Raw genomic sequence first — 70,818 nt, forward strand, 5'->3', positions numbered from 1 at the left:
AATGGCGTCTCTAGAGACAAGCAGGTGGCAGACTCCACCAGAAAAGTTAGACTACATAGGCTAGTGCACCTTTTAAACTGCACCTAATTATTTGGATGATTAACGAAGATCAACGAGCGTTAAAGTGTCGACAGAGAACATGGAAAAACGCCTGCAGATAAGCAGGACACTTCACGAGAAGAGAATTACGAGGTCTGGCTCAAATCCCACACATAGAGCTATTAATGCCCTCTTTAATCGACATCTTTGTTGGACTTGCATGATCTCACATACAAGATATTTGTTCAGATCTAAAGCAGATCTCTGCTTTAACTAAACGGGAGACGGAGGCGGCTGAGCATGTTTCTGATCACAACAGAACCTGATCACCTGAGCGTTCCACACAGACCGGTGCTGTTCTCCCATCAGCCATGGGGCCAATGGGAGTTTTGTGTCCAACAACTCCGATGTCACGAGTGGAAAGCCTGTGAGATCCAAATGGGATCAACACCGGCGGCTGCACCTTTCTGTACAGCACTTTGGGCTTTTAAAGTTTTTTGCTTTGTAAATAAACTTTGACATTGACATGTAACAATTTGCACCCGCACATTCACAATCCTGAAGAGGGAGCGTCCTTCTGCCACTCACGTGCTTGCACTGTAGACTTACTGCTTCAGCAATGATTACAAATGTCTCAAAATACTAAAACACGTGCAGTAGGAGCTCATTTATGTTACCAAAGTATTAAAATCTTTTATGTGGTTGACTCAAGAATATCTGTAAATAAAACACTTTATGAATGCCTAAAACCTCTTGGCGTGGAGGCAGGATTCTTGAGGTTTAATATATTTATTTTTCCTGTGTACACCTTTACACAACTCCTGGTGAAATCAGTACCTCTTTATTGAGGATGTTCTTGTAGATGTTTCGGGCGATTTGGGAGGCATCCGACAAAAGAACGGAGTCCACGGAGGACATGACTGCAGCAGCAAGAGCGCCCATACCAACCAGAGAGACAAAGAAAGGACACAGATGCTGTAGAGCTATGGGTAAGATGAGGCCAGCCAGGCCCTTTTCATAAGGACTGGGCCCACCAAACGAGGTCTGGTTCCAGTCTGAGAAACAAGATTTAGTTATGTTTATTCAAATTATTATTATTTAACAACTAATAAATGTATCCATGCATCGATCTCACCTGTGGATGCAGCCACAGCTCCAACCAGAACAGATGGGATTCCCAGAATTGGGCACAAAGCTGCTCCAGCAAAACAGGTGAGTTTTGCTTGAGCATCAGAGGCAGAGGAGAGTACTCTCTGGTAGAAAGCCTGGTAACAAATCCCTCCAATGGCCTTTTAAGAAACAAAACTAATAAAATCTACCCATTAATTGAAGTGCTTGACATTTTCAACAACCATTCAAACATAATAGACAAAGACTTTTACCAATAACAGCACATTATCCAGCCAGGCACCTGCATCTTCCAGCTTTATCTGACCAATCCATGGTTCCTGGTATATTTTACTCACAGCAGACTCTGTGATGTTGTTGAAGTAGGGACTGGTCAGGACAAAAGGCACACAGAGCCACTGAGGATTGAAAAAACAAATGTTGTCAGACGCAGGGGTAAGCAATATTGGCAAAAAGTAATATCTTGATATCGATATTCAGACACTATTTTAATAATACATCAGGATTGTGCCAGTAAACGTCTTGGTTGAGGTTAAAGTCTAGACCATAAAAATAACCACAAAAGTGCAGAAATATCACTTTATACCCTTGGTTTGGGAGATAACACTACAAAGTTTTGCCCTTTTTTTGAAGTCATTTTTAATCATTTCAATAGACAGTACATTTGATATTCTAATTTTGCGTATGTCAAAAACAATTGCAATATTATACATGTTTAGATATATCTCCACCACTAGTCACTCATTCATATATCCATTTTAATTACATCAAAAATGCATCAACATTTAAGGGTCTTACCAAACCAAAAAACATGAAGAGGAGTTGAATGACGTCGGTATACGCCACAGAGTAGAGTCCACCTAAAACGGTGTAAATGATGGCCACAACAGAGGAGAGGGTGACAGACAAGTACATGGAGATGTCCATAACCACACTTATAGTTGCTCCTGTTCACAAAAAAAGCACAGAAATTAGTCAGTTGTCAGTGAAGGCAATTTTTGACCACCACATCACTACCGTTTTTTGCCCGAGACTTACCAAGTGCACCTAGAATACAGGCCACCCAGAAAACATCTGCTATGAGAGAGGGAATGAACAGCACAGCAGCTATCGTATTTCCATACTTTTCCTGAAATGGGTCCATCAGTGTTACATAGTTCTTTGACCTCATTGGAGTGACAAAAAACAATCCACCTGCAAATCCAAAAAGTACACTTTAATCACTGTACAGAAGAACAGAACAAGGGTGCATTTCCTGAAGTGAATAATGTCACAATCCTTTCCCATTCACTTTCAATCCAGTATTCTATATCACTCTCGACTCTACTGTGACCCTGTCTTTCAGAGTGATGGGAAATTAGGACTGTTGCAACAGCAGTTCAAGATTGAAAACAAAATACTATCTTTTGAATGTGGCCTTTACTCACTCATGAATAGAAGAGATTTAAATATTCAGTGGGTTAAGACTTGATAATTATCTTGATATTGTCTCTTGTTAATCAATCTGGTACTGGTTTACGTGAATGTAATTTTGAGGCAAGAATAACAGTCAGGGAGTAAACATCAGAGGAAAGTGATGTGTTGCCTGTTCATTTTCTCACACTGGGCCATGTAATGTGAAATCCCCTCCCTGGTTGACCCATTAGAAGCCTCGGAAATAAATTGGACCTCTGAAGCAGAAACAAACTGAACCTTTCTATTGAGCCTCTTTTCACGTGATCGGCGCTTTCGTTGTGATCGCACTTCCGATGAGCAGGAGAATCAGAGAAAAGTCTTGCAGCTAAACTATGCTATAAAGTAGATTGATTTGGGTAAAATATCCAATGTTCACGTGACCAACAAGTCAACTATGCACCAGTTCCACGGGTGGCCCAAAAATGGCTTTTTAGTCTGTGTAGATTAGAAGTTATTTTCTCTTGAGGTCGGAAATCCTATGTTAACTACTACAACCGTATGAGAGAATGTAGAAACTGAGAGCCGGCTAATTTAAGTCAAGCTACTATTTGAAGAGAGATTTGTTACGACACATTTACAACAGAAGAGGACCAGTGCATCAGAACAGAGGTGAAGCATCGGGTTCTGTTCATTGAGAGTGACACCAATATGTATGTTGCCTGGGAACAAAAAAGTAAAACAGTCAGTTCCAAAGTCAGGAACCTCACAGCCCCATAACACAGTGGGTGGCACAGTGGCATTGCAGTTAGTGTTTCAGTCTTGTGATCAAATGTGAATATATGATTATATTTCTGTGATGTATTTTATCTGCATAATAGTGATATGACCATATTTGTATATTATCTGCATCATTAGTCTAAGAGAAAATGGATGTGTGACAAACTGCATTTGTTTGTGAAGGTGTCGTAAAGATGGGCCAAAGGATGTTTACCCTGGGGAGGGGTGTAACACCACAGGGGGGTTTAGGTAAACATTTCCGATGCGTTTTCTCCCATGCATGCCACACAAAAGTCTGATATTTCTGTGTCGTGTCCTATTCTAAGTTGAATTGTGTTCTCTGTGTGTTAAGGAATAGCATTGGTGTATGTCTCATTCCATCACAAGTCTCACAACAGGGTCTCGGATTCAATAACCGGACAAGGTGAGGAACTTTATATGTGGAGTTTGCATAACTCCAGTCCAGAGTTATGCAAACTCGGTCCAGCTCGACTCAGACGGTCCCTCATCTGCCTGAAGAGTGGGTCCAGCTCCAGTCTCCCTCGTGTCCGTCAGTGAGAGTCGGATCTCTCCTTCACTGGAACTCCTCCAGGTTTCTACGCTTTTTTCCCAAAGAGGTTTTTTTTTGTAGTTTTTCCTGGCCGAGAAGGAGAGTCTAAGGACAGAGGACCCTGGGACATCGTCCCTCGCCACCACAGACATTGTCTGACTCCCTCGCCACCACAGACATTGTTGATTCCTTTCTCCCTGTGGCCCTCAGAGGCAACTGTTGTTGTGATTTTGGGCCTTACAAAAATAAATTGATTTGATTTGATAACTCGTGGGTTTCCGCTGAGTGCTCTGGTTTCCTTTACCACACAAAATATGTACTATATAGTCCCCTCTGGGGCCAGAACTTCTCTGAAAATAAGATTTCAGATATCAGTAACACTACCCAGGTTAAATAAGTGTTCAATAAAATACATAAAATGTTTCTAGATATATTTCCTCTTCTTGAACATTTTCTACAAAAATAATAAAAACAATTATTGCAAACACGTGAGAAAACCAATGTTAATATTTGGTACTTTAGGTAGGTCAAAGGTCCCCTGTAGTCCTTGACCACGTTGCACACACTGCAGGAGGGATTTTGGGCCACTCCTTCACACAGATCTTCTCTAGATCTGTCAGGTTTCAGAAACACAGAGTTTCAGCTCCCTCCAAAGCATTTTTAATGGATTTAGGTCTGGAGTCTGGCTAGGCCACTACAGAAAAAGCCGTTTTCAGGCCGCTCAGGGAATCAGTGAATTGTTGACTTGTTGGTCACATGAACAATGGACATTTTACACAAATGAATCTAATTCATAACATATGGCGAGACTTTTCCCTCATTCTCCATTTAAACCAACAGAGTTCCCGCTGGACCGGAAAAGCGACTACAACGGAAGTTCTGATCCGAGAAAAAAAGAGGAAAAAGTGGACGGGCCGGAATAAGGTCAATGGGGCTGAAAGGATTAATCGAGTACAGCGTAATTCAATTATTTTTTTACTTCCTCAATGATTCATTTACTTTACAACCACATGGATCTGGGGCGTACAGAGACTTGTTGTGTTATCATTTCACACACAACTTGTTTCCACATGGACAACAGCGCAACAGTGGAAAGAGTGGCGTAATTTAAATGTACGAGTGTGACTGGGAATCACACGGGAAGCGGAGCTTTGTTGTGTGAAATGTGAGCATGTGCCAGATATTTCTGCAAGTCTTTAGCTCTAGGATTCTTCTTCACCTCAATGAGCGTTCTGCACTGTGCTCTCGTAGTCATCTTCATCCTCGCGTAGGGAGAGTAGCAACAGTCCTCAACTCTCTCCATTTATGGACAATGTGTCTAACCATGGACACATGAACATCAGGCAATGCTTCTTGAGAGCAGCAAACGCAAACCTGGTGAGTGTTTTTATAAAGGCAACTTTAACCAACACCTCCAATCTCAGCACGTTGAGTGGACTCAAGATCAGCTGAGTCCAGGCTCCAATTACGGTAGCTCTTAGAGAAGTCATTTGCCTGGGGTAGGGCTATTCAACATACCGCCATTTTCCCGAGGGCCAGGTTTTGCCAAGTAGAGTTGCGTTGCCAGGTGCACAACACGCCTCTGCTGTAACAATATCTTGGGTCGCACAAAATAATCCCCAACACTGTTTCATTACATTGAGTTAGGACAATACAATAACTATAAATTAGATTTTTCTGAGAAATAACATCCAAAATGCTTTAGCAACACTGCTTTGCAAATTTTCCCATCCAGTGCAGAACCAGAATTAAACTAGAACCAACCAAGTCTGAACCAGGACTAACCCAGAATCAAAACAGGTCTAAAGTAGAATTAAACAAGGACTCAACCAAGACCAAACCAGGTCTGAACTAGTGCTAACCCAGAATTAGGCATGGCAAGTTTATTTGTAGCGCACAATTTGTACACAAGGCAATTCAAAGTTCTTCACACGACAGGGGAAAATGCATTACAAAACCTTTCTGACATGAATCATACATTTTGTCTGTGCTTAAGTGATCTGCCAGATAGAAAACCAAATCTATTGGACCAACTCTATTGGACCGCAGACAGGTGGCTCATGGATGGGCACATCGCTTTTAGTTTGACGCACGCTATTTGCCTTTGCACACGTCTGTGCTGAGGGTATGCATCTTTCACGTCTCTCTCGTCGACGCCTCCACCATATGTATCTTTAACGACAAGCCCAGTCTTGTCTGCACCTTGTCTGATTTAGCTTTTGCTAAACTAATTCATACATCCATTTTCTACCACTTGTTCCCTTTCGGGGTCGCGGGTGACTGGAGCCTATCCCAGTGACTTTGGGCCTTAGGCGGGGTACACCCTGGACAGTGGCCAACTCGTCGCAGGGCCAACACAGAGACATAGACATTACAGACAGTTCACTCTCACATTCATTCACTAGGGCCAATTTAGAGTCACCAATTTTACCTAACACATGCATGTCTTTGGACGGTGGGAGGAGCCGGAGAACCCGGAGAGAACCCACGGTAACACGGGGAGAACATGCAGACTCCACCCAGAGAGATCATGTGATGTTGGTCTGGTCCGGGAATCGAACCCACGATCTCCTTCTTGGGAGGCAAGAACCGCCTTTGCCACCGTGCACCCCAATTAAGAAATACAGAAAACATAAATTTGAGAACAAAAAATGGTCCACTATCAACTCCATTCAGTTCAAAAAAACAAAACTAAAAAACATAGCAGACGATTAAGGCAAATGGATTTTAGGCAAGGCAAGTTTATTTGTAGAGCACAATTCATACTCAAGGCAATTCAAAGTGCTTCACAGCAGGAAAAATGCATTAAAATCACAAAAGAGATAAAGACATAAAAGAGAGGAGTGCAAATGAAATCATTTGAGTCTTGATTGTAAAAAGTTCTTATTTATAAAGAGCTATTCATAGGTCCAAAATCGTTCCCTCCACTCGTTCCTACTGCCATCTTGAGGACGAAAGCCGCATATTGAACTGTGGGCTGTGCCAAAAAGTCTAAAAACGAAGGATTCCTGTTCTGTAACATCGCCAAAGAGCCCGTCGCCAGAAATAGAGGGACCAGTGGACTTATCAATCACTCCAGACTCCAGTGGTGAGCTATTTGTTCCGGGCCTTTAGCAGCTGGCTAATGCTATGCTTCTATTCACTAGCCTACTTAAAGACAGTTTTAACAAGCCTAATTTCTAAACTGTCCAGATGTTAAATTTTAGGATCAGACAGTCAGCTGCACACAAAGTCCTGACTCTTGAAAGCTTTGAGGGCTTGTCTGGTGCAGAAGGCTTGTGGACATGGAAGCTTGAACGTAAATGTCTGCAAACATTTGTAACATTGAGTGTCGTCTGCGACTTGCAGCTGTGGACACGGATCAAAGTCCATAACTTCTGTCCTCTGTAAGTAACAACCCTTTTCATTTTCAATTTTATGTGCTGTTTTTCATGACTATTTAACAGTGGAAATAGGCAACAACATGTGGTGATGTCTTCAAAATGACAGTGTCATCGTCAACAACAACGTGACTGAAACCCATGAATGAAAGTCCTATTTCTCTGAGTCAAAGGATTACTTTAATGCAGGGGTCTCCAACCTATAGCTAGTGATTGCATATGTGATTGTGAAACTTCCCGCTACAGTAAATAACAAACATTGGCTTTTGGATCATTTCAGGAAGGGTTTCAGAGCAGATTTTTATCCCCCAGCATTTGTAGTTGGCAAGAAGAACTGTGATCTCTTCAGCTTCCACAGAATCATAGTTAACAAGTACATTGCTGATTACATCGTGTTCATGGGAGATGAAACGCCGGAGAAAACTTGTCTTTATGTCGCTGTAAATCTTCCCGAAAAGCATTTCCACAAGAAAAGGAGGGGCAAGTTTAAGAGGGAGGTACCCGCAACCTTGAACCTCCTTCACAAAGTTCCTACCAATAGCATTCCATATTACATCAGTAAAGTCATGTCTAAGAAAAGGCACTTTATATGTGGTTCCCAGGGTGCAGTGTTCATAAAATGCTCCCCACATAAACATTTTTGAGTAATCTGTACCACAAACCTTCTCCAGAGACATTTTATTGTTTTGCTAAGCATACCATTGTCTTCATGTCTCTGCTATGATGCCTTCTGGACTGAGAGAGTCCTCATTGTTAGTTGGATCTGGGCCAGATGTAATCTCTAGGTCAGAGTTGTTTGCATTTAAAAGAGAATGACTCTCAGCATAATCTGAACTATTCAGAGTGAAAGAATCATCAACAACAAATGTAGAAACAGCACTGTTTTGTGTGTAGTTGACCTTGTGCTCAAATCCTTGGATAGAATATAAAGCCCTGGAACAGTCTCTGGTGATTGTGGACTATTACAGTAGCAGCACACAACTGTGACTTTCATGGATGGGCAAGCAGACTTAGGGTGTTCAATATAGTGAACAACACTCACACACACAAAATCTAATACACAAAGGGTGGCTCTGAATCCAGTCACCCACATGAAGGGCAAACACCCTTTTTATTGAGCTAAACTCCTGCACTTGGTTAGAGAGATTAAATAAGATCGCTTCACCAACAAAATTCATCACCGAAAATAGTGTTCTATGATGTTAAATGTATTTCCAACTAACGTCTAATCATTAGAAACGTGAACAGAGCGTTAAGAAACAAAAAAGTAATTAGTCCGATTGGGAAAACTGGCGGTGCTCTTGCTTCACTTCACTTCCTCGCACATGCTCAGTTAGGGCAAAACCTGCAAACATCCAAGATTGTAGGTTTTTTCAGCGTGGTTTGAGCATAGAGCCATGTGTTTGAGGCTGTGTGGTCCTCAAAGCATGTGCAGAGCTCTAATAGAAGCTGCTGTCCGCTCTGGTTCTAAAAGCTCATGTTAAACAGGCTTATTTTGATACATTTTAGAACAACTTATATATAGTTGTGCCTCACGGTAAATTGAGACTTTATTGGTAAATCACTGCTTGCCTTGATTGCCTTGTGCCACTGTACTGTTAACATAGGTTGTGCCTTCATTGGGTTGCCATTCCTCTTCCTCGAAGGTTGATCATCCGAAATCACTGTTTTGACTTTGGTTGCCAAATAAAACCTCAATATTGGCAGTGTTGAATATGTCTACCACAGACATATTATGTTATGTGAAAATCCCAAACATCAAAATCACTCTCGATGAATTTGTTAGATTTTCCTTGCTGAAAAAACAAAACTTTTCCTTGTTCTAGATAGAATGTCATTAAATCCTGCCTCATTGTTTAACTCTGACCTGCTTACTGGTAGTTATTTTGTATTCAGCGTGGATCCAGCCTATTTCAATTATTCGCTGAGACTGTTGGGCTCTTTTTTGATTATGTTAAATGGTCCTGGCTCTTCTTCCACATTATGAGTTTGCTTTCTAACTTGCAGTCTCTCCTACAGTTTCTCAGTCCCTGTTTTCATTGGATGAGATTAATCCGCGCAATTCTGTCTCCATAGGATGTCAGGCGATTCTCCAAATCTGCATCTTCCATCGGCAAAAGGACGTCTCTGTCAATCTGAAAGCAGTGGGATAAAAAAAATAATATTGTGACATTATTTTAAGGGAGGTGCGAAACAATGTTGGCACGTTATTGTTTTGTAATGAGACAGATAATGTTCATGTTTATGTAGTATGATGGTCATATGTAAAGTATATGTGTGCAACATAATAGGCAATATATAGGCAGAAAAGTAACCTTATGGTCTAAGAATGTCACAACTTCAGACAGTTCTAAGTCATGAAAAATGGCCAATTAATTATTTGACTATTCAGCAGCTTTTAGTGATAAAACACTAGTCAATGCATAAAAAAACATACTACAGACTATTAAGCAATGCACATCAAACATATGTCCTCCTCCAACACTGGGAATGACTATTTGAATGATCCACAACTGTAAGCACAAGAGTGTTGGTGAAAAAGGTAATCAGTATACGAATCAGAAAAGGGTTTTTGCCATCGTCTGTGAACATAATTAACAAACTGCTTTGGCATTATTTTATTTTCCCTTCGCACATTTATTCGATTGAACAAGATAAGATAGCCTTTATTTGTCCACATAATGGAGAAAAGGTTAAGGTGCAATATACAACAATGACTAATAATTGCAGCAAAATATATCAAAAAGGGCATGTATTCAATTTAGATTTTGCAAATAAAATAAAATGGTCTCGGTCTGAATATACACAATTTACAGTTGGTCAGCACAAAACACCAGTGCTTCAGTCTGCAGCGCAATCACAGTTACTAGACCCTTTAGCTTACAAGTGTTATTTAGGCTTTGTCTGATGGCACTTGCACGGGTTTATCGTGGCTATAAGGCTGTATGTGGCAGGTTGTTGTTTCCCTCCCCGCTCGACTGACCCGGGTTGCGGTTATTAATGGGATATAATTGTAATTTGATTAACAATCACATCATGGAAATCTTGTGGGTATATTTACAACCAAATTGATGGAGTTGTGCGTCATGCAGCTACCATCATGGTTGTAGGCCTATGAGAAAGAAAGATGGGTCCATCGCAGCAGAGGCCGACACAATCAGCGCTGGCCCGCGGCCAGGTGCTGTGAAAGGTCAGCTTGACCCCTCCTACGCTCCTTTTCCCCACGTCATGCTCATCCCTGCGGTGCGCTCATGCCACAGCGGCACTATGTGGGAAACTTCATCACCAGGATTAATGTCAGACCAAACCATCCCAGCATCACCAAGACCTATGGTTAACCATGAGCATGATAAGAGACCCACTAGACCCACTAGCCTAAAAGCCCCCGTCTTACTTACAAGTTTGATTTTTCTAATATGATATATTTATAACAATACAAGAGGATCTATCCTTACCTGCTTTGAAAAGACGGTAGAAATCGGGGTAAATAACTTTATCCACGTAAATGTTAAGAGTTTATTCTCGTAAATTTACACGTTTAGTTAAATTATGACTTCATTCTTGTTGAATTATGACTTTACTTTAGTTAAATTATGATTTTATTCTTGTAAATGTATGACTTTTTTCTGGCTACAACTTTAATCTCATAAAATGATGTCTTTAATGTTGAAATGTTACCAGTTCATTCTCGTAGTGTCCTCCATTGTTTTAAAGTTGGGTTAAACTCTGTCGTAACATAGTTCTAGCATTTTCTTGTTTTTAAGGATTTCATTGGCATTGAAGAACATTGGCTTATAAAAACAACCACAACAAAAAATAAATCTTTTGAAACATTAAAGTCTGTGTAACAATAAACTGTGCAACATTTTAACACAAGGCCACAGATAATACCAAGTTAACTATGTAAAATGCACTAAAACAGAAAGCAGTGTTTGGACCAAATTCCCCCAGTGACATTTGCATCAAATAAACACAAACAATAAGTTTAGCTTTGCATATTGATTATGTGATTTGCATTATTTACAAATTCACACAATTGGCTGTATTTGATTGGTATTAGGGTGAAAACAGAGTCCTGCTACTACAGTGTAAATAGATTCATTAAGATCTGATTGATTTTTCTTGTTAATTTGCTTTTATAAGTCCAATGCTCTGTGTGGTGCTGAACATAAAGAGTTTAGGAAGATCAGGCCACACTCACAGACGACTTGACTTACTTAAAAGAGGAATGACTCCACTTGACTTACTTGACCCTCGTGACCAGGGGACTTGGACATTAAGACTTAAGACTTTCTTGTGTTCAAGTTGTTCAAAGAGTTTAACAACTGAGAAAAATGGTTTTGCGTCTACAAACGTATCCAGTGGACAGTATCCTGCTGTGACAGAGTGATCTGACGGCCCAATAACTGACAAAGAATATTCACACATCTGAAGATACAGAGCAGTCCATCTCCCTCAGCTGTGTTGATGTTACATGAAAATTAAATCAAATGTGTCGAATCATGAGTGATCATTAGCCTCCATCAATCATTTGAACTTTAGAAGGAAACAAACCTTAACCTTAACTCTTGCACCTTGTCCACAGTGCTACGCCTCGGGTTTCCTATATCAGCTATTTTCCACTCCTGTCTGTAAGCCGAGTACAGCTACAAAAGCTTTAGTATCATGTTCACCCAGGCACAACCGTGTACCACAACTGGACTTAAGATGGAGCTTTTCTATTCCTCTTTTGGTTTCGCACGTTTTAGGTAAGAAATAACACTAATGCCTATATAAAAACAAAACCATTCAATGTGTTTAAATGCATTTGAACTTCTCAATGTGCATTTAAGAGCATATGGATCACGTCTTAAGCCGATGGCCTCTTTGAAAAGAACATGGTGGAAAGTTTGACGCTCTGTCTTCAACTTCTGATGCTTCTGGGAAACGTGATCTACAATCAAAGTGATGCGATGCAATATTGTCCGTTACAAAAGACTTTTCCCAACTTCACGGCAGAGGCTGGGTCTCCTTTTTATTTCAGCATCCATCACAATGCAACACAAAAGCATCTGAGGCAATCGCAGGTGAGCAACACAACATCAAGCTCATCCCTCTAAAAACAGCAAAGAATACTATATATTTGTATAAATTATTTGTATAACAGAATTAATTTATTTGTTAAAATGATTGAATAACAAAGAAATATGAAGAAGAACATTATTTGGTTTTAAACTGTTTTATGGGCTTGTTTTGTTAAAAATTGCTAAATATTCATCTTAAAAAAAAATTCAATCTCTCAAATAATTTTACTGTTATCTATTTTTATATGATCAGTTGCTACAAGCTTTAGTGAGGGGGGGTAATATATTTGACCCACCAGTTTGAATGGCATGGTTTATCATTCATATCATATCATAGTGTGGTTCTTATTTATCTCTAAAAACATGTACAGAACAATTATACTCATTTGTTCACAGATATCTTTGGCGAGTGGGAAGGACCTGCCTTCGTGGATGGAGTACAGACATGACAGTGGACATTTAGTGGGACTGGCTCTCCCTGAGGATTGTGGGGGATTGATACATTACCTCCAGCTCAGTGTCACCACAGACAACTGTACGGCACATTTCTTTCTGCATATTCGCAATGCAACTATCCCTGGTAATTCTCCTAAAAGGTGAAAAGAATCAAAATGGTCTTATTTAACAAATCACCAATTTATTCAAGTTATAATGCACACTTGTTGTTTTAATGGGACCTGGCACTTCCCACAACAATTAATATTAAGATGTTGCCATAAATAATAAATAGGTAGTTTAGTACTGTATAGCGAATCTTTCAAGGATATGAAGTGTCCAAGCCTATAATATATGATATAGACTGATATGTCAGATGTTTTTTTTTCCTGGGATCTGCTGTGTTTGTATCATTAAGTCCAGTCTGGCGGTCACTTTGTGGATATCACTTTCGCCTTCTTCTTCCACACCTTCTCCAGCTCTTCTCTGAGCCCTTGGTATTTCTCCAGTTTCTCCAGTTTCTCGTGTTCCTTTTTCCTGATGTCGCCATCACTTGGTATCGCCACGTCAACCACAACAGCTTTCCTCTGCTGTTTATCCTCCACCACTATGTCTGGTTGGTTTGCCATTACCTTTTTGTCAGTAAATGGTAAATGGTCGGGTTTATATCGCCCTTTTCTACCTTCAAGGCAATCAAAGCACTTTACATCGAGGAACCACTCCCTCATTCACACCCTCACTCACACCCCCACTCACACACAAGTGGCTTAAGTGGCTTACCCAAGGACACAATGGCAGTATTCACCAGAGGCAGCTGCAATCGCACTGCCAACCTGTGGGTCAGTGGATCTGACCGCACTGCCAGGATGTTTATGTCGAGTCCTACAAGATGTTGGCTCGGTAATTCTCTGTTTCCATCTTTGACCTTGGGGTTTCAGTCCATGCTCTGCACGGATCTTCCTGTGCACTGTGCCTGTCACTTGGTGTTCCGTACTTTCTGTTCAACCCCAGGGCAGTTGTGGCTACGGACATAACTTTCCACCACAGAGTATAAAGTTAATAAAAATTACAGTGCAGTGCTTTGAGAAGCTTGTCAATCTTGTAAAGTGTAATAAACATGTTGTTATAACATCATCATAATAACAATACTACTCCAAAATAATGAAAAGGAAACATAAATCAATTTAGTTAATGATTATCATCAAATATTCTCTTTTTTATTCAATTGTTAACATACAGCAACAAAAACACACTGACATTATGTAAAGAAAAAAATATATTAATACGTGTAGCCACAAGAGATACAGTCTTCTCCAAAAAGGGCGGTGCTGATTACAGCTTTTACACAAAGGTCTTCACATCACACGGGAACGGTTGGGCGAGGAGGAGTCACCAGTGTGTATCAGGCACTAAGTGAAAGTTTGTTATGATAGCAGTATTTCAAGGTCTTTTGAGAAGTTTCAAACAAAGCTTCATTCATTCTTTTAGTCATTTCCCACAACAGTCTCATTGACATTTTTGATCGGCCAGAATAGAATTTTGCGCAAAATTTGATACATTTTGTGGTCCCCGTTTAAAAGGCATTTTTAAAAAATTCTTGGCAAAATGTGAGAATTTCGTGCCAAATAAAATTAAAAAACATAATATATTTTATGCCCCATATAACATTTAATGTCACTCTGTTTGGGGCGCTATTAGATCAAATTAATTTGTTTCACTTCAAGTAGGTTTAGGGTGAAGGGTTTTACTGATTCAAATTTGAAAAAAAATCTGACTTTGTCTGCGCAAACGGCAGCAAATTTAAAATTTGGGAAATTTCTGAAATTCTAGCTAAAGCTTGACCCAAATTTCGGGTTCGCATTTTTTTGTACATTTGGGGGCACTGATGCGAAAGAAGAATATTCCGAACAATGTTTCCCATTTTTCAAATATCATAAACAACAAATATTTTTTCCTATGTTATGATGTGGGTCCCTGGTCACTGACGGGCACTTTCGTTATTTTTGAGTGGGCTCCATCCACTTTGTATTATTGGCCCTCTATATAATAATAATGTTCAATTTTTGCATTACATGCTTGTATGCACGGAACGTGCAGGAGTTGGGGAACATATTCATGAGCTACTACATGAGCACAAACAAGCGCTTTAAATGGGGATGACAACAGCTTGTTACATTTTCCTACTACTACTTAGTATGCACGGGACGTGCATGAGTGGAGGAGTGCGTTAGTGAGTGTTTGGAAGTGGGCACTTCGTGCACACACGGCCTTACGGACCTCATCGGCCTCTCACCAGCTTGTGACGCTCGAGCATAATACAAAATCCTTTTAAATTTAAATAAAAAAATAAGTCTTTTGTTTTATTTTTCAATTAAAACAATGTACTCATTATTGTCCCAAAATAGTCTTAGTGGAATATTGGGAAATAGAGCTGCAAATAACATTTGTACATTTTTCAATGTTATGGGGTTTTGGTGAAGGGATTTTCAAAATACCCACAGTGTATAAGTACTAATATACGTGTGTTTTTTCAGGGGCACTTTGCTTTGTCCTGACAGAGAAATCAGCGTCTGGGGTAACCTTCTTCTTCACATGAATCCAGTCCACCTCAATGCCAGTCGGCGCATCCATTTGGTCGACACAATGGCGGACTACCATCACCTACTACGGAATTCAATTTCATTATTATCAAGCAGGAACTTAAATGTACCTCACCACACGATGCTCCGAGTCTGCGGCCCGAGCGACCTGCAGGAGAAGGGTTTTGAAAGGGATGGTATCCTTGGAAATTTCACTCAGATTTTATGGCATTTTGGTTGCAAATCACAAGAGCAACAATTGCTTCTTCAGGATGAACTGAATAATGCTTTTGAGACGGGCATTTTGATAAAGCAGTTAGATGTACAGGTTATTGGTTGGAGATTGCTCTGCACAGTTGAAGTCGCTCATAGGGTGAAAAGAGAGTTAAGGTTGGATCTGTCGGCCTCACAGTTTACAAGCACGATGGAACAGGGAAATAGTGAAGGCCAGACACTTACACAAACTAATGACATCACATCAAATCATTTTCTACAATCCAGCGACATATACACTTTTTCATCCGACCGCGGCGAATCAGAGATGAGAACGTCGCCATCCTTTGAAGAAAACATCACTCCAGTTCCGTCCGCTGTGACGCACGTGAGCGGTAACTTTGAACGGCCGCCCGCAAGTCTGACCCCTGGACCGGACCAGGACCACGACATCTTGACCCAAACGTATGGATACAGTGACTCTGAATCACCACATCTAGACCCTCTGAAGTCACCGGGTGAGTCTGCTGACCCCTGACCCCTGTGCTCATATGTGGGAGGGGGGTGAGCCACATGGAGGTTTAGGTATAGGAAAATCACACTTTAGTGTCATTAGAGTAGCATATGTTGAGGGATTGTAGTTGTTGGCGACCACTTCAGCTGGGAATCTGTCAATGGGGAGCAATAAACTGTAACTTCTAAAGAATAAGTCGATTTTAGCCACATCTTAATGAACTTATCTTTGGTGTTTTTGCAGATCATTCCGACCTCCGAGAAGATTTCGGCAGCCCATCTGTTTCTGATCATTATCAAACAGAAACCTACGACGTTTCTTTATCCTTCAGCACTACCGACCGATCACTGCAGTCGTCAGATGAAGTATTTTCAACCCAGATGTTTTTCCCAACCCCACATATGAGTCAACCTTCAAATAATGAGCAAACTGGTCCAAAAATACCTCCATCTGTGTCTGGAGCTGGGCAGGAAGCAATAACTCGGCTAAATACCATCGTTACGGACTCAACACCGACCGCACTGGTGAGTCAGACATGGTCAATACATGTGCTGGAGTCTTCGATGTACGCGTCCTTCACGACCGGAGCCGCTGCATATACACCGCCTTTACCCTTTGCCTATAGCACCAGTCAACTGCTCGCTACATATGACAGTAGCTCATCGTTTACAGCACGAGACATCTCAAATTCTCAAGTCTCCTCCAGCACGCCACAAAACGAATTGCTAGAGTCAAACTTTTCTCCGGAATTCGCGACCGACAGTAGCGACTTGTGCGCTTATCAACTCGGACAAACTCACTGTTCAGGGTTTTTGGAGACCTCCGAGCCAACAGCTGATCAAACTAGTTTACAAGCAATTCAATCGATGTCATTCGTTTATCCACGAACAAATAGAACAACTGGTCCCGGCGTAACTTATCCAGATCAGGCTTCAACCGATGGCAATCCTGCAAGCAATCGTTTTGAGCCAACAACAGATGATTTACATTTTCAAACTAGTTTACAAGCAATTCAATCAATGTCAATCATTTCAGAGCAAACAGAATTCCCCAGTGATTACAGTGAACCATCTTTCATCCATCTCTCTGCAGTAATCCTTCCAGAGTCTTCTTTTGTTTCGTTTAACAGCTCAAGTGTTCATGCAAACTTAAACACAACAACGACGACGACGTCAACAACAGGTACAACTGGTCCCAGCGTAACTTATCCAGATCAGGTTCCAACCGGTGGCATTTCTGCAGCCGCCAGCAATCGTTTTGAGACAATAACCGGCCAACAAAGCTTCACTTCCAGCACTAGTCATTTACTGGAGACGTCAACTTTGTATTCCAGTGTGTTTTTGACAAGTCGGTTAATGGATGCGTCTTCGCACGTGCTCCAAACTGAAATGATTACAGTCGGGACAATTAGCACGACACAAAAGTACTCGGAGGCCTCGTCGTATCACTCCGACAGCCCAGAACCCACTGAATACACGCATACGCCGCCTTTGCTTCGCGAATATAGCACTATCGAACCGTCTTGGACTTCTGGGAACATAAACCCGACAGTAACCAGACAACACACATCAATTCTTCAAGGCTTTTCCAGCATTACTCCTCACGGCGAACTTGAAACAAAGACACAGTCCGAGTGGGACATAGCTGACGTATGCTCTGAGCAAAACGGACGATCTTACTGTTTTGGCGTCTTATTAACGTCAGAGTTTTCAAGTGCTAATTTGCCAAGTTTTCCATCCACTTTGGAAGACTTGCAGTTACAAACAACGGGGGAACGAGTGGAGAGATCGCAGCAAACACACTTTTTAAAACCGCCTTTCACGACCTCTTTGCCAAACACCCAAACTATGCTTTTTACCGACACAGAATCTGAATATGGATTGACCTCGAATACAGTTTTAAGTGACACACCGTCGACTCCGTTATTACCCAGTGCAATGAATTCCATTTTTGACTTGGCAGCCTCTGGAAGCACTGCCACTACAAGCTTTTCTGAGGTAATGTCGCCCTTAACTGTTCATGAACGCCACACTGAGACTACAATGTATTTATTTGACAGTCTTCAGCCTTCTTTCCCACTTTGCAAGAGTGTGGATTTGAGCAAGTGCGCCTCGACTGTCGTCAGCGTTACACAAATGAACACAGATGATTATTGGACATTTAGTCGTTTGGTAGATGAGACATATTGGACGTCGGAGGTGGGATTGAGCGGGAAAATGTATTCAGCAACGTGGCAAAATGCAGGGACCGAGGAATATTTGTCACTCGACTCGAAAAGCAAAACGTACTTTACGACGTTGGCAAGTCAGAACTATTTATCCGCTTCTCATCAAATTCCCTCAGAGACTTTGACTCCTTCATATAGGCCTGTGACTAGTCTTTCTATAATGACGTTTTCCACTATTGGTCCCACGAAACCAACATATTTTAGTCTTTACAGTGCAGTTTCCACCACTTTTTCACCGTTTCTAGGGCATTCCTCATCACACATCATCAAGCAAACAACATCTTCAATCACTGCAACAAGTAAGTGAACAGAATGAGACTAAATGCATTTTACAGACAGTAATAGGGATGGAATAATAATGACAATACCTCCATCTTACATTATAGATCATTGTTGAAAGAACTGTTATTCAGTGCTGTGGTTTTAGAAATGGGACAATTTCACTGAAGACATATTAGGAGGGTTTAAGGGGACGTCAATGTATTTCTATTGTAACGTTGTAACTTCAAAGGCCGTTTTCTTTGAATGCATTTTTCTCACAGAGACATAAAGATCAAAACTTAAAGTAGCATCGACACAGCAAACTTTACAAACTTGGACTTAACATGATTTTGACGCAACATACAGAAGGATTGGTTCATATCTAATGAGAGCTTTAAATAAAAAATTAAGCAAAAAAAAGAAAATTCAGGCCAATTTTCAGTCGGATCAGGTTTGCTAAAAAAGTAAATATATAAAAATGTTTGTCAAATATGTAAAAGAAAAGTAAAAACATTTAAACCTGGCTCTATAAAAAAAAAAAAAAATCACAATTTTTGAATAAATAAAAATACACATAAAATGACTAAAACACAACTTTTCTTACATTTATGTGAATAAACTACTATTTTTAAATCAAAACCTTTTTCCGATTCAGCTGTAACGTCTCGCCTTGAGTAAACTTTAGCATTTGTACAGTACTGTAACAACCGCACCATTTCAGAACAAATGTGTCATTCAGGGGTTCGAATGTGAGCGTTGGATAGTTACATTTACACAGACGAACAAATAGTATTTTCTGTTGCCAGAAGACCAAATGTTCTTTTTAATTATTTTTTGCACATTCAATCTAGACAAATACAGTCAGTGGATTCATCCTCTCATTTTGATTAATTTAGAAATGAAAAATACACAAAATTGCTCCTGCTTAGCTCAACAAAAATATTCAAAGAGTACTTGTTATTGCATTGAAAATCTGATCACCTTTTGACCTTTCCTATTTTCCCCCCAGGTACTGTCAACTTCCCTCCCAGAGTGCTGCAGACCGTCCCAGCTCTGACTGCCATCGTCGGGTTCCCGTTTTCGTACTCCATCCCCGAGAACACGTTTGTCGACCCGGAGGATGGAGCGGCCTTGTCCTTAGAGATGAGACTGATCGCTCCGCCTCCTGCAAGCGTGGGCTCCTGGCTGTCTTTGGAGGGCCTTGAATTACACGGCGTCCCGCTCGAAATGGACACGCGCTTTGCCCCTCAACGCGCCATCCTGCTGTCCCGGGACAAAGGAGGCCTGAGCGCGTCAATGACAATCTCAGTCGACTTGTACCGTAACCCTGTTCGACCCTGTCACGTTTTCACCATTTCTGCACATTTAAGCCTACACTCCGTTCTCCTTCACCGCCACAAGGTGGAGCTGTTTCTCACAAAAGTATCACGCTATTTCAACAACACCGTTGCCAATCATCTTTCAATAGTGTCCATCTCATCCGGGTCTACCGTCGTGTCCTGGTATAACTCTAGTCTGTGTAACGACGGGAAGTGCCTCTATGAGAACGTGAACAGAATGTGGTTGGCGATGAGGTTCGAAAACGGGACGATAAATCCCAAATTCAGAGACGCGACGCTGCCCGAATTCCCCTTGATTAACGTTGAACCGGTCGCGTACGCGCACGACTGCTTCCCGCTCACGCACGACCCTACGACCGCCTTTATAACGACCTCAGAACAACAGGTGACCTCGAACGCCTCTACCTCAACCTCCGTCGCGCCCGCCCCCACGCAGGTCGCCCCTTTCGGCACAATGGCCGCCATGTTTATCGCCCTGCTCGTGATCTGCTCCCTCATCCTGACCGTCCTCTTCGTCGCGGTGATCGCCTATTTCTATCGGAGAGCGCCCGCGGTCGTGGCGATTTTTCCTGCCGGCGGGATGCCGTCAGTGCGCAGCGTGGATCCGAGGGCGCTGAGGCCGAGGCGGGCGCTTTTGTTACACCCCGAGATACCTCCGCCTCCGCTGCGCCTCTGGATCAGTCCGAATCCAGACGACGACCAAATCCCGTCGGAAATTCAGCTGCGACGGATGGACAGCGACGCACAAGAACTGTCCTCGGAATACAACATTTGATACGTTTCTTTTCTTGTTTATTCTGTTGCACGGCATGTCAACATTGTATCTACAAAATATGAAATAAAAAAAAATTACAAATTGCTCATTGGGTTTTTAGCGCAGTCCGTTTTTTTTGTCGCGATGGTGACGGTGAAACCTTAAAATACTGGTCCGTAATGTCTTTGAAAGAGTTAAGCAGGAAGTCCATCATCTAGCGGCCTTGCCATTCTCATGAACGTCCATCCTGTAAGAAAGTAAATCATGTATATATACACGTATAAGCAATATATCATAAGCAGAGATACGGATGGTTGAAAGGAAATAGTTACACACCCATTTTCATCTTTCAGGTGTTGGTAAAGTTCAAACTTATTGTCGACAGAACTCGCCCTCCCGAAGAACTCCTGGTGCTTCCTGGAATTGGCTGCCGTGATACGATTGCTCCACATGCTGAGAAGGGAGACCGGCCCTTAAATGGAAAACAATGCTTTAGTTTGTTGATTTTGTACTTGTGTTTTTAAATGATGGAGGCGTTAGCGATTGCGATGACAGGGTCGTTTTGTGTCAGAATAAAACAACGTAGATTCATATTTACTATTATTTCTCTGGTCACCTTTGGAAGTCAGTTGGGCGTCTTCTGATGACAAACGTGGCTTTTTGTTGAGCGGTTCTGGAGAATCCGGAGAATCCTTTATCACTTCCGACTCCGGCTCATCTTTATCCAACAATCCCTTCAACCTTGAGGTGGAGAAGAATATGAAATCAAGTTGTTGGGTGAATAAATTATCAGGAAGATTATCGTAACAATCAGAAGGAACTACAGCACACTGTTTCTTTTCAGTGCAACCAACATGACGAAATTGATTATTTATGCCACACTAGACAACAAAGCATACTGTATTTTCTGGACTATAAGTTGCACCTTTTTTCATAGTTTTGGCCGGGGTTCGACTTATATACTTAAACTCCGGAGCGACTTATATGTGCTATTATTTATTATTTTCACACTTGCAACCGCATTTCATACTCCAGTGCAACTTATATACGTTTTTTTCTTCTCTATTATGCATTTTTTGGCCGGTGCGACTTATAGTCCGGTGCGACTAAATACATTTTGTCGAGATGTTTTTCCACATTATTACAGTGAAACTACAAGCTTTTCCTTGTGATTTACAGTATTTTTACAGTTCAAATCGGAGTACTGGATTAGCATGTTTATTACACTTTCGGTTTGGTGCTTTTTCCAGCCTATTACTACATCTGCTGTTGTAAAGTGGTACGAAGTAATTCACAAAAACATTAGGATCGATATAGTACCTTTCCGACTCCTGCCAGCTTTTGTCTTCCGTGTCCTTGGTGCCATTTTTCTCCGCCCTGTCCTCCCGGTCCTCCCTCTTTCTGCCTCTCTTTTTTCGCTCTTCTTCTTCCGGTGGTTTGCTGCGACAGGCGACGATGCAGTCCAAGACTCGCTGGTGCCGGTCAGTGGCTCCCGCGTGGGTTTTCACCAAAGTCTCCAGCTCGTTCCACATTATACGATACTGCTCATCTCTGGGAAACAGATACGATGCAAAGTGATTGGCACGTCAAAAAGAAAACAGCAGCGATTACCAATCTCGCTCAAGAGAATTTTGTACCGTTTGGGGCCTTTTCCTCTGGATCCCACGGTGGAGATCGGTAGCGGGTCGTTCTTTCTCTCCATATCCACCAGATTGTACACAGTCTTCTGGCAGGTCAAGACGTCCTCCTCCGTCAGAATCTCTTTTACGATCAGGTTGGCGAGAGGAACGACCTAGTGAATACATGTGGGGTTGTTATGCAGCGTTATTGTGTCCGAGAAGAGACAATAAATTATTAGAGACAGATTAGATTAGAGACAGAAAAATACACTAAATATTCTGAAATATGTGGTAAGCATCTAAACTAGGTAAAAACATATTGAAAATATAAAAAAAAATGTTTTCAAATATTCAGAATTTAAGTCATTTTTACCTCCTGTGGTTGTTACTTACCGCTTGCATGTTAAAGATGGTGGTCTGGGAGATGATCATTGGCCAGTATCGAGTGTGTCGTTCCAGCTGTGCTTTGGCTCGTTCTACAGGGAGCTTCGCAGAGGGATCGTGGGAAGACTCGGACACTGGAGTCAAACGATTCTCTCTCATGAATTCCCCAAAATCCTTAACAAATCACAACATAATTCAATTGACTTTAAGTATCAAATACAAAACAAACAAAAAAACCACAACTTTAGAGAGCTTACTACAATGGGACCTGTTCAAAAGACAAGAGATTTAGGATTAGATTTTATTCATACCCTTCATCTAAGCAGATTTTGATTAAAATAATTGATAAAATTCATGATGGGACTGATGTTGACCTTTTGAAATAAATGTGTGATGTTTACCAAACCTTGTGCCCCCTACCCCCCCAAAAAAACATTAAGGAATATAAAACTATACAAAAACAGCAAAGAAGTTTTGACTGTATTCCAACGCAGCAGTGTTTATTCTGTAAAACTACTTTTGTTTTGTTGTGGAAAAATATAATCTGGCCCTTTGCTTTTTAAGTTTCAATTCTATTTCAATTTGATTTCGTTCTACGTCACAGCCTGACACAACCCCTCTTTGCCTGGACATTTACATGTCTGGACACCCTGGGATATTCCAGTTTTGTTTCACACAAGGACAAAGCCAGTAAGACATGTGAATTGAATTAATGCAAAATATTATCTACTGTCCCCTCCCTGAAACCCCTGTTCCTTTTGTCCCTTTGTCATGAACACCCCTTTAGCACTCACCGTGATCCTGTAGTCGGTCACACGCCCCCCGCAGCCCTCGCTGATGGAGGGCGGGTCCTCCAGTGTGGAGCGGTTACTGTTCAACACATGCAGGAAGATCTCTCCTCCGTGGCTACTGAGCATGTGGCTGATGACCTTTGACCCAGACTTCCTCGGCTGCTCCAGGAGAACGGAGCGACCTGAGAAAGGACGAGAATGAGTCATGACAAAAACATACAAAGACACATTTAGTTTCAGTATCATCCATTCAAAGTTAAGTGTTACCAACCGTTAAGAAGAAAATTTGTCAAACAAGACGAAGGTCGACTGTTGACGTCTGTGGGTGATATGCGGTAGGCCCCGGTGCAATAGTGGAGCTCTGAAATCCCCAAAAAGAAAGATGTAATTAAGAAACAAACAAACAATAACCTGCTGAAACAAGTGGAAGAAATAATACTGCAAAATTAAACTGTATTTTTATGGTTCAAACTCGCAAATACCCACCTATGCTGTTCGTTCTAGGTGTACACCATTTTAATGTTATAGTCTCTTTAAGCCCATTCTCTCTTGTACTTGTCCCAGCCATATGCAGGTCACCTATGAAGAACATTGTAAAAAACAGTGATGCATTGCAAAAGCTGGAAGTTATTGTTATAGAAATGGTCAATTATATATTCCACGCACCACTTTTGAAGAACTCCAGGTGAGCGTCTCTGTGATGCAGAAGCTCAACGTCGTAATTGGCAGACGTGTTGGCATGCTGCTCTTCCTGTCAAGCCACACAGTGAATACAGTGACTACAGTGACCGTGACATAGTCTATGAATGAACCAAAACACACAAACACTGCTGATTTCATGTTTCAAAAGTTGTGAAGGTGGGAAAAGTCAAAAAGGTAAATTTAGTGACAAATATGAGTCATAACAAAGCACATCTTTACCGCTGATGACTTGGGTTTAACAAATAAGAGTGAAAACACTTTAGGTGGATCAAACCATCTTCCATCTAAGCTACTGGCACTGGACAAACTACTGTATCTATGCTAGATTCACAAGTCAATGGTAAATTTCACTACTGAAACTGACAAATTGGGGAGATTGTAACTATTTGCATGTTGAAAGCACAACAGACCACACACACGCACACACAGAGAAGAGTGTGACAAGGAGAAAAAAAAGATGGGACAGACAATGAGGAAGCAAACAACTTGGAGGTATATTGAACTATTTAAGAAGGCAATCCTGGTCAAACATGTGAAGACAATGAAATATAAACATTTGTCATTTTGTGTCTAAATGCTTTGACAAGAGACCAGAGTTGCCCGTTTCATACAGCAATGACACACAATTCTATTAATTATTGAACTTGTACTTGTCTTTCTCACTTAAATGTGTGTGTACCAAATACTAACCTGTTCACAAACATTTAATGTGGGCTAGCAAAACAGAAAATACAGCATGAAACCAGCAGCAGATGCACATTGAAAACATCACGCAGATAAGATCAACAAAAACAAGTGTTGTGTATGAGGAATTGGGTCAAACAAATTAGACAAGGCAAATTAAACAAGCAAACCAAAAAATAGTGGCAACTGATTTTTAAACCAAATCAGGAAGAGAGTTGTAGCATTATTTCAGGACATTGCCTTACCTTCATGGGGATGTTTGTTATAGTGGTTGACGCCAGGTCAAAGTGCTGCTGGACAAGAATATTTAGTTTTGTTGCCAAGTGCCGTCCAGCGCGAACACTGTGAACTTCACTGGTGAGCAGAGAGGAAATCTGAAGGAAAACATTATCTTAAGTAAAGTGTCTTAGTCAGTGCTTCAAATCGTATCAGCTTCACACACCTCTTTCTTAGGTCGATCGGTCACCAGTGTGTCTTCACCCTGTGGAAAAATGTGGACCAGGACCAGCTCACACTGTTGAATTGCCATCAGCCTAGAACAGAGGGTTAAATTGACTATGGCAGAGTTAAAGACATGCAGTCAATTATTATGTGTCCATTACTGACCTGTCAGAGCCAGCTGCAAGCTTGTTTTGTTCCATAATTGTTTCTTGAATACAATCTTCCAACATGCGAACGTGAGTGTCACTATCAACAAGAAAAGCAAGCAACAATTTTCAGTGGTTATTTTATAGTTATACTTCATCAAAATAATAATAAAGCATGCACAAAAAACACTTAAAACACATACAGCTGCAAACACTGTACCTTTTGGCGTTAGTGAGGCAGATAATGCGACCTCTATTGGCAACTCTCTCGGCCGTGTCCATCAACTCAATGCGCTTTTCGTGCTGCAGCTCTGTAATCTTGCACAAGGACTCGACAGCAGCCACTAGTCCGTGGAGGATGCTGCAGCACTCTGGGTCCTCACGTGGGTTTGGAGGACCCACAGCGGCCAGGGCGGACATGAGCTGCAGAGAGAACATGTAACAACATTAGTCAACAAGCCAATAAAGCTTTTTTTCTTTTTACTGCAGGAACTTTAGAATGCATTTACCTCATGTGTGCTCTGGTCTTCCCTTCTCCAACTATTTAGGCTATGAAACTCGGAGTCACTGACAAGATAATTAATCTGGAAACAATGATGATGTGTCATTAAAATGAGTATTCAAGATACTAAGAAGGGCTGCTGCAACTAACACATTTTAGTAGTCGACTTTCCAGCCAATATTCTTTTTAGATTAGACTAGTCAAGCAATATTTTCTAATGTACATTGACTTTTAAAATGTATTATGAACCAAATAAAGGATCAAATATAATTACTTTAATAATGACAATATTTTAGTGATAAAGAGTTTTAAGTACACGTTTTAGAGTATGTATATTCCAGAGAAAAATTATGATTATCCAAAAATTATTCTAATGGTCAGACGATTATTCTGATTAATTGTTGCAGCCGTAACAATAGGATCAAAGCATACCAGTTTATCCAGTGGGTAGACATCATACAGTATTCTGCAGTACTCCATTGAACACTCAACAGCACAGGTCCACAGAGATTTAGAAACGGGGGCCAAAGGAATCACCCCCTGCGTCCTCTTGGTCAAAACATCGCACTCCACCTGCTGTCGACTGGACTCTGCCATGTAGGGACAGTGGTCCACCACAAAGACAGTCTTGTGGGCCACTGAGAACATCTTCATTTTGTCCACAATTTGATAGCGCTCTCTGTAAAACAATAAAAACACACACTCGTATACGTTGTATCCCTAGTATAGAAAGTATGCAAACTAGAAGCATTTCAATCTCAACCAACTCACTGAATGCTACCGACTGACATTCTGAAGGCAACTCACCAACTATATGAGGCTTCTGGGTCACGATAACAAGAAATATTCGAAATCTGTGATAAAACTGCATCTAAGCCGACAGCAGACAGTCACTTAATGGACTCATGTTCAAAAACAAGACTCTTTTATGAGAGCGAACACAGTGTAAATGAGCTCATCTTGATCATCGCAGTGTTAGCCTTAATGCTAAGAGGTTCGCTCTTTTATCCTCCGTGTCACACGCCCGTCCGTGACCAGAAGACATTCACACATTATTAGTTATAGTTTAATTAATAGTTGACGTGTAATAGCCGGTGACAATTATATAGTACATATAATTATTAGTATATGATGGCAGAAATTGACCAAATCTGGTAGAAAACTATATTAAGCTAGAATTTTGTTATTAGCGGAAATGTGTCTGGTTGAGTCCGTTCAGTAATTCCTTCCCCGAGTCCCCGGGCCAAAAAGAAAAAGGTTCCCACTTTTCAAGAGCGCATGTTGTTCGGTTTGTACCATGTAATAAAAACACAAAATAACTTTCATAATGGATGTATTAGGTTTTTAGAGTTTGAGGCGAACTGATTTAACTTGAAAAATATGTAAAATTGCCTGAACGTGGCATGGAATGTGCGATTGGTACATAGATCAAGGGAAAAAAATGAATTACAAAAGTAAAAAAATCATAATTAAAAAATCATAAAAATATAAATACAAAAATAAAAACATGATCTATTATCCAGTGTAGGCTACGTCTTTACGTATATGAATCTGCATAAGTACAGACTAATATCATGAGTTATTACCATGTTGTCAGATGTAGTTGTGGGCGTGTTTGTTCTACAGTAACTCCCCCCGTCCGTCTCATGGACCCCACCCGCACACTTTCCATTCTCTCAAGTCACAACTTGACCAAGAAAACTCTGCGTCTGGGTCGATGTTGAGAAATAAAGACAACTATGAACAACGAATTCCGTTTACGGCAGCTTTGAAATAGCCAGAGAAGAGTTACAGCCGGTTACAGCCCAGTGGAGTTTGAACGTGACCTGAAAACAAAGTAACTATGAACGGGAACGACGAGCTGGAGATGGACTCTGTGTCTGACACCGAGGAGGACACTGCCATTGGCATGATCGAGGAAGAAATAGGTAAGAAAACTACTTTACAGTCGTGCACAATGGACTTTTCGTGAGTGTGCCTGGACATGCGCCACTGCGGAGGAGTTTGGCACATTTTGATTTGTTTGAAAGTAACAATGAGCTTTTAAACACTGAATCTACTGCCCATGATCGTTATGAAATCAGTTTAAAAGGCGAAAAACATGTCATCAAATCATTTCAGATCTACGTAACACATTATTTTTGGGAGCATCCTCCCCGAACTTCCATTATGTCATTTTAACTAAACCAGTCACGTTTAGACTGAGACTGTGGTACATTCAATACATCAACATTGGGACTTAACCAGAACAAAACACGAATTAATTCTTCTCTATATCAGGACTAAACAAGGACTAGAACAGGACCAAACTAAGTCCACATCAGGACAAAACAAGGACTAGAACAGGACCAAACTAAGTCCACATCAGGACAAAACAAGGACTAGAACAAGAGCAAACTAAGTCCACATCAGGACTAAACAAGGACTAGAACAGGACCAAACTAAGTCCACATCAGGACAAAACAAGGACTAGAACAGGACCAAACTAAGTCCACATCAGGACAAAACAAGGACTAGAACAAGAGCAAACTAAGTCCACATCAGGACTAAACAAGGACTAGAACAGGACCAAACTAAGTCCACATCAGGACAAAACAAGGACTAGAACAAGAGCAAACTAAGTCCACATCAGGACTAAACAAGGACTAGAACAGGACCAAACTAAGTCCACATCAGGACTAGCATGAGCTTACAACAGTTACAACACCCAGACACACTTTAGTACACAAGAGAACTTACTTGAACACAGTAGCTCACACAATGTAACACAATATATTAACAAAGAACAAATAATAAACAAAAAAAAAATACACAATAATAACTAAAGTTGCAAAAATAGCTAATATACTCATGTCAAATAAGGTGCAAATACTGTTACATAGAGGTATTTATCGTGAACATGTGAGGTAGTGTATGACAAACCACTTTCAATCATTCATTCCAACTGGATAAAAATGGTTGAAGGTTTCTCTGATTTGGAAAACATTTGCAGGATCTGTAGTATTTAATTAGAAAAGCAATTCAGCAAAGTAAGACTATTATTGTCATTCGATATGATGCAAGCATGCACACAAATAAAGATGCAAGCATACATGCATAATTTATTCTACTTTCACATACATCTTAAACCTAAAGCAAAACTACAATTGTGAATACTAATTTGCACAGTCCAGATTGTATGTCATTCACTTCTCTAATCTAGCCCGTTTTACATTCCTGACACTGCCAACTCGTCAGGCGGTCAAACCCCTTTTTGTTTTTGACGCAGATGTCGCAGCTCTGAGTCCACGCTTGAGGAATGTCAAAATGTACAGTTCCCGCTCATAATGGGACACGTGTAGTCTTCATTTCATGCTTTATAGAGCGTGGTAAAAGTGGCACAAAATGAGAAATAAACAGCTCGATGATGATGTAGACAGATCACAAAAAGGAGCGCGTTACAGTATTTAACCTGACATGCATGAAACTGTGAAAAAGCCATATTAACTTACATTCACTGTGAGTTAATGCTGTGTGAAACAAAGCAGACGCCTCTAATTCACTTTGACGCTCTGCTCTCCGAAAGAGGAAATGGCACTGCGTCTTCGTCTGTGGCAAGAGCAAACAGCTTGGTTTTGCCCACTGACATACTTTTCAAACGCATTGCTCTTGTATGATATCACACGCGGTGCTATGACTCAGTGGCCATTTTGTGCATCTTTCAGTCTCGTAAAAACACTCCAGAAATACAGGATGCCAGGAGCAAATTAACATGAATTTGTGTTAATTTGTGTGCTATTATGAAGAAGACTATGTTGGTTTCAGGACTAACAAGTTTTGCAACGTGACCACAGCATAGATTACTACAGTTTCTCTCTTTTTTATACTAAGAATAAGCTCAATACTGATGGTGAGGTAAAAAGATGATAAAAGTGCAGTTTGTTTAGATAATAGTCTTTTTCAACACTGAATAATTGTACTTTCTTATTTCACCATGAGGATTTGTACTACTGATAAAGCTAAAGCCTCAAGTTCATTCTACAACTGTTCAGGAAAGGCCACATTTTGCCCTGTTAATGTGATTTTTTTGCATCAATACTTGCTTAAACGTGTATCTCGTTTGGATATTAGTTTCAGTATTGATTAGTTTCTGATTTTTGATACTTTTGACAACATTAGTGTAGATAGTAGGACAAGGAGTGGAACAAAAAATGATCGGATAACTATATTCTACATCCATCTGAAATGTGCACTTGTTTGTTATTATGCAAAAAGTGCAATATTTTGATATACTTGTTGACAGTAATAAATTAAGTTCAATAAAAAACATTAAAAAATATCCTAAATTAGAAGTCGAACGTGTCAAAATAAACAGTTAACCAAAACAAGACAAATAAAACTTAATAATCACCTTTAAAATCTGCCTTTTTTACATTTTACTTTAAAAAAACAGTACATTTCTATTTCAAGAGAGATATATATTTAGTTTTATATTTTTGTGATGTATTGCCATTACAAATAGCAAGTCTGTTGTTTTTAGTATTCCCCTGGTGTTACTAGGGCCAAATTTAGGGCAAGTTTCCTCTAAGTTTTTTACTTTAAATTGAAAAATGGCAGAGGATTCCTATATCTGTTGTTGCACTGCTACAGGAAAGAGCCAACTATGCATTACAAAGCACACGTTACCAAATCCTGCCACAACTTAACCACAACAACAACAACAACAACAACAACAACTTAATGTGAGGGTGGTGGTCAGAAGAGACAGAAGAAAAGTGCTTTGTGCAAATGAGGGACGGACCACTAAGTTAATGTTTGTAATGTCTGTGTTCTAGCCTCATAGTGCAAGTCTTAACTCATTAAAATAGACAAAAAGAAAAATGAGCCGCTCAGATTATATGACAATATGTTTAATTGCTGTATGCTGAAACAAAAACTGACTATGAATCTGTTTTTTTCGTCAGTTTACCCGCAGGAGTTTTTACCGACATATCACAGTATTAAAGAAGGAGCCGTAATGGCCAAAGCAATAGAGGTGAGTGAACGTTTGGTTCATCTTTAGTGTTCCACAGGAGGAAATTTAACTAAAAACAATACAATACAGCAGATAATTACCGAGTAATTAAACACAGAGTGTTGAGTGTGTTATCAGCAGCTCATTTTTGAATATCAAGCCTCGTGTTGTTGCCATCGGTAATTGAACATCGGAGTAACTGTCTTTTTGTGTGAAAACTGTGAAAGTAGGACTGGGAGATATTGAAGAGAAAAAAAAAGTTTTTTCCCCCCTTATATTGATCGATCTTGATTTTCTATTCGTTTTAATTTCGTCTTTTCAAAAACAATGTAAAGGTGGCTTTTAATAATTATTTCTTGAATATAAACTACCGTAATCTGTATAATCTTTTAATCTGTGCCATTTAAAACAAATTATATTACAATTTCTTCCTCAACAGTCTGACCTCTGCTCAAAACCACATGCTTTTATTGACAGATGATCGACTGTGGACCTCTTGATTCAGAAAAACCTCCTAAATAATTGCTAACGAGTCGATCTCGGTTTGTCAATCTCTGGATTAATTGCCCAGTGAAAGGATTTTGTATCATTGTGTGACATGAAGAAGGCGTTCAGCCACAAAGGGGTTAGATGAGGAGCAAATCATTAGTAATTTAATATATAAACAAGGGCTTTTATTGTGAAAGATCCTGTAATACTCTCTGCTTTGAAATCGATACGGGTCAAAGATCACAAAGAACTGCACTAAATGTTGCACGGATTACATTAAAGGTCCCATAACATGCAAAATCGACTTTTCAGAGCTTTTAACCTTCTTACATTGCTATTTGTGCTTCATATATGTACCCAGAGTGTTTTTTTGATTGATTCCCGCAGTGTTTAGCTATATTACAGACTATCTCCTTTCCTCGAATCTCCAAACTGATGGGGGGTGTCTACAAGACCGCGTCATAATCACAGGCACGCGTAATCATCCCCCCTCCCTCTCCCCCCTCTCCAAAGTAGTGTTGATCTGAAGTTCTATCGTTTCTCACTCAGTCGCGCGACAGGAGCAGCGCAGCGCGGAGCAGACAGCTGTGGGGCTACGTCACGGGTGGGCGGGGCACACACGCGCTCTCTGAGACTACGTCACGGGTTGGGCGGGAGAGCCAGATCGCTCTTTGCAAGGGTGGGGGCGAATATCAAACCAAGCCGTCTGCATTTCCGGGTTGGTGAGGGGGTCCAAGGTCTGGGTGATATTTCTTAACTATTATGTTAAGGGTGTTGCACAACCCTTATTATTATCAATTATACACTTAGGATAGACTACGAAACGTAAAAAAGGCACGTTATGGCACCTTTAAAGGTGGTATGGACGATTTTTCGGCGATTTGAGAACGCAGGCGGAAGTGTGCATGCGCACTCCCCCGTGCAGACTGATACAACACACACGTGCGTTTGTTTATTAGCGCAACGGAGCGCATCGCATCTCTCGTCTCCCGTAGATTTCTGTCCACTTCTGCGTCAGCTCGAACTGTCTTTCTCAGTCTTCATTTTGCACATTGAGGGAACTATATTATGATAGATCCATGCGCTTAGGCACACGGAAACGTGAGCACGAACCGCACACTGCTGCAGGTGAGCGGTAGGTGCGTTTTATGATTGATACGTGGCAGGACAAATGATTTATCCACGCCACGAGGAAATATGATAAAAAATTTGCTGAAAAAAATCGTCCATACCACCTTTAATTGGATTTTTCACCCTTGTGAGCAGAAATACATTCATCATTGCGCAATTATAATCCTTTTACTAATGGGTGGCACTTGTTTCCATCCGTCTTGCCTTTGTAATGTTTACCATACAATAAGACAGTCCAGGATCAAGCCAAGGTGCCACAATGTTAGCCACTCCCTCTTGTGTGTTTGGTCCACACCGTTCCTCTGACAGAAGGAGCTCGGACTCTCTCTGCACAAAATGTATGGGACCATGGAAAATGAGGAGTACCAGTTCCCCCCGGCCGATTTACCCGACAACGGTCATTCTTTTTGCTCACAGGTCGAGTTCAACGGCAAAAAAGACACGCTTTTCTTCAACGACGGCACGCGGAGGATCGACTACGTTCTGGTGTACGAGGACGAGGACAAGAAAGAGTTTGAGAAGAGGCACAACTTCGCCAGACGTAAGGTACAGAAAAGATCTCCCATTGAAATAAAGTTTTATTTCTAAAGCTCTTTGCTCATCGATGTGTTGTAAAAGTTAGATTTGAGTGACATGTTTTAATAAAGTGATCAGCGTTACATTTTTATTCCTACTTAACTACAAATATTTTTTAGATTTGAGCTTCTCTTATTTGATCTTTACTTTTCCATGAGACCACGTTACATTAATATTGTCTGACATTTGTATTTGTACAGGGAGTTTCCATTTGTTTGATCAAAGTTCCAAACATATATCAATAATAAGAAATGCACATGGTTTTGGTTTAGTTGCTGGTAACAAATGATGATTATTATGATCATTCTTCTTCATTTTAGGTGAGAATAGCTTCAGTTTTCCAGACTAGCCTGCGGTTTGCGTGGCAACACGTTTCTAACCTCGACTTGCATCACCGTGTGGTTTGTCTGTCGCACTCACTGTGATCCAACAAACTGCAATGTGTTTGCTATATCAAAATGCGGCACAAATTCATTTATTGTAAGATTGAACACAGGCCTCAACACACTGACCTCTAATATTGACTTTGTATCATTTATTAAATGATTGTTTTCCAGTTTAATCTGCGTAGTCCGTGTTAAATGAGCTGCAGCGGCCTGTAACCAGCACGCCCGCTGTAGCTCGCACAGGACCGTCAACAGTGACTAACAACATCAATAATCGTGACACTAAAATTTGATATCGTGACGTCCCTAATTGCGATAAAAAACATTACGATTTAATGATTATTCCCAATTATTGAGTGTGACTAAACAAGCAGGAAATCTTTCATTTTCTTTCATTCCCGTGGTCTAACGTGTTACTGTTCCTCAAGTTTGTGACCTGCTTTATGAAACGGACTTTCTGAAAGACAAAAGAAAGTTAAATATGGCAAAAATAGCCATTAAAAAGATATATTTACATTTAGGTCTATTTTGGACAATATATTGAACTTCTAAAATTATTTTTTGTCCTTTCAATTATTTTTTGACCTGAATAATCAAGAATATTCTGCTTTAGAATAGACTTTCACATTAAAACTGCAAAAAAGTAAACATTAAAAATATGTAGCTTGTTTTATTTGACCTTTTGTGACATGAAACTAAATTTAACATCACCTTATTGCTTTTAAATTTCTAATGAATTTCAAAAGATTAGATCAGAGTTAATTCAGAATCACAATACTTAAAAATCTTTTATTTCTTTCACCTTGTCTTTAGAGACGCAGAGAGTATTTTGAAGCCAGCCTGATGAAGATGGGGATGGAGCTGGAAGCCACGCGATCGGTGAGTGAAACATCCACTGTTTTGGTTTAACATTTAGAGCTCTGTGATTATAAGAGTGTAAAAAACATTGTCTGTTTTGAAATATTGCAAATATTTCTATATTTTTTTCAATTATAATTTATATTCAAGTTGGCTTTGAATGTTCAATCCAATCTGACTATATCTATAACAGAGATGAACTAAGATTATAAAAGGTTTAAAACAAAGTAAAATTGTTAGAAAATGTAAAAAAGTACCATATTTTCCAGTCTATAAGTGGCACCAGCCAAAAAATGCATAAAAGAGAAGAAAAAAACATATATAAGTCGCACTGGAGTATGAAATGCAGTTGCAAGTGTGAAAATAACAAATAATATCACATATAAGTCGCTCCGGAGTATAAGTATAAATATTTAAGTATAAGCCGCACCCCGGCCAATACTACGAAAAAAGGTGCGACTTATAGTCCGGAAAATACAGGTCTAACAGGTTTAAACTAAGTAAAATTGTTAGAAAATAAGAAAGAAAGAAAAAAGGATAAGTTCATAAATATTTAGCTTGTGAAATACAAATTGTTTTATTCCAGAAATTCCTGTAAAAGTTTTATATTACATCATATTATTTGTTTTACTTTTTATTACTATGCTTTATTGGTACCAGTATTCTCTCAGTTAACCCCTTTCCTCTTCCTCCATTGAACCGCTGCGTTGTGTTTTCGAAGGTTGTGGACGAAAAGCTGATGTTTGTCAAAATCCACATGCCGTGGGACGTCCTGTGCACATACGCCGAGGTCCTGCACATCAAGATGCCCATCCAGCCCAACGACCTGTCCTCTCGACCGTCCGTCTGGAGATATTTCTCTTGCATCACCAAAGCGTTCAACCCGGACGAAGACCTCATCCACAAAGAGGCCGAGTTCTTCACCGCTCCGTTCGAGAAGGACCGCCTGGAGTTCTTCCACATGGGGGACAAAGACATGTTTTTCACACCGGCCATGAGGAGTCGCATGGTAAGATGTGTTTAAGTACTTTAACGTGTAAATTAAAGTCTCATATTTGACTAAAAACTAGGGCTGTGCTCAATATATCGATATTGTGATATATTGTGATGGACTTCTTGGCAATAAGTGTATCGATTCAGGGATGAAGTGTATCGTAATACACTTAATATACATAAAGTCATTAGACATTTCCGAGATCTACACTTGTGAACCTACAGACTGCTGAATCTGAGGAGCTGAAAATGTGACTTAATTATGGAACAGTTGTATTCTCATATTAAGGACAGAGTGAATGTGAAATTCTAATGCATTTTGTTACTACTGCTTAATCAAAACATGATCATAGTAAACAGTTTTAAGGAATATCCATGAATCAGGACGTGTATCGTATCAAGTTCGCTGTATCGTATCAGTATTGTATCGTGAGGTACTAGGCAATACCCAGCCCTACTAAAAATGTTGGATCTTTGAAGAAATATAGGCCAAAGAACTCAAAATCATTGGTCATTGACTAGGTTTTTGATTATTTTGTTTATTATCGTGTTATGTATAAAGTAATAAGATAGAATGAACAATGAAAATGTCCACACATGGGGAAATTTCATTGTTGCAACGCAGGTATACAGAGGAAAAGAACAGATAACGTGTAGGAAGTTATAAACAAAACTCTTATAAACACCTATAGACAAAACCTCTCATGTCCTAATAAGGAATGGAGGGGGAAAATAAATAAAGTTAAAAATAAAATATAAAATCAAATAAAAACAGCTAGCGTAAGACAGGATAATACTAATAATCAAACCAATATTAGAATTTGTAAAGTTTAAATTGGCAATTTGTAAAAGTGGCAATTTTTATTCATTATTTATTTCTCCTCCCTCCAAACAACAAAAATCGGTGGTTGTTGTTGTGATGACGATGATGATGATGATGATGATGATGATGATGATGATGATGATGGTGATTATGTAAACAAGACCTGCTGAGGCTGCTAAGTCACTCAGAAAGGGTCCAGAGCAAAAGTAAACTGAATTCAGTCTACTGGATAAAAGTTTTAAGAGTAAACATGTTTCGCCACTGATCTGTCGGGTTTATCTTCACACGGGCAGCATTGTGTAAGGTGTTTCCTCACATGGGGCACATCATTATGTAGCATATTTGTTCTCTGGGACTAGCCATTACATTGTGGACATCACTTATGTAGAATTTTAGGTCGTTAATGTTCATATTTACCGTATTTTCCGGACTATAAGTCGCAAAGTAGCCAAAAAATGCATACTAGAGAAGAAAAAAAACATATATGTCACACTGGAGTATAAGTCACATTTTTGGGGGAAATTTATTTGACCAAGGACAGACATTTCATCTTGAATTGCAATTTAAAATAATAACAGATACAGAACAACACATGGATCTATTATATTATTATGGTGAATAGGTGTACGTATGCTAATGTACACCTTCAGCTACATGAGGCACAGACAGAACTGTGGTAAGTGTCTGGTATGTTAACGTAACATATTAACAGTTATTCAGATAACTATAAGATAAAGAACATGCTAACAAGTTTACCAAAGCATCAGTATTACCCCAAATCACTAAATCCATTCAATTCTTCTTCCTCTGTGTCACTTCTAAACAACTCCACAAACTCCAGAGGTAGAGGAAGTGCAGATTCTTCTTCTGTGTCACTTAGAGCCTAGAGCGCCCTCTTGTGGTTGTCAGTGTGAAAATAATCAACATGTTAAATGCGGTTGCCAGTGTGAAAATAACGAATAATATCACATATAAGTCGCTCTGGAGTATAAGTCGCACCCCGGCCAAAACTATGAAAAAAGTCTGGAAAATACGGTATATTTATGCTTTTTTGCGCCGTTCTTTTGTTGACCACGTTACATGTGGAACAAGCAATAATCCTTTAGACTGAATGAACATGTGTTTTGTTTTAGGCCTTCTACATTCTTAGCCGTGCGCCCTACGAAGTACGAGGGAACATTAAGAAGTTTGGCATCACTAAACTCCTGGACAGTGGCGTGTACAAAGCTGCTTACCCACTACACGACGTAAGTGTTGAGTGTCGTACACAAGTCACATTTAGGCCCCCTGTATTTCATTCTTTTCGTTTCATATCGTTTTGTAGTGCAGGTTTAACGTAAAGTCCATTGAAGACGACTGTCCCAATGAGAGATATCTTCTGTTTCAAGAATGGGCCCATCCCAAAAGCTTCTACAAGATGCAGCCACTCGACCTAATAAGGTACGACATGTTACAGTCAAGTCGCAGCGGTGCAATAGACAGTAATAATGCACGTACGATTGTGTAAGTGTCTAATTTAACCATATTATCGAAGCAACCTGAATGTGATTCTCATATTAGATGGATCAGATTAGATTTTTTCTTTGTTTTTTTCTGTTTGACTCTCTTGTAGAGGAGATTCTGAATATACATGGGACTTCCTGGAAGTCAAAGTATAAATTAATGAAAAGAAGGGGAATTTTTCAACATTCTCTTTAACCAGTACATTACATTTTCTGATTTCTATAAATAAGAAATGTGTGCAGGTGCCCTCTAACTAATTAGGCCCGAGCGCCACAAGCTGGCGAGAGGCCTATTAATCTCGTAAGGCCGTGCGAAGCACGGCTGCGAAAGTGCGCACGTAGTGCGCACGAAATCGAGCGCGAAGCGCTCGCCCACTTCCAAACACTCACTAACGCACTCCTTCACTCACGCACGCCCCGTGCATACTAATTAATAGTAGGAAAATGGAACATTACCGTTGTAAACGGGCGAAGCCCGTGCAAAAGTGCGCACTAAACGAGCACTTTAAATTGGGATGACGACCGCGAAGCATCCCAAAATGAGTGCCATATAAAGCACTCATTTGCCCTAAGTAGCTCACGAATACGTTCCCCATCTCTTGCATGTTCCATGCATATAAGCATGTAATGCAAAAATTGAACATTATTACTGTATAGAGGGCCAAAAACACAAAGTGGGCGGAGCCCACTCAAAATTAACGAAAGTACCCGTCAGTGACCAGGGACCCACACCATGAGGTAGGAAAGCGCGAGCGCTTTCCGAAAATGTATAGTTTATGATATTTGAAAAATGGGAAACATTGTTTTCGCATCGGAATATTCTTCTTCTTCTTCTTCTTCTTCTTCTTCTTCTTCTTCTTCTCGGGACCAACCCCCCTATTTTTCACCCAGTGAACATTGACGAAAAGTCACAAAAATGTTCACACCTCTAAAAATCGTGCCTCTCTACATTCTGGCTATTTCCCTTTTCTAAAATAAAAAGAATTGGCGCGTCAGCGCCCCCAAATGTACCAAAAATGCATTGAGAGATGGGAAATGACCCAAAAAAAATCTGATCGTAGAATCATGAAATTTGGCGCAGAGGTAGATGGTGACAAGAGAAGTAAAAAATATTATTACGGCAACGCCGTCCGCCCAACCAAATGTCGGCCATATTGCTTCAAAAATGGCTAAACATGATTTTGGAGTTTTTCCAAACGTCGTACTTTTACGAACTCCTCCCAGGGCGTTGGCCCTAAAAAGCTGAAATTTGGTGAAAATGCTACTGAGGAGTGGGACATCAAAAGTTATCCAAATTACATTGATACCTCTCACGGTCTCTGTGCGGCGAAGCCGCAAACTGTAGCTAGAATTTCAGAAATCTCCCATATTTAAAATTTCTGCCGTTTGCGCAGATAAAGTCCGAATTGCGTCAAATTAGAATCAGTTGTTAAACTCTTTGCCCTAAACCCACTTGAAGTGAAATAAATTCATTTGGCGCCACAGCGCCCCCTACAGATTTTATATGGAGGTTAAATGTTTAGTTTTGCGAAATTATATGAAATTTGACACACAACTCAATTTTAGCATCCCCATCAAAAAAGTCAATGAGAGCCATGTCATAATTGTTATGGCGTTGCCGTAACGATGACCGAAACCTTCCATGTTATTCCAATGGGGAAATCGCCAGAACATGTTTACACTTTAGACTTTCACAAACTCCTCCCAGGGCATTAGCCCTATTAACCTGAAATTTGGTGAGACTCATCTTCAGGGGTGGACCATCAAAAGTGATCCACATTTTTATTCAAAGAGTCACGGTGTCTGTGCGGCAAAGCCGCACATTGTGCCAAGAATTCAAAATAAAATTGCTTTTTGATGGTAAAACAAAGGGGAGAAGATGTGACAGCGTCACAGATTCAGCAGTAGGCGCAATAAAAGAACAATTGGGGCGCGTTAGCGCCCCCTCCTCTTGCGGCGTGGCGGCGGCGTGGCGAGGGCCGATCATTGCCGCTTGCGGCTATATTTTGTATTGTTCCTATATTCCTTTTCTGTACTTAAAAATGTTACTAGTCAATGTTATTCCCTTGATTGCACAGTCCCGGTAGTACCATGTAGTATTTGTGTTTGTATTACAGTATGTACTTGACGTATGAAGTAATAGGCCTACATTCATGTTGTATTATTTATATTTAGGTACGAATTGTTGTACCAGATACTAGCTTCAAAGCCCATGTTTAATATTGCTCAGTCTTTATTCCCATCAAAATTAGTTTGAGGCTATTGTGATTTCAAGGTCTTTTAAAAATCGTCAAAAAACAGCAAATGACAAAGTGTTTTCTGTTCCGTAGGAAATATTACGGAGAGAAGATTGGCATGTACTTTGCCTGGTTGGGTTTCTACACGATAATGCTGGCCGTGGCCGCTGTGGTGGGACTGGGCTGTTTCATCTATGGATACAAGACTCAAGAGACCAGCACCTGGAGGTTCACGCTCACATAAAACTAATCACTACTAGAACGTTTTCTGATCTAACACCTTAAAAACAAAAAACACAGTTTAGACCTGTACATCATTTCTGTCCCTCGAGAGCAAGTTTACCAAAAGCATCAGTATTACCCCAAATCACTAAATCCATTGAATTCTTCTTCCTCTGTGTCACTTCTAAACAACTCCGCAAACTCTGGAGGTAGAGGAAGTGCAGATTCTTCTTCTGCGTTAGTTAGAGCCTAGAGTGCCCTCTTGTAGTTGCCACAGTGAAAATAATCAACATGTTAAATGCAGTTGCCAGTGTGAAAATAACAAATTATATCACATATAAGTCACGGAGTATAAGTCGCACCCCGGCCAAAACTATTAAAAAAAGGGTGCGACTTATAGTACGGGAAATACAATAGACACATCTAAATGAATAAATGCGAGTTAGATCAGTTTAATACCATATTGCGGGACATTCTAGCCAAAGTAGATGACAAACGACCACCAGAAAAGTTACATTGTGCTCAGTGAAGCTTTGCAATATGTTCTAAATCACTACTGCGTGTCTCGTTGCCGCAGTAAAGAGGTGTGCGACCCAGAAATCGGAGGGCAGATTGTGATGTGTCCACAGTGCGACAAACACTGCAAGTACTGGAGGTTGAACAGCACGTGCGAGTCCTCAAAGGTGAGAGAGAACTGACAGTCTCAAGGCAAATTAAAGCCGTTGCGCTGGCGTCAAAGCGTCACGTGGTTTGCGTGAGCGGTCGAATCATTATTTATGTCTGCTCTTCTTTTTCTCTTTCTAGAAACTTTGTATATTTGACAATTTTGGAACGCTTGTATTCGCAGTTTTCATGTCAATATGGGGTGAGTTTTTTGTAATCTAGTGAATCTTACTTATAATATCAGCACAGGCATTGTTGATTGCCAGAATTTAAGCTTATGTGATTATTTTTTTCATTCTTATGTATATTGTTACCTGAATAATAACAATTATAAATGAGTAAATAAGGTTTGAGCCTGGATTTTTTAAAATTTCAATACTCTAATGCAGTTTGTATGTTGCTGTTTCCTTTTTGACATATTTTTTACATATTTAGTGTGTCATTTCCTGCTCTTGTCCGTCTCCTTCAGTTTGTATGTTGTTGTTTCCTTTGTGACACGTTTTCTACATATTTAAAGTGTGTCTTTTCCTGCTCTGGTCCGTCTCCTTCTGTTTGTAAATTGTTGTTTCCATATTTTCTACATATTTAAAGTGTGTCTTTTCCTGCTCTGGTCCGTCTCCTTCCTGCAGTGACCCTTTTCCTGGAGTTCTGGAAGCGTTACCAGGCGGAGCTCGAGTACGAGTGGGACACGGTGGAGTTTCTGGAGCAGGAAGAGCCGCCTCGCCCTGAATATGAGGCCAAGTGCATCTACGAACAGAAGAACCCAGTCACCGGGGTAACTGACGCTCACTAGTGGCTCCTGACCAGAGGTGTCGCAATATCACATTTTAGTGTTACAAATATTGTGAGAAGAAGTAAGACGATTTTACTGTTAGGCTACCCCAAATAAATTGTCTGTTTGCTGTAACCCGAGTGAACATTTTTCATCTGGCTCGGTCAGTAGGCAAATTCTTTTTTTTTTTTACTTTGAAGGCAAAAAAAAAGATCCAAATTTTGTCATTTTTTGAGTCCACCAGGGGTCAGGCTTCAACAGTCAATGACGGAAAACGTCTCTATCAACCCCATCAGGAGACTAAATCTCACGATTCTAAGATATTTCAATCGACCTTTTGTATGCCGCTATCCTTTATTTTGGTAGCTAAGGCGAGCGGGGGGAACATGCGGGGGACACGGGCGCCGCCATGTTTGTTGTGATGACACTACTGGGCGTGTTTCAATCCCAGAATGCATTTGCGTTAGTCAAATTTCACACCCTGACAGAGCCTGTCATTACTCTGGACATGAGAGTGGCGCCGACAGGGTTAAACCACCTTGTTAAAGGCAATATGACAACTTTTGTGCGCGCCCTGTTATGTTACAGACGTATGTGCAGGCCTGAAAATGATGATGTGCATGTGTTACGCTGTGCGTAATCAGACCTTTGAGATGAAAGTCAAGTTAACAAGTATGATAAAAATATTTGACACGGTGGTTCAGGACAGACTGGCCGGTGAGTCGGCGAAATAATTGTAAAATAAAAGATTTTGATGTTTTCTCAGCAAAATGCTGATATTTATTTTTCAGTCGGCTAGTTTCATAGCGGGTCGAAACAGACATATTATTTTGCTCAGCCTTATTTGCAACAGTTAAATCCTTAATTCCCTTTCATTGTCTAATATGTTCCTAACCAGCTTTCTGAAATGAACTTTCTGAACGATAAAATCAAGTTAATGTGACATAAACATCTATACAAATAAAACAGTTTACAGTAGGGTAGACGTTTTGGAGTAATCGATTTTAATATAATTACTACCGACTATTGCTTCCAGACAAATTACGGTTATTATATACTTTTTTAGGTCTTGGGATCATATTTTAACCTCTTTTAAAATAAGAAATTCCTATGTTGCAACACAGATTAGGCAGAGAAACAGATTAGGCACAGAAGTAAATAATAAAAAAATAGATAACTTCTTCTCTCAGATAAAGAATACCTCTTATACTGTTAATAAAACAAACACTATTTACAGCTGTCTATATTTTTAGTTTTGTGTTTTTGTGAACTTCTTTTGACTCCGTTTTCAGTAGTATTTGATCTTATATAACTAAGCACAATACTTAGATACTGCCCCCTCTTCTAAGTCTATTTTGAGAACTAAATCAAGTCTAATCTTATCTCATGTGGTATATTTTAAATGCAATCTTATGCCTTTGCGTGTCTTGAAAACCAATGAAATGCAACTAAAATCTCAAACTGAAGACAACGTTCAAATCTAGGCTTATACCAGTACATTTTACATTGATTACTTACTGTTTTTATTTGTTTGTATTGCGATTTCAACGCATCTTAAACTTGTCTTGATGAATAGTAACAATGAAAATGTATTATTATTCAGGTAAAGGAGAAAGTGCCTTATTCAACCTGTGGAAAATGTATGCGACTGTCAATAGGAATGGGGACTGTACTGTTCTGGGTAAGTTTTTACAAACCTATCGTCCCGTTTATTGAGCTCAAATGTATTCACTCCATTTCATATTCTTCAGATCATGTTGATTATTGCGTCGGTTGTGGCGATCACCATCTATCGACTGGCTGCTTTCTTCGCTTTTTCCACCACTCTCCGCAAAGAGGCCCTGAAAGAACTGGAGCCGCTGAAGGAGTACGTGACGCCGCAGATGGCCACTTCCGTCACGGCGTCTCTCATCAACTTTGTCGTCATAATGATCCTAAACATGCTGTATGAGCGAGTGGCCATCTGGATCACAGATTTCGGTACATTTTGAGTAAATTACCTCTGCTTTTCCTCTAAATAAAAATGTTCTCTTTAGTTTTCCTCTTGGTTTCTTATCTGACAGCTTTGAACTCAATATCTGTCTAGAAATAAATGTGTTCGTCCCTGGGGGGAATCACATTTAGACTTGATCGACTTCGGACTAAATGGGACTTTTAGTTTGGACTTTGTTTGCCTTAATTTTTCTTCTCTCCTTCCTTATATTTATTTTAATTTATTTTGTTCTCTCTGGTATTGTCCTGTCCTTTTATTTTAATTTGTATTCTTATTTTTATTATTTATTTTATTTTTTAAATATTTTTTTAATGTATTTTTATTAAAAAATTTCCCCAGAAAATTTTAATTAATCAAATAAAATAATAAAATTTCATGTTAATATTATTTGAATTGTTTATTCTACTTGACTAATATCTACTACATGTCATTTCATTGCCTAAAATCTATTTGTTTTTTTTTGTGCTGACACATTTCTCACACCTCATTCAAATAAACTTGCAGCCGACTAGGGTGTGTGACGCATATAAAAAACAGCCTTATAAATAACACTTTTGTATTGTTCTCGGACAGAGCTTCCTCGCACCCGGACGGAGTATGAGAACAGCCTGACTCTGAAGATGTTTCTCTTTCAATTTGTCAACTATTACTCCTCCTGTTTCTACATTGCATTTGCCAAAGGGAAAGCGGTGGGCTATCCCGGACAGCCGGTCTATCTACTGGGAAAATACAGGAATGAAGAGGTAAAGTCCATCCAATTCAATACTTTGTTACTTTTAAGTATGTGACCAAAAAGGGCTTCAAGATTGAAGAAATTACAGTTCGAATGTCCTCCAAAGTAAATTGAAAACACTACAATTCTTATCAATCTTCCTGTGTCTGTATTGGTGTTTGTTCTGTATAAAACCTGCTAACCTTGTAGTTTAGAGCTCTTTAATCTTTAATCGTTTTGCCTGACGAAGGCCTAGACGCCGAAACATTGCCTCTTCACCATTAAAATTTTATTTTGCAAGTTTGACAGTGTGCAGGATTTCTTTCCCTTTACAGTTCAGCGTCACGTACGCCCTTATCCTACGCACCTGGCACAGAACCTGATGTTCGGAGCACGTCTTGATTTCCAGAGCTCTTTAATCTGAAATGTTCAGAAACTCATACAATTTGTGTATTAATTTAATTAAAAAATGCATAATAGAGATGAAAAAAACATATATAAGTCACACTGGAGTATTAAATGCGGTTGCAAGTGTGAAAATAACAAATAATATCACATGTAAGTCGCTCCGGAGTATAAGTATATAAGAATAAATATAAGTGTAAGTCGCACCCCGGCCAAAACTATGAAAAAACGTGCCACTTTTAGTCCGGACAGGTAGTTAAAACATCTCTCAAATGCTCCTGGAAATGCACATGTAAAATCCACTCCGAAAATTGCTGCTAGATATTTCTCCTAAACTGTTCGGTTTCTTTTCGAACAGTGTGATCCTGGTGGTTGCCTCATTGAATTGACCACTCAGCTGTCCATCATCATGGGAGGTAAAGCTATCTGGAATAACATTCAGGAGGTCTTGTTACCGTAAGCATTAGACTCCCACAATATGATTAACTGTCCATGTAAAAAAGCTAACAGCGATATCCTGCTCTCCTCTCTGCAGATGGCTCAAGAACCTGTACGCCCGTCACTGCAGTGGTCAGAGCATCGCCTCGGACAAAGGATGCCCTCGATGGGAGCAGGACTACCGCCTCCAGTCCATGTCAAAATTAGGGCTTTTTTATGAGTACCTTGAAATGGGTGAGACATATTTTTTAACCTATTTAATCTATTTTTATATTAGATAGGTGTGAGACATAACATTGGTCAGTCTTGTTTCAACAAATACAGTAAATTGTCAGTTTTTTTCTATACACACTTACTGTATTTTCCGGACTATAAGTCGTACCTCGGCCAAAACTATGAAAAAAGGTGCGACTTATAGTCCAGAAAATACGGTATATATTTAACGTAAACAGTAGTGTAATGTAGTGTGGTCTATTTAAATATCCTTAAAAATGTTGAATGCAACTTTGTCTCTATGGAGGTGTTATTGCTTCCTTGGAATGTTCCACAAGATAAACTAATCTTGAGACAAGTTTGTGACGCCAACGACCGGGTTACAGTTCAGATCTGTGGAGAGCGTCCACTCGTAGCGAGATTGTATGTTTTACCCCATAATTATTCCGACAATCGCCACATGTGCCTGATCTCTGTTTACGACGAGTATAAGGGCCAACTAAGGAAAAAAAAACGCGCTGCACTACGAGAATAAAGTCATTAATTAATGAGAAAAAAGACGTTAATTAATGAGAAAAAAGTCGTAAATCAACGACATTAAACTCATTGAATAACGAGAAAAAAGTCATTAAATAACGAGAAAAAAAGTCATTAATTAACGAGAAAAAGTCGTAGTTTAGGCGCCGATTCAAAGTGACGTGAGCAGTTCACTTTCAGCACCACGGTCAGGACGCACAAGAACGGGCTTGGATGAGTTGACAGTTTAGAACTACATAAAAGCCTAAAATAGATGTTTAAAGTGTTTCCTGGCCTTTAAAATGATGTCTTACGTGTGTTTATTACAAGACAAGACACTGCAGTTTAGCAGCACCTTTCCTGTTACGCATCATTCACAAACTGTTGGATAAAGGCTTTACTTTCTCCATGATGTACCCGTAATGCACTGGGCGCCACAGCCGCCCGCAGACAGGAGGAGCAGCCTCGCTGTTATATTCACACATTATCTGGGTTCTCTGCTCCTCTAAGTTGATTGTCTACGTGGGCACTTTGCTCAGTCACTATTTTCACGTGCTCATTGTGTGCACTTAAAGGCGGTATGGACGATTTTTCGGCGATTTGAGAACGCAGGCGGAAGTGCGCATGCGCACTCCCCCGTGTGGACTGATACAACACACGTGCGTTTGTTTATTAGCGCAACGGAGCGCATCGCATCGCTCGTCTCCCGTAGATTTCTGTCCACTTCTGCGTCAGCTCAAACTGTCTTTCTCCGTCTTCATTTTGCCCCGTACACTGAGGGAACTATATTATGATAGATCCATGCGCTTAGGCACGCGGAAACGTGAGGAGGAACCGCACGCGGCTTCAGGTGAGCGGTAGGTGTGTTTTATGATTGATACGTGGCAGGACAAATGATTTATCCACGCCACAAGGAAATATGATAAAAAAATTGCTGAAAAAAATCGTCCATACCACCTTTAAGTTTTATGCCCGGATTCTAACCTTTTGTGATCCCTTGGACAAACTCAGTAAAACACACAGAACACAAACATCTGTCTGCGCTTCCTCTCAGCTCCTGACGCTCGGATCGTGTTTGGCACAGCCTAAAAGCGATATGTTTTACGCACACGCATCATCCATACATCATCCATACATCATTCATACATCATCCATACATCATCCAGATACATCATCCATACATCATCCATACAACATCCAGATACATCATCCATACATCATCCATACATCATCCATACATCATCCATACATCATCCAGATACATCATCCAGATACATCATCCAGATACATCATCCATACATCATCCATACATCATCCAGATACATCATCCAGATACATCATCCATACATCATCCATACATCATCCATACATCATCCAGATACATCATCCATACATAATCCATACATCATCCATACATCATCCATACATCATCCAACACCGGAGTACGTCATGTTACAGGTCCAGGACCTGACATGTGACACTGCACCGGGGAAATGATTGTTTGTGATGTCTAAAAGACCCGCATTATAAAGATCGACATCTATTGTGGGCATTTGTATTCACTTTTAACCAAGCGCCATTTGCGTCCTGGCGGTGGTGTGTTTGTGTAATGAAGACTCCACAGATGGATTGGACTCAGAGCAGATCAGCTTCAGAGCTTTAAACATACAAAACACAGCGCTGTTACTGGACTGTACCATTATGCAACACTGAGGGGGGAGCATGTAACATGGTGCTGAAAGTGAACCGCGTATCTGCCTTTATTCTCTTTAAATTATGAGATTTTCTTGTTATTTAATGAGAAAAAAAGTAATTAATTAATTACTTTTTTTCTCGTTAATTAACAAGAAAAATCTTGTTAATTAACGAGAAAAAGTCATCAATTAATGACTTTATTCTCGTAGTGCCCCGCATTTTTTTTTTTTTTTTTGGCTGTTGCACCTTATATATGGATTAATTAATATCTCGCAGCACCTGCCAAAAGATTACGAAGAAAAGTTCAACTGACTGACTTATCTGACCGTTTTGTTTGGCTTAATGCGCTTGTGTGCTTTATATATGAAAAAGGATAAAAATAGACCATTGATTGACAGCGCTCCTTATAATCCAGTGCGCCTTATAGTGCGGAAACTACGGTATATATCGGCCTGTTATATTTGCCATGTGTTAAATGATTAATTAACAATAGGTAATGATAAGAAGTCCCTTGAGATAACTCTCTTTTTGGGGGGATCTGGAGATGGGTCTTTTAACGGTGGGTGTCTCTTCGCAGTGATCCAGTTTGGCTTCGTGACCTTGTTTGTGGCCTCGTTCCCTCTGGCCCCGGTCCTGGCTCTTGTCAATAACCTGTTTGAGATCCGCGTGGACGCCTGGAAAATCACCACTCAGTTTCGCCGCATGGTGCCGGAGAAGGCCAGCACCATCGGAGCCTGGCAGCCCATTCTCCAGGGCGTTGCAATCCTCGCCGTAGCCACAAACGTGAGTTATGCATAACGATACCAGCCATTGAGCCACAAGGTTATTTCCGAGTCAAACGCGTACTTGAATCCAAACCATCCAAACCAAACTGGGGCAAATTATCTAAACCTGAACCACTTAATCAAGATGTTAACCAGGTCTACACTTCATGGACAGTACTAAATCCAAAATCTTTAGGCCTAAACCCACTTTGATTTAACAAGGATTTTAAGACAGAATCAATTCACAACCAAGACTGAAACTACAATTAAAGCCTTCTGCATTTTTGTCCTGATATTAAGCCCAATTTTCCTCTCCACGAGTTCGAGGAGGTGTGGCCCGGGCAGCGATTATTTGTCATTAAACTCCTCATGTCTGCGGGGTCAATGTGATTCTGTTACGACTCAAACTGTGAGGTTCTTACAACTTTCAGAGCAGCCAGACACAGCTAGGCTCCGTTGCCTAGTGACAAACCCTTAAACATCAGAAATAGCACAAACAAACTACCGTGACTGTAACAGGCTCCTCACCTCCAGTGAATATAGCGCTCTGCTGTATCCTTTATAAACACATGTTTCTTCTTTGTGCTTTATTTTGGCTCCAAGTCAGAGTGCGTGGAAAGACAGCTCAGGCTCGCCCTGTATCCTGGAGGATTTGTTATGATTACACAGCCAGTTTGACCATGTGACACTTGCACCGTCCCGCACTAGTCTTGTGTGTGTGGTGCGGCTGTGCTTCATGTGAGCGTGAGACTAATAATCGTTACAAAATGTGTCACATCTAAAAATTGCAGACGATTTTAATATCCTCTAATGTGCAGCTCTTGGCTATGCAGATGTCTATTCAGTTGACTCTAATAATCAGGGATACTCCACCACGACAAGAGTAAAACAAAAGTAAAACCCTGCGTACCAGAAGCAAACCTGCTGCTGACAACATAGATTATTAGACTTGATTAATTCAAAACAAATGTGTTTGTTGTGTTCTAATCTGACTTTCTGTCCGCCAGTCCATGATCATAGCCTTTACGTCTGACATGATCCCTCGCCTTGTGTTCTACTGGTCCTTCTCTGTGTATCCCTATGAAGAAAGCTACAATCACACGATGCAAGGCTACATCAACAGCTCCCTGTCCATTTTCAACGTCAGCGACTTCACCGAACAAAGTCGCCCTCTCAGCTCTGCCTACAACATCACCTCATGCAGGTGAACGAACGTCTAATGCGATTCATCTAATGTGATTCATCTAATGTGATTCAACGCTCATCTGTAGAGGAGGGAGAAGTCTGTTAAGTAGTATTTCTGTAAGATTATAAAGTACCGTATTTTCCGGAGAATAAGTCGCACCAGCCAAAAAATGCATAATAGAGAAGAAAAAAACATATTTAAAGGCGCAATGGACGATTTTTCGGCGATTTGAGAACGCAGGCGGAAGTGCGCATGCGCACTCCCCCGTGTGGACTGATACAACACACACGTGCGTTTGTTTATTAGCGCGACGGATCGCATAGCTCGTCTGCCGTAGATTTCAGTCTACTTCTGTGTCAGCTCGAACTGTCTTTCTCCGTCTTCATTTTGCCGGTGCACTGAGGGAACTATATTATGATAGATCAATGCGCTTAGACCCGCGGAAATGTGGGACGATCCGCACGCGGCGGCAGGTGAACAGTAGGTGCGTTTTATCATTGATACGTGGCAGGACTAATTGGCAGTCCACGCTACGAGGAAATAAGACTCAAATTTATGCCAAAAAAATCGTCCATTCAACCTTTAAGTTGCACTGGAGTATGAAATGCAGTTGCAAGTGTGAAAATAACAAATAATATCACATATAAGTTGCTCCGGAGTATAAGTATAGTATATAAGTATAAGATAAGATAAGATAAGATAAGATAATCCTTTATTGTCCCACATGGGGAAATTTCATTGGTGCAACGCAGGTAGATACAGAGATAGATACAGAAGAACAGATCACTTATAGGAAGTCTGAAAAACACTTTCAGTAGAAGATCTCCTATAAATAAATAAAAACTCCCATAGACAAATAAATAAATAAATACATAAATACCATTGCATGTGATCTCGACAGTAATTGCACATGAATATGTGTCACGACAGCACATAGATTGCACATGAATTTCACAGTAATTGCACATGAATCACAACAGTAATTGCACATATGACGGAATTGCACATGGTTAGGTCAGTATTGCGAGTGTTCAGTACTAACAGTTTTTGTTATAAAGTCTGACAGCAGCAGGAAGGAAAGACCTACGAAACCTTTCCTTCACACAGCGAGGGTGGATCAGTCTGTCACTGAAGCTGCTCTCCAGAGCGGACAGAGTGTCCTGCAGGGGACAGAGTGTCCTGCAGGGGACAGTGTCCTGCAGGGGGTGACACTCATGGTCCAGCATAGATGTGAATCTAGCCAGGACCCTCCTGTCCCCCACCTCCTGCACCGAGTCCAGAGCACAGCCCAGGACGGAGCTGGACTTCTTGATGACTCTGTCCAGCCTCTTCCTCTCCCTCTCTGTGATGCTCCCTCTCTGTGATATATAAGTATAAGACGCACCCCGGCCAAAACTATGAAAAAAGGTGCAACTTAAAGTCCGTAAAATACGGTAGTCACTTCTTCTAACACTCTTTAGACTAATATGAAAATGTAGATAAGAATATAGCATAATGTCGGTGTAATCTCTCATTCGTCCAGGCGTGTTCCATAGTAGAAAAAGCTTCAGTTGTAGTCATCTGGACTCAGTTAGAAAAAATCGACGTTTCAACTCTCATCCAAGAGTCATTGTCCTTTTATTGACAATGACTCTTGGATGAGAGTCGAAACGTCTATTTTTTCTAACTGAGTCCAGATGACTACAACTGAAGCTTTTTCTACAATATAGCATAATGTCAATTCATGGTTTTTGAAGTTACAAAAACAATATGCAAATCTTGTAATGTTTTTGTAAAATCTTTGAAACCAACTTTGAAACTCATTTTAAATAGACGAAAATGATCCAATTATCCAAAACATTTACTTCAAAATAATAGGAGATGTACCGTATTTTCTGGACTATAAGTCGCACTGAAGTATAAGTCGCACCAGCCAAAAAATGCATAATACAAAAGAAAAAGACATATATAAGTTGCACTGGAGTAAGAAATGCGGTTGCAAGTGTGAAAATAACAAATAATATCACATTTAAGTCGCTCCGGAGTATAAGTATATAAGTATATAAGTATAAAACGCACCCGGCCAAAACTATTGTCCGGAAAATACGGAATTAAAGTTTATTATAATGAAACTGTTATTGTACATTTCAAAATCTCTTCAAAAAATAGATGACTTTACAATATCTACGTTTACATCTGCCTTCAATTGTTAAAGCTGTATTGTTCTGGTCATATAATGTACTTGTTCTCTTTTAGATATCGGGATTTCCGGTACCCCCCTGGGCACGCTCGCGAGTACGAGTACACCGTTTACTACTGGCACGTGATCGCGGCCAAAATGGCTTTTATCATCGTTGTCGAAGTATGTATTGAAATAATCGAATGTAGACGAAGTCGTTTGACTGCGTCGTGGTGACTAAAAGCCTGTCGTTTTTGCTTTCTCCTCAGCATATCGTTTACTTCACCAAATTCATCTTGTCCTATCTGATCCCCGACATCCCTTACGCCGTCAAAGAACAAATCAAACGGGAGAAGTATTTGACCCAGGTCATTCTCCACGAGACCAACCTGAAGCTGGTGACCAAGCGTTTAAAATCTCCAGAAGATGATGTAGAGGAAGGAAAAATTCAGAAACTCTCGGCCGAGGAGCTGGATTTTGACTGATCGACTTGATTTTTTAATGTTACAGAGGATGTTACAGAGGATGTTACAGAGGATGTTACAGTACGGTGAGGTGTAAAGAGCGCTCAGGGTTGAACGTCACAAACTTCACTAGTGTCCATAGAGATCCATCGGCAAAAACAATATGATAAAGTAAACAAAAGAGCTCTCAACCCGGAAAGCTGCTTGGTAAATACACACCCACTGCACTATATTGTCAAAATACATGCTAAGTTTAGTGTTTAGCATGTTAAAATCTCCATTGGTTCAACGTTAGGCTAAAACTGGTTCCCTCTGAAATGTGACAACCCGATCCTGAGCTCTGTGGAGATTCTGTGCACTTTTTAGAAACGTAAAATGTGTAGAATTTTGGCACATTTATTATTTTTTGGAAAGGAAAAAAACTATATATTACGCCGTCCTTCTGAGCTCGTGTTATCTAGCGTTCACGAGATTTATGTGTGGAATCTCTGTAGTTACTGGGCCTGTCCTCGTGGAAAAACATCACAAAAATGTACTGTCGTTTTATTATTCAAACATGATCAAACATAATGAAACTCACGGTTTGTGTCAGTTTGAATAATAGCCTGGATAACAGTGTTATTTCCTCCTGTTCATTCAGTCGGGAGTGCTGTTGAAGCCTCTTTTGGGTGACTGTTGAAGACAATTGCATTTTAGTAGAACAATGAATTTACAATGAATTATCTTATCTTATGTTATCTTAATTTTTTACATGCAGTTTTATACAAGTGGTTCAAGATCGTTGTGCTGTTTGCTTAAAGACAATATTACACTCTATCAAATGGATTAGGAAAGAAATATACAGTATATATATTTTAATTGTTATTGTTATTATTATTATTATAATTTGTATTATTTTATTAACACACAGAAAATAGAACAGGACCAGAGAGCAAATAAAGAAAAGTACAAGTAGCACATCAAATTGAATTAAATAAAATTAGCATAAGACGTTAATACGTCTTATGCTAATTTTATTTAATTACATTTTTATATAATTAATAAAGTGCGTTCAGCGGGGCCTGTTGTTCACGAATGTGATGGCCGAGAGGCTTAGGCTTCTTCTAAAGCAGGACCCCCGGCACCTGAGCGCCCTGTACCTCTGTCCCGAGAGAAGGGGGGTGAGGCGTGCATGTAGTGGGCGAGTGGAGTTCTACAGAGAGTGCAATGTCCAAAGTCACTCAAATATGTCCATTTTCAAACTAAGTCTGAACTTATTTTTTTCCTTTTGTCAGTTATAATTTCAGTCCTGGAAATAACTTCTGATAAACTATGCTATGTTGTATTTAAATATTATTTTAGCTTTTATAACTGTCAAATAGATTACTTAAAATGTTATCTTTAAGCCATATGAACTGAAGAGTTTTGCCAAAATCCATCCATCCATCCATCCATCCATTTTCTACCGCTTGTTCCCTTTTGGGGTCGCGGGTGACTGGAGCCTATCCCAGTGACTTCGGGCCTTAGGCGGGGTACACCCTGGACAGTGGCCAACTTGTCGCAGGGCAAACACAGAGACATAGACGTTACAGACAGTTCACGCTCACATTCATTCACTAGGGCCAATTTAGAGTCACCAATTTTGCCTAACACATGCATGTCTTTGGATGGTGGGAGGAGCCGGATAACCCGGAGAGAACCCACGGTAACACGGGGAGAACATGCAAACTCCACCCAGAGAGATCATGTGATGTTGGTCTGGTCCGGGAATCAAACCCACGATCTCCTTCTTGGGAGGCAAGAGCGCTAACCGCCTTTGCCACCGTGCACCCTAGTTTTGCCAAAATCGTTTTACAAAATAAGACTGTTACTCATTTTGTTTCCACCTTTTTCTAGCGAATGCGACGTAATTTTTCTCTAAACTTTAAGCTGTTCACCACTGTAGTGTCTTCTTCTTTTGAAACCTAAATAATAACCTCTGTATACTATAGTGACCACTTGTTTTCTTATGATCATTTCTGTGGTATTATTTGTATTGTGAATAATGGTACTATAACCACTGTATTATAAAACAAATAGTGCCATACTTTTGTGTTAATAAAACACTTTTGTAAAAAAATAAAAATCTGTGATTTTCTTTTTCTAGAACTACAGTTGACCAATAGAGGACTTACTGTTTGTAAATGTACGGTTAAGTAAAAGACACACACACACACACACACACACACAAACTGAAGCTGTTTCTGAACCCTGGAGTACAAACACCTTGATGCTTTGACTCTTTGTGATGCTGAGACTCAGTAGTTTTGGCCTTTTATGCACAATTTACTCAATTACTCCTTAATTATAAGTGGTCACAAGCTCTTCACAGAGTAAAAGCTAATTAGATTGTCATAATATAATAAGAGCTGGTGTCTGGAGCGATGGTCTGACTGACACTAGATTTGTTGGGTTTTCAATTCCTCTTTAAAGCTGAAGCTACCACTAAACATTTAATTTAATAAAGGCGGCATCCACATAAAAGGCCTGATGTAAGTGGAAATAAGAGTGCACTTGGTTTCCCCCATTAACCCAAAAACATGCACCATATGTAAAATCCTCCTGACCAAGCCAAGCACAGGATCTGGTTTCCCCAGTGGCATTGAAGGAAATTAAGATTAAGATAATCCTTTATTGTCCCACATGGGGAAATTTCATTGGTGCAACGCAGGTAGATCCAGAGGTAGATACAGAAGAACAGATCACTTATAAGAAGTCTGAAAAAACACTTTCAGTAGAAGATCTCCTATAAATAAATAAAAACTCCCATAGACAAATAAATACATAAATACCATTGCATGTGATCCCGACAGTAATTGCACATGAATATGTGTCACGACAGCACATAGATTGCACATGAATTTCACAGTAATTGCACATACGACAGAATTGCACATCAGTATTAGGTTAGGTCAGTATTGCGACGGGATAACGTGACGATCTCCGGTAAGACGACTGTTCTCTGCAGTTTCATGAGTTCCTCCTTTGTGGAAACGCGGTACGGCGCCGGCCGGGGGGCGGGGCCGGAGCCGGGGGGCGGGGCCGGAGCCGGGGGGCGGGGCCGGAGCCGCCCCCCGGCGGATGGGTCAAACGCAGAGGTACCTTAATCTCCCCTTTAACCAGTTACTTGATATAAGCTATACGTATTCATCATCAACCCATTTCAATAATTTACACCATAGACTATATATGAGACGTTTTTCTTCTGAAATTGTTCTGGCTTTTATTTTGAAGTTTTCGTGACGTCATTGACGCGCGACAGTAGTCCAGTTCACGTGTGCGCCCTGCGCTGCCACTGCAGTGTGTTTATCTCTTTATTTACTTTAGCTTACTTTATTAGATTTGATATATAAATCGCTTTCAGTATGAGCTCACAGATCACTTGTGTGGGTTGGGTAAAGAGAGGCGTCGCCAAAGATACTCCGGACAAAGTAAGAACATTTTTAATTTAGGCTAAACCTGTCACATTAAACTTGTCTGTTGTTTGTAACTTATTTTGACTCTTTTTTTTCTTTCTTTACTTCTGTACTTAAACTTATAACAAAAAAGTGGATTTGGCTTTTTCTTGTCTACTATTAGTTTTAGGGTAGACTAGAAACAACTCTTTCTGACACTTAAACTTGACTTTCTAAACATGTACTCTTGCTTTCTTGTATTGATTGATTGATTGTGTTTTCAGGTTGAACTCAGTCAGGAAGAGCTGCAGCGCATCATTTCTGAAGCAAAAGAAGAGCTGGGGTATGTTGTGGTCCTTCTGGCCGTGGCTACAGAGAAATAGCCCAGCAGTTTCAGGAGGCACGGCCATATAGCCTCATGGCTGACCCAAACCCTGCGCGGTCAAATAGCCCAGCAGTTTCAGGAGCCGCGGCACGGCCATATAGCCTCATGGCTAACCATAACCTTAACCCTGACCTGGCGCAGTCTAACCCGGCGCGGTCAAATAGCCCAGCAGTTTCAGGAGCCGCGGCACGGCCATATAGCCTCATGGCTAACCCTAACCTTAACCCTGATCCTAACCCTGACCCGGCGCAGTCTAACCCGGCGCGGTCAAATAGCCCAGCAGTTTCAGGAGCCGCGGCACGAAATAGCCTAGCAGTTTCGGACGCGGCTCTGTAGACACCCTTCTAAATGCCATTGTTAGTGTTTTTGTGTAACGTTTGCCTTGTCTCTAAAAAAAAGTGCACAAGTAGCGGAGGAGGACGAGGAGGAAGAGGATGAAGACCAAGGAATAACTGATGGCGTGAAGACAGATGAGACTGTTCAAATTGAAGCGAATGAAGGAGAGAAGGATGAGGATGATGAGTTGGCCGAGTACGGGCTGGATAGATATGATGAAGAGGACACAGGTGAGCAGTTTTATATCAAACTAATGATGAAAATAAAAGTAAAACGTCTAAATCTAAACTCTGGCAACGACCTCCTTACATTTGAAATACTGAGACGTTCTCACCTAACCCTAACCCAAGTTGAATTAATTAGATATCACTCAATTTCTTGAATAGCAAAAGTTTTCTGACCGTCTCACTGTCCGGAAATAATCTTTTTGACTCGTAAATATTGTGTCCCAGTTTAAAACCAGTGAAAAATGCACACAACATTCTGGTTTAAGGCTTGACATCTGACAACACAAGCAATTTACCTCAAAATTGTCAGTTATTAGACCGTTAGAAGTTCATTATAGCTGCCGTGACCATGGCTCTGATTTGATTTGCAATTTAATAGTGTTATTTTGTGTTTTTAGTCGCAACTAATCTGGGAGACAGTCTTGCTGGACTCACAGTGTTCTGCTCCAATGACGAAGATCCTTACATCACCATCAAAGATACAGTAAGAACATGCCTTTTTATAATGAGGAGAAAAAACTCTACATTGCTCTGTTGTTTTTACCAATTCATATGGAATACTTAAATATTATCATTGTTTTGTTATTTTTCTAGGATCAGTACGAGCGTGAAGATTTTGAAATAAAACCCGGTGACAATCTAATTCTTGCCGGCAAAACGGAGAAGGACTGTTGTAATTTGGAGATCTTTGGTAAAATACGTTTTAAATTATTCTTACGATACACTTCATACGTTAGGTGTGTTAAATGTGTTACTCGTGGCTGTATTTACAGTATACAACTCTGAGGAGGACTCTCTGTATGTGCATCATGATATCCTGTTGCCGGCGTATCCTCTTTGTGTGGAGTGGCTGGACTTTGATCCAAGCCCAGGAGAAGGACCAGGTAAATGTTGAGTCTCACATTTCTGTATAATGTTGTTTTTATTATGATGATTATTTTTTTATCATTACTATTATTTTTTTTTAAACAACCAAGAGCGGCAATGTTTATCGCAATTGAAACAATAACTCGACAACATTCATGACCAAACAATTATAAATGCTGCAAAAAACTTAAACTAAATCATCTCCTGTCGGTGTAATCCTTCATTCGTCCAGGCGTGTTCCATAGTAGAAAAAGCTTCAGTTGTAGTCATCTGGACTCAGTTTGAAAAAATAGACGTTTCGACTCTCATCCAAGAGTCATTGTCAATAAAAGAATTTAGATCGAGAACTCCGATATTAATACTGTTCTGTGGTAAGACCCACCCATTGGGCGGAGCCTTCCTGAAATAGAAAGAGTTGTTTGTTTCAACAGAAACTCCCCCCTTGTCTCTACCGAGCTAGCCTATGGAAATGGAGGGCTAAGGTTTAATCTTCCTGTTATTTATAATGGGTTACTGAACCCCTGGAAAGGTAGAGGACCAGGACAAGGACATTCGGATGCTAATCAGGTACTCAGGGTGGTTGAGCCAGGGTCTCACAAAGACAAAGAGGATTCTAATAGCCCATTAAGATTCTGAATAGGCTAGCTCGGTAGATACAAGGGGGGAGTTTCTGTTGAAACAAACAACTCTTTCTACTTCAGGAAGGCTCCGCCCAATGGGTGGGTCTTACCACAGAACAGTATTAATATCGGAGTTCTCGATCTAAATTCTTTTATTGACAATGACTCTTGGATGAGAGTCGAAACGTCTATTTTTTCAAACTGAGTCCAGATGACTACAACTGAAGCTTTTTCTACTAAATCATCTCCTGTTACTTAGAACCATGGATCTGTTGTTTAGAACCATGGATCTATTATAGTATTGTTTAGAACGCTACAAACATGTGTGCCTATTGTCCAATCAATTTTAACGTCTTGTTTTGTCTGAAGGTAACTATGCTGCGGTGGGCAACATGACTCCTCAAATAGACGTGTGGGATCTGGATGTAGTGGACTGCTTAGAGCCAGCTTTTTCACTTGGAAGTAAAAAGGCTGCAAAGAAGAAAAAGAAAGCCAAGAAGGTACACGTCTCACACAGGCTCATATCTTCCTGTGCAAGAATAATTCATTTTGGTGTAAAACATAATGAATGAATATGTTTTTATTGTGACGTTTTGTGTCAGGGGGCAACAGCAGAGCCTGTTGAGGGACATACCGACGCTGTGCTAGATTTGTCCTGGAACAAACTTGTAAGGTTAGTCATTTGGGAAGTACAATTATTATTTCCTTTTTAATATATGTCTTGCACTGACTTTTTGTGTGTTTTGGCATAGAAATGTTTTGGCTAGTGGTTCAGCAGATGACACGATTATCTTGTGGGATCTAGTTCAGGGGAAACCAGCTTCAACACTTCGTAAACACACTGATAAGGTAAAGTAATGTCTCTGTTTGAATAAATGTTAAATATGTAAATTTATCCCAACACGTATTTATCCCAGGTTCAAACACTAGCATTCCACCCATTTGAGGCACAGACATTGATATCGGGATCCTTTGACAAGTGAGTATTTTGCATTTTCGCTGAAAGTTTAAGGCGCTTTCTCGCGTCAATAGTAAATAAATAAATTGTAAATGAGTGACGTTATGTGACGTTGGAGAATTTGGCACAGCTCTCATTTAAGAAGGAATTTGGCTGCTTGAGAATGTATCGAGTCTGGTGCAGAATTTGTTTTTATTTTTTTATTTCACTTTAGTCTTGAAAATTTAAAATTGACACAACATGCATGATAGTTGGGTGTGATATGGCTAATGTCTAAACCCAATCCCAAGTGCTTTTCATTTCAGTCTTCTACTTCCAAAATGTATAGAAATATGAATGTTTATGTTTGTTTTGACTGCGTTTATTTTTTACAGGACGGCTATTCTTTATGACTGTCGTAGTCCGGATGACAGCTACAGGAGTTGGAGGTTCAGTGGACAAGTGGAGCGACTAGTCTGGAACCACTTTTCACCCTGTAATTTTCTGGTAGGTTTTATGTCCTTTAATAACCATACAGCAGTGGTGTGTGGTAAGGTTGAGCTTAAAACCACGGTGTGTCAATGCTATATATATATTCCTTTAGTACATCCTACTGGCCACAGAGCATACTGCACGGACTCTGTGTGCTTTTTGCTTCTCTCTGCATATGACCCTCCTTGTGCTTTTACAGTCAGCAGCTTGCTTTAGATCGTTAGATTGACGTTCACCCCTGACTGCTCATAATAGTCACAGCGCGCTACTGCCATACAAGCCTTTTGCATTTCATTGTGTGGTAAATGCAAATGTTTTTTTTTTTTTTAGGCCAGCACTGAAGATGGCTTTACCTATTGCCTTGATGCGCGTTCAGATAAACCTGTTTTCACTCTGAGGGCACACGATGAAGAAGTATCAGGTTGGTGATACTGCAAACTGTTAATCAAAATACATTGTTGTTCCTCTAAATTAATCCTCTTTATGTTTGTGTAGGTTTGAACCTCAGTAGTCAGATAAAAGGATGTCTGGTCACTGCATCAGCTGATAAACATGTTAAAATATGGGACATTTTGGGAAACAAACCCAGTCTAGTGCACACAAGGGATATGAAGATGGTATGAACTTCTTTATTAATTATATACGTTGTATTTGTGTATCATCATTAGTTGACTTTGTTGACCTCTGTGGACAGGGTGTGATGTTTTGTTCCTCGTGCTGCCCCGATTCGCCATTCGTCTATGCTTTTGGAGGACAGAGGGACGGTTTAAGAGTTTGGGACATCAGTGATGTAGCTGCAGGTACGATCAAACTTTGTCTTGTAATAAATGTAACTTGTATTTAATTTTTAATCATCATAAAATGTATTTCTGTCGGTTTGCAGTGAAAGAGGTGTTTGGGAGTCGGGAACGTTTGGTGGTGAACGCTGGAACACAGGCTGCCAGCACTTCAGGTTCAGCAGAAATGGATGTCGCCTAAAAAGGATTTATTTAACACAACCGTTTTTAGACATACTGGGATACCTAAAAACAAAACAAGCTTTTTAGAAAGCTCTTCAAAATTACCAGGTTTGTTATCAAAAATCTCCTCATTGAATGGAAGAAGAAAATGTATTTGTAAAACTTTCATAAAAACTGTAAAACTTCATGATAAAACTAGTGTGTGGAACAAGATAATTATACCATCGTACAATGATTTTTCAATTATTTTTTGTACATTCATGTATTATCAATCATGTTACTTTACAATAAGATATCATTAACCTTGTTGTTGTTGTTGTTTTATGGCGGTTGGCATCCGAGTGTTGTATATAAACTGCTCAATAAAATGAGTTATGAAAAAATGTTTATGCATGTGGTTACTATCAAAACATTCTATGCTGTATCTCTGAAGGAACTACTTGTTGTTTTATGGTGGTTGGCATCCGAGTGTTGCATTACCGTCAGACTTTATTCTTTAGACTTCCTTTTTCAGAGTCCGAGCGGCTTTATTCCAAGGTTAAAGGTGCCATAACATGCTTTTTTTCACGTTTCGTAGTCTATCCTAAGTGTATAATTGATAATGTTGTTGTTGTTGTTGTTTTATGGCGGTTGGCATCCAAGTGTTGCATTACCGCCAGACTTTATTCCTCAGACTTTGTCGTAGTCCTCAGACTCTGTCGTAGTCCGTAAAAGTACTCCTTCCATTGCTTTGGTGTTACAAAGCCCATGAGGTCATGATATGTCTTTGTGACTAGAATAGTTGTTGTTTCAGAGACCAACCGGCTTTATTCCAGGGAGACTCTTCTTCCTCTCCTTCTTTGACGTTCGGTGCTTCCACCGTACAGCTTTATTCTTTAGGCTTCATTCTATAGGCTTTAATATTTCCACTGATGTCGCTGCTTGGTAGCCGTGCGTCTACGAGACTGGGCGAGGACAGGAGACCACCCCCACCCCCATCTCGTCACTCTGATCACTCTGACTCCCCACAAGCAGACCCCCATCACTCCGACTCCCATTTAGCGCCTTTAGCCTGTTTTCTATATCTGCCCAATCAAGCTCCTTAATGTTGTTGTTGTTGTTTTATGGCGGTTGGCATCCAAGTGTTGCATTACCGCCAGACTTTATTCCTCAGACTTTGTTGTTTAAGGGTTGTGCAACACCCTTAACATAATAGCTTCTTCATCTTCCTCTCCTTTGATGTGCGGTGCTTCCACCGTACAGCTTTATTCTTTAAGCTTCATTCTTTAGGCTTTGAGAATTCCACTGATGTCGTTGCTTGGCAGCCGTGCATCTACTAGGCTGGGCGAGGACAGGAGACCGCCCCCACCTCCAGGAACTACTTTTATCCAATACATCCATGCTTTTATCATATAACGGCATTTGAACAATTGGTGCGCGGAACCACTAATGAATTGACTGCAATGCTACACCGGACTCATAACACTGATGCACAGCAGGAACTAGCCGAGCATGGCTTCAGGTCATTTATGCAGGCTTCACGGGCATTTAATGCGACTGTTTTGCGGCACTACAATACGGAATGCTCAAAGTAAGGTTATGGTTGTTGTCATATATAGGGTTGTTGGTTCATAAACGTAAAAAACGGAACAGCTTCTGCCCCTGTGACATCACTGCTGCGGCTAATGTCATGTAGCTAACTGTTAGCTCTGTGTAGAAGCAGTTGAGAATTGTGATGGAGCCGCTTCAAACCTCCAGTGATTTATCATTAAAAAAAAATATATATATATATATATATATATATGTGAACGTTATAATAGTTTGGTCATTGAGTTTTTAATTTACTATGAAATATTACTTTTCTGACTTTTTTTATACCAACTACATTTAACCCCGTTCCTTCTTTTAACACTTTGTAACATTTGTGGTTGTTTTTTTTTTCTACATGCCTGTATCTATGGAGATGATGGTACTGTGTTTAAAATGGTCCACAGTATGGCATTAAAATGATCTGTCAGATATTTATTCAGTTGAAGGTAGGTTCAGTAGATTTAATTACAAAGAAGAAGACGAAATAAACACTATAATGACCATCGTTCTGTGTGAGTTTCCTCTAACCAGATCTGACCTGTCACCTGGCCTGGCTGTTGGTGACCACAGAGATGCACAACCAATGAAATTTCCCCATGTGGGACAATAAAGGAATATCTTATCTTATCTTATCTTAAGTTTATTGCCATACTGTGGAACATGCAGGCCCATTTCCATGGAAACAAGCAGGTGGCAGACCATCTACAAGTAGAGATGTCAAGATTATTAGGTTTATCCATAATTGTGATTATTAAGGTCAGGTATAATTGAAGAATTGTAAAGAACCAAAAAATAATAATCAATATTTTCAAAGCATAATAAAGTAAAGTTCAATATATATATATATAGGCCAAAAATGTTTTTTTAGCTGGCAGTTTTGCAACATTTAACTTTATTTTGTCTTTCAGAAAGTTCAATTTTGTAAAGCCAGTTACAAACTTGAGGAACAGTAACATGTTAGACCAGGGGAATGAAAGAGGCTGTTGTTGGTTAAAGTCTCAGTAATCGTGAATAATCGTTAAATTGCAATGTTTTTCCTACAATAATCTTAACACTCGTGATTCATATCGTGACCTCCTTTGTGAAGTGCATCTTTAGTGACGCTGGCGTGTTTGTGCTTGCCCGCAGCGTGTCTGGTGGCGGTTCAACAGAAGCATACCCGCCCCCCGCTCGATGACCCAGATTACTGGTATGTCATTTAATACGAGCTTGTTTGAGCGACTGAATCTAATATTTGTCGTTTATGGTTTCAGTAACGTGCAAGTTGGTGTCACTACGAATGGAATGACTGTAGTGTGTTACCATCCCACAGCTGACGTTCCTTATGAGCTCACTCAGGTATGAAAGCCAGTTTACAGCGATGTCTTCTAACGTTAGGAACCTGAGTTATGATGACTAATAATTAGATGAATATATATTTTTCAATCAAGACAAAAAGAAACAGCACCATAGTGTGAGCGGAGCTTCTTTTCACTGACATTCTGCGCCTGCTTGTTTTTTAGTTTGTTTACATCTTATTTAGTTATTTGTTTTAAGCCTATAAGTTAAAAAACATATTTCTTTAAACAAATTAGCTTCTTGAAATGTACTACCATTTCCATAAGGGTCTAAAATTAATTATTTTCCTTGTTAGTCTGGGATCAGTCCCAGTCTCGCCCTGGTTTGATAATATTTAGAAAGTCATAGGAGGACGAGCTTCACTGATTTACAACTGACTATTCTGTCATGATGTGAAAGGTGTTTTGTTGACCTGTTCATGTATCTCTTTTGGTACATCACTATAGTTTTAATTTGTGATTGCACCCTCTGTAGGCCATTGAACGTCCAGACCCTGTGAGCGATGTTCCTGAGACACACGATCAGGTTCTTAAAGCCCATCTGAGCAAAGACGTGCTGAGGGAAAACAAGGGTCCGTCCATAGAGGAGCTGAGCAAGATGTTTTTCACCACTAAACACCGCTGGTATCCAGTGGGACTGTAAGTACAAGTTAATGTGATTTATACAGTCTTTATGTTATGCCAGACTTCACCAATCAATTTTTCCTGATTTTGTATATTTATTTTCTCATAGATAATTTGCCATTTTCAATAATGAATAACTAAAGAAATATGATGTTTATTTTTGTTCTTTATTACAGGTATCGCACAAGACGCAGAAAGACGGGTCTAAAGGACAGATAGAAGCTGGGCATAAATATATAATCTTGACTTTGTTTCTATGTAATAAACTGTTAAATACACAATTGTCTCTTTAGTAAAGTAATTAATGATGCAACATTACAAGACTTATGCCTTGTGGAGACAACCAAAGTCTCACCTACAAATACAGCTTGTAAAATAAAAGGTCAATCATCATTGTTTTAAATATCATACTGCTTTTTGATACAGTACCAGTGTGCTGTTCTCACTGGGATTGTGACTATATGCGGCAGGTTTTTATACACTTCTCCTGCTACCTTTTACAGATGATACTTTAATTAAAATGTGTATATTACATGCAAGTTTAACCATGCATTCATTCATGTTAAATATACACCTTGGTATGAATTATTGCAATGCACTGTAAATGTGATTGACAGATTGTATTATCCACTCAAATTATGGTAAAGAGATGTAACGTTATAAAGGTTAAATTACTTAATTGTTCCTGTTCCTGAGTAATCTAATGACTTTTGACCCATCCTTAAATGATGCAGGGCAATGCCTGACACATTCCACACAGAAATCAACCTAGCAAGGACCTTCTGGTTATGTGACTTTGTCACAAACTAGTGCAGCTAGCATCAGCTAACGTTAAAATAATTAAATTGTTCAAATAAATATTATAGGTCTACATTAAAAGCGAAAGAAATAGACAAATAAGAATCCAGGTTAACTAACCTCTTTGGTTTTCATTGCTTTGTTACTGTTGGAATGATAAATTCCAAAGTGTTTATATTGTTGTCATTCATTTTGCAAAATAGAAAATAGGGTTTTCTGTAAAATAACCGTTTACACCATAGATCCATGGTTTACACTACGTCATCTGAAGCGACCGGAAGTGAGTGCTCCGGCCCCGCCCACGCAGCTCAGTCCGAATCGAGAGAAGTCCACGGCTAAAAATACAACAGCTAACACAAGATGAGCGGTCTGTCTCGTAGGATTGTAAAGGTACACGCAACTGCACGACACATGGAGTGACGATTTACAATATGTACACGCACAGTGCACTACGCTTCATTATAATGCAGGCATAAAGTGAGAAAAAATAGTCACGGAGCATTGGCAGTGTTAGCCGATGCTTATCATGCTAGTTATCACGCTAGCGCGATTTGGCAAGTGTTAGGTTTGCTTTTTCCTCTTAAACCATTTGGATCGGTCTTTTCGTTGTAGTTCTAGTAAACCAGCTTCATAATATTTGTGACAGTGGCTCTGTCGGGGGTCGTGTAGTTTGTGTTGGCGTGTGTGCAAATCGGGATATGAATGGGTGCGCTAGGCTAAAGCTAACGACGGCGAGGTGGCTATGCTTCCTCAGCCTCATGTTTGTAGAAATGTAAACGGCTCTCAAGTATCTATCTGTTTATGTTTATTTTCGTGCATCTTAAGGCGCTGTCGTATTCCACAAAAGTAAAACTTGATCATGTATATACTCCAGCCCCGTGTCCGCCCCTCCTTCATTGTCAGAGGGCCTTTGCTTCACACCAGCAGCTGCTTGTTAGGTTCAACCAGAACGAAGAGTATCTGTTCATGTTTTCATGTTTAGGTGTTTCCTTTTCCTGTCATCGTGTGGAGTGGACGTTGTTAAATGTTCTTCATGGGTTTAATTGTTCGCGGCACCTTTTTCCAGTCAAAGCCAAGTCGCACTTCCTTCTTTCATTTTCAGTAGTTCTCTTATTATGTAGGTGTAAGTACATCTGTCAGATACTTTACCTGAGAGTAAATCTTATACCTTTTATATAATATAATACAGTATACAAGTAAATATATAGTAATACGGTTACCTTTAACTTTAATTAATTTAGCTAGTTCTAATTCTCCACAATAATATCACATATGTGCATGTTTTGTGCAGAATCACTCTTATGTGAATGTTGGTTGAAAAACATTGCACTTATTTTGTCAGTATGGGCTCTGTCAATGTGTTTTCTGGACCATAGTGACACTGGTTCTAGCCTTTCATCTTGGAACCCATGGACAGTTTTTGGCATTTAGGAACTACACATAGTAGTATTATTTTAGATGTAATTCGCCGTATGTTTGTATTTTGTTGTATTTAGGAAACACACCGGTTGGTGCAGGAGCCTGTTCCCGGGATCTCGGCTCTTCCAGATGAAAGCAATGCGCGTTACTTCCATGTGGTCATCGCGGGCCCTGCAGACTCTCCCTTTGAAGGAGGGACATTTAAACTTGAACTGTTTCTTCCAGAAGAGTATCCCATGGCAGCTCCCAAAGTGCGATTTATGACCAAAATCTACCACCCCAACGTCGACAAACTGGGAAGAATATGTTTAGACATTTTGAAAGGTGAATATTTAATGTATTTCATTTTCATAAATGTAATATCACAGCAGCACCATAAACCTATGACCTTTTGTTTTTTTATGTTAAACTACTGGCTAAAGACTCAACTCTTTCAACACATGAAAATTATTGTGTTGTCAATCAATGGTTTCCATTTCAATCATGTTTGTGCTTCTTATTTAACTTCAATTTGGATGTTTTCAGCATTCAGAATCAAGCAACCAACACACATAAAAAATAACAAACCAATCAATTATTGTGTGAACGCATTGAATATTCTAAACATTTAATTGAATTTGGAGTTTTTTTGTTTTGATTTTTAATCCATGTAAAATTATGCAATCCAAACATTAGGATTTATTTTTATTTAACCATTTCCCCCCTAATTTTTATCAGCAAAATCTCTTGCTCTCTATTGTTTGAACACTCCATAGAACTGAATATTATTATTGATTACGTTGTTTTTCTTTGTCTGTCTTATAGATAAGTGGTCCCCAGCTCTTCAGATCCGTACAGTGTTGCTATCTATCCAGGCTTTGTTAAGTGCTCCCAACCCAGACGACCCTCTGGCAAATGACGTCGCAGAAGAGTGGAAAAAAAATGAAACTCGTGCCATTGAGACAGGTACAACTCACGCATTGCCCTCGAGAAATCTGAATTGAAATGTGATCGATTCCAATTTGATTTATGACTAAGACTAACATTTTAGAACTTTGAGTAGTCACAATGGGAGAATAAATTGAACTAACAAAGGTCTCGGTGCTACTTAACACAGGGGGTCATCAGGTTGGGTCACTGTATAGAAATGTCCAGTGTCACAGTTCTGTTCTATCAACACATTCGGTAACATTTAAATAACCCAGTAACTTTTTAATTTTTAGATTTTTTAAAAGAATTGTGTGCGGTTTTGTGGGTTTAATTAAATCCCCCAAATTAGGCGTGGCCACTTTTTATCACTAAACAAAGGGTGTTTTTTAAGTAGTGTAATAGATAATGGTCACATGTGGATCACAAGCGTCATTATTTAATGACACATAAAGCCAAAAGTGATTTTTAGAGCATTTCATGTTTTTTTTATTTTTAATTTGTGGGTTTATCAACGTAAAACCAGCTATGACTAAAACCCATCTCTGTCAGAATCTTTTCTTATATTTGCATAATGTACCAAAATGACAACACGGTGCACATGGAGGCACACGTGGGTATCAAACAAACACAGCAAAGTCGGTCCAATCGAAACACCAGCATCAAATGATTCGATATTATTTAGAGAATCGTCCTGTCCCCAGCGTTTCTGAGAGTTTTCACCGATTGGTTAAATCACTTTATTTCTGAGCTCATGACTAATACGACGTGTTGGTTGGAAACTTATTGCGACTCATAACATAACAATATATGATACTATTACCAAAACGGCATATCGTCGCTGGGATCACAACATCATGATTCTGTTTTTACCGTCATATTGCCCCGAACCTTTCCATAACTCTAATAATCTCACAAGGTTCATATCTCGTACACCTGTAGTTCCCCAAATGTGTATCTCTAGGTGTCTATCTTGTCTTCATTTGGATGTCCCAGTCCAGCTAGTCTAGAGAACACATAAAACAAATGTACAAAGTTGCATTGTATTCTTTTATTTTCTCCAACAACGATCTTATTCATGCACTAATTAAAATTCCTTCTTCTTTCTTTTTCTGCAGCTCGAACATGGACCAGGCTTTATGCGGGCAAGAACGAAGTATAAGAGGGATCGGGATTAGGCGTTTGAATGTGATCCACACAATGTACTCCTATTCTGTCTACATTTGCATTTAACGGACACAAAAAAAATATAAAGTTATCTACTCCAATTCTATTTGAAAGAAAGAAATGTTGAGATATACTGCTGCAGACCTATGGGTGACTTACTTTCCTCTATCTAAGACGCGTTATATGTGTGATAGTCTTTTTTTTTTTTTTTTTTTTTTTTTTTTTCCCTTCTTGTGTTGCTATTTAAATGCATGGACACAAAATGGCACTCAGCCCTCAACAGCCATTCGATATGTCCTGGAGTCGGGACATACTGGTACGTTTTAAAAGTTACAAACGTGACATTTCTGTTCAGCGCTTCCATTTACAGGCAACAGGCGACGGCGTCAAACTGTTCTTCTTCCCAAGATCACAAGTAATCAACAACGCATGAAAGGCAACTATTGGTGATGAAGCGTCGTCTCATGTAAATAGACGAATAATAGTTAATTTGGGAGGACTTATGAATTGGCAATTTTGAGATTTACTGTAGTTTGTAGTATAAATGGCTGTATGGCCTTGTTTGATAGGACCCAAAACCTAAAAAAACTTGTACTCTTCAGAAATAAATTTGGGCCTAATCTTGTTGAGTTCACGTTGAAACAGCCATTAGATAAACGTTGCGTTTTCTATTACATTTGTCATCATCGATTGAACCGATCAGGGAGTTTTCACATGACGCGTTACATCGCAAGTGTAGAAATGTGTAGAAAGAGCACTGTTATTGTCATGGTTAATGCCATTCAAGTCTAAATCACACGGATGCAGCAGACGTTTAAAAAAAAAAAAGTGTTGGAAATATCCTTTTAAAAAACAAAAAAAACACTTGTTTTTCTTTGTATGATTGTCTGTACATCTCTGTTGCCTGTTTTATTTTCGGTGATCATTAAACCGTAACCAAACTGATATCAACTAATTTAATTCATGCTGCTCATGGAAGTGGTCTTTTCTTTGAGAACCCGTTGTGTTTAAAAATAGTTTCTCACTTCTGCTCTTTAGTCGTTCAATCAAACATATTGGCGTAGCAATGTAATCTGTATAGTAACCCATTGGAAATAAAGCGCCTTAATCGTCATTTGGCTGTTACAAAACTAACATTAACTTTTCATTTCTCTAACATGTGATGGAGCTGTAACCTTAACTGTAATGTTATTTTTTACTTTGTTTTAGACTTTCTCTTATATTGAATTATCGCAGGCCATGTTGTCTTGCCCCTAACCAGGAATAATTACCTACTTATATCCACTGCTTTACTCGTGTCTGGACTAAGAAGCATGTTTAAAACGGATTTAATTTATTGTTTGCCAGAGGGGAATTTGCTGTACTGGATACAATGAGAAGCACTCCATAGATTTCACAAATATCTAGATCAGACGTATTGAACGGTCAAAATTTAGAAGAATAATGTCCTGTGTAAAAGGAAAAGCAGTGATAACGTTTGAATACATGGCTCTTCAAGTACTCTGTAAATAAAGTGAGTTGACTAAGTAAACAAGAGCTCCTTTCTTCAATTAATGACTCCTGCTGTAAAGACTTTTTGCTTCTTGCATGAATAGTACCGTATTTTCCGCACTATAAGGTGCATTAAGCAAAATAAAATGTGTACCACACAAAATCGCTTTGAAGTCCGTAAACAACCAGAATTAATCCACATATAATGTAAGGATTATAAGGCGCACTGTTGTTTTTTGAGAAAATTAAAGGCTTTTAGGTGCGCCTTATAGTGCGGAAAATACGGTATAAAATAGGGGTGTCCAAATGTGTTTCATCAATGGCCACAGACTGAAACACAAAGCGGAGTGTCACAGCACACAGGTCAAAAAGGCATGAATCACTCAGAAAAGCTGCGTTTGTCAGAAAAGGGAACGTTGATTCAGTCGCATACCAAAATTGTGTTTAAACTTGTAAAATAAAAATATTTCTGTGGACTAATTCACCAGGACGCATGTTTGACACCGGAGGGTATGACGTAATGATACCAAGTTTTGTGATGTTGAAAATGCAACGTGGTCTTTCACAGAATCACATACAACTGAATGGTTTCCTTTTATTGGCACGATAAAAATATATTTAGGAAGATAAGATAAGCTGGCCCTGCGGCGAGTTGGCCACTGTCCAGGATGTACCCCGCCTAAGGCCCGAAGTCACTGGGATAGGCTCCAGTCACCCGCGACCCCGAAAGGGAACAAGCGATAGAAAATGGATGGAAGATAAGATAAGCCATTATTAGTCCACACATGGGGAAATTTCGGTGTTGCATCGAAAGTAGGTACAGAAGTAAAAGAACAGATAACATAGAAAGCTTTAAAAAAAAAAAAAACTCTTAATAGAAAAGCTCTTATAAACAAAACTCTTATCGACAAAACCTCTCATTCTTAATAAGAAGTAAAAAAAAATAATAATAATAATAATAGTAGTAAAAGTGTTAGTTATATTGTCTTCAACATGAAAATACTGTGGTACAATTAAAGGAAAATATGTTTAGCTGCATATTGGACATTGTGAAAATAATATTTATATGTAATTGACGACAGGTTTTTCATAGAAATGTCAAGAAATGTACTACAAATGAACACCAGAGGGAGTCATTTAGTCACAGAAAAACACAAT

The 70,818-nt window shown here is 39.8% G+C and overlaps 5 protein-coding genes and 1 pseudogene across 7 annotated transcripts; 4 read left to right on the forward strand and 2 right to left on the reverse strand.

The window, feature by feature from the left end:
• The window catches only part of LOC140368058 (high affinity choline transporter 1-like), a 4,091-nt pseudogene extending 1,623 nt beyond the window's left edge, over nt 1–2,468 (reverse strand).
• Nucleotides 2,469–20,671: 18,203 nt separating this feature from the next.
• Nucleotides 20,672–27,103, reverse strand: ints13 (integrator complex subunit 13). 3 transcript variants are annotated; one of them, XM_072454923.1, is made up of 18 exons: nt 26,732–27,103; nt 26,357–26,603; nt 25,932–26,006; nt 25,643–25,845; nt 25,442–25,522; nt 25,278–25,368; nt 25,081–25,209; nt 24,842–24,865; nt 24,116–24,200; nt 23,936–24,028; nt 23,721–23,810; nt 23,453–23,631; nt 22,668–22,832; nt 22,293–22,447; nt 21,976–22,206; nt 21,272–21,396; nt 20,992–21,127; nt 20,672–20,902 (listed from the first exon to the last, which is right to left on the reverse strand). In XM_072454923.1, the coding sequence occupies exons 2-18, from the start codon at nt 26,576–26,578 to the stop codon at nt 20,866–20,868; spliced, it is 2,121 nt and encodes a 706-aa protein (XP_072311024.1). In that variant the 5' UTR covers nt 26,579–26,603; nt 26,732–27,103; the 3' UTR covers nt 20,672–20,865. The 3 variants fall into 3 exon arrangements, with proteins under 3 accessions (XP_072311024.1, XP_072311023.1, XP_072311025.1); XM_072454922.1 differs by having other exon boundaries at nt 26,357–26,601; nt 26,728–27,103; XM_072454924.1 differs by lacking the exon at nt 24,842–24,865 and having other exon boundaries at nt 26,357–26,601; nt 26,728–27,100.
• Nucleotides 27,104–27,577: 474 nt separating this feature from the next.
• ano6 (anoctamin 6) lies at nt 27,578–54,217 on the forward strand. The gene is made up of 20 exons (XM_072454925.1): nt 27,578–27,852; nt 30,868–30,938; nt 32,955–33,083; nt 34,313–34,378; nt 35,079–35,366; nt 37,307–37,420; nt 37,498–37,613; nt 40,006–40,140; nt 40,712–40,817; nt 40,939–40,999; nt 41,427–41,572; nt 43,173–43,250; nt 43,321–43,549; nt 44,136–44,305; nt 45,038–45,135; nt 45,215–45,351; nt 48,119–48,324; nt 49,313–49,509; nt 51,727–51,832; nt 51,919–54,217. Exons 1-20 carry the CDS (start codon nt 27,768–27,770, stop codon nt 52,132–52,134), a joined length of 2,754 nt encoding a protein of 917 aa, XP_072311026.1. The 5' UTR covers nt 27,578–27,767; the 3' UTR covers nt 52,135–54,217.
• A 1,159-nt stretch (nt 54,218–55,376) lies between these two features.
• Nucleotides 55,377–60,514, forward strand: pwp1 (PWP1 homolog, endonuclein). The gene is made up of 15 exons (XM_072454926.1): nt 55,377–55,562; nt 55,811–55,869; nt 56,311–56,477; nt 56,873–56,958; nt 57,069–57,165; nt 57,248–57,358; nt 58,331–58,461; nt 58,564–58,634; nt 58,714–58,810; nt 58,879–58,940; nt 59,294–59,405; nt 59,721–59,811; nt 59,886–60,007; nt 60,085–60,190; nt 60,274–60,514. The coding sequence occupies exons 1-15, from the start codon at nt 55,497–55,499 to the stop codon at nt 60,366–60,368; spliced, it is 1,473 nt and encodes a 490-aa protein (XP_072311027.1). The 5' UTR covers nt 55,377–55,496; the 3' UTR covers nt 60,369–60,514.
• A 1,283-nt stretch (nt 60,515–61,797) lies between these two features.
• Nucleotides 61,798–64,160, forward strand: mrpl42 (mitochondrial ribosomal protein L42). Its single transcript, XM_072453688.1, has 5 exons — nt 61,798–61,919; nt 63,047–63,107; nt 63,172–63,256; nt 63,731–63,894; nt 64,056–64,160. The coding sequence occupies exons 1-5, from the start codon at nt 61,841–61,843 to the stop codon at nt 64,096–64,098; spliced, it is 432 nt and encodes a 143-aa protein (XP_072309789.1). The 5' UTR covers nt 61,798–61,840; the 3' UTR covers nt 64,099–64,160.
• A 772-nt stretch (nt 64,161–64,932) lies between these two features.
• On the forward strand, nt 64,933–69,705 carry ube2nb (ubiquitin-conjugating enzyme E2Nb). Its single transcript, XM_072454927.1, has 4 exons — nt 64,933–65,067; nt 66,174–66,420; nt 66,901–67,041; nt 68,121–69,705. The coding sequence occupies exons 1-4, from the start codon at nt 65,038–65,040 to the stop codon at nt 68,162–68,164; spliced, it is 462 nt and encodes a 153-aa protein (XP_072311028.1). The 5' UTR covers nt 64,933–65,037; the 3' UTR covers nt 68,165–69,705.
• The last annotated feature ends 1,113 nt before the right edge of the window (nt 69,706–70,818 follow it).

The sequence above is a fragment of the Eucyclogobius newberryi genome, unplaced genomic scaffold, assembly GCF_026437365.1.
Source record: "Eucyclogobius newberryi isolate DKJ021-1_F unplaced genomic scaffold, fEucNew1.0.hap1 SCAF_2, whole genome shotgun sequence".
Classification (NCBI taxonomy): Eukaryota; Metazoa; Chordata; class Actinopteri; order Gobiiformes; family Gobiidae; genus Eucyclogobius; species Eucyclogobius newberryi.

What these genes read in the sequence shown, in the direction of transcription:
- ano6 (XM_072454925.1), top strand. Translation starts at nt 27,768, where the DNA reads ATGAACGGGAACGACGAGCTGGAGATGGACTCTGTGTCTGACACCGAG. An exon ending in CAGCCACTCGACCTAATAAG is followed by an intron (nt 37,614 to 40,005) that starts GTACGACATGTT and finishes TCTGTTCCGTAG; the next exon opens with GAAATATTACGGAGAGAAGA. An exon ending in ATTCAGGAGGTCTTGTTACC is followed by an intron (nt 45,136 to 45,214) that starts GTAAGCATTAGA and finishes TCCTCTCTGCAG; the next exon opens with ATGGCTCAAGAACCTGTACG.
- ints13 (XM_072454923.1), bottom strand. Translation starts at nt 26,578, where the DNA reads ATGAAGATGTTCTCAGTGGCCCACAAGACTGTCTTTGTGGTGGACCAC. An exon ending in CCTGGAGTTCTTCAAAAGTG is followed by an intron (nt 24,029 to 24,115) that starts GTGCGTGGAATA and finishes TGTTCTTCATAG; the next exon opens with GTGACCTGCATATGGCTGGG. An exon ending in CCATCTTTAACATGCAAGCG is followed by an intron (nt 22,448 to 22,667) that starts GTAAGTAACAAC and finishes TGTATTCACTAG; the next exon opens with GTCGTTCCTCTCGCCAACCT.
- mrpl42 (XM_072453688.1), top strand. Translation starts at nt 61,841, where the DNA reads ATGGCTTCAGGTCATTTATGCAGGCTTCACGGGCATTTAATGCGACTG. An exon ending in TACAATACGGAATGCTCAAA is followed by an intron (nt 61,920 to 63,046) that starts GTAAGGTTATGG and finishes GCTTGCCCGCAG; the next exon opens with CGTGTCTGGTGGCGGTTCAA. An exon ending in CTCGATGACCCAGATTACTG is followed by an intron (nt 63,108 to 63,171) that starts GTATGTCATTTA and finishes TTATGGTTTCAG; the next exon opens with TAACGTGCAAGTTGGTGTCA.
- ube2nb (XM_072454927.1), top strand. Translation starts at nt 65,038, where the DNA reads ATGAGCGGTCTGTCTCGTAGGATTGTAAAG. An exon ending in ATGTTTAGACATTTTGAAAG is followed by an intron (nt 66,421 to 66,900) that starts GTGAATATTTAA and finishes TCTGTCTTATAG; the next exon opens with ATAAGTGGTCCCCAGCTCTT. An exon ending in AACTCGTGCCATTGAGACAG is followed by an intron (nt 67,042 to 68,120) that starts GTACAACTCACG and finishes CTTTTTCTGCAG; the next exon opens with CTCGAACATGGACCAGGCTT.
- pwp1 (XM_072454926.1), top strand. Translation starts at nt 55,497, where the DNA reads ATGAGCTCACAGATCACTTGTGTGGGTTGGGTAAAGAGAGGCGTCGCC. An exon ending in CCAAAGATACTCCGGACAAA is followed by an intron (nt 55,563 to 55,810) that starts GTAAGAACATTT and finishes TTGTGTTTTCAG; the next exon opens with GTTGAACTCAGTCAGGAAGA. An exon ending in GAAGCAAAAGAAGAGCTGGG is followed by an intron (nt 55,870 to 56,310) that starts GTATGTTGTGGT and finishes TCTAAAAAAAAG; the next exon opens with TGCACAAGTAGCGGAGGAGG.